This window comes from Ostrea edulis, chromosome 8 (assembly GCF_947568905.1).
Source record: "Ostrea edulis chromosome 8, xbOstEdul1.1, whole genome shotgun sequence".
In the NCBI taxonomy this organism is placed as follows: domain Eukaryota; kingdom Metazoa; phylum Mollusca; class Bivalvia; order Ostreida; family Ostreidae; genus Ostrea; species Ostrea edulis.
Window position 1 is genome coordinate 18,631,948 of NC_079171.1, and position 72,089 is coordinate 18,704,036.

Sequence of the window (72,089 nt, forward strand, 5' to 3'; positions counted from 1 at the left end):
GTTGAATTTGTAACAGTACTTTATTCGTTGGATTTGTTCTGGGTTAGTTGTCAGAAGGTAGATTAAGTATTACTATTCATTTGTGCACACCATACCTTTGCACTTGTCTTAATCTGAACATCATTTCTACATTCTTTTCAATGTATTGTCTGCAAACACTTACATATGTATAAATCACTACATTTCCTAAATGTGAACGAGTGGATTTGGTTCTCAAAAAGTTTATTTACAATAAAAAGGTGGCAGTGTACGTGGAAACCTGTAACATAAAGAAGAACAAGTTGTACACGTATGACTGCACTAAAGCACAAATAAACATGTATTGAATAAATGAGTAAACAAGAGGGTGTAATGATGTTAGCTACCATTGAGAAATATTAATAGGGGCACTACCCCAAATGGCTCATGTACTAGGGTGCATATGATCTATACTCAGTTTTGTGTGTAAACAGACTTGACATACACATCCTTAAGATAATGTAGGTAAGACTACATAAATACATATGCTACTCCAAGCTTACTATTATGTTACCTAAAGTATAGCACAACCCTATGTGTCTTGATTTCTAACAAAATAGTATTAATGTGTAATAATACAAACACAGTACATCACCTATGTAACTATGAATATCAAGACCTTTGACTAGAAATCCACATTTACAAACATTCCTCACTCACAACTTGGAATGAATTGTGAGATTGGTACCAGTAGAGTTGGGTACCGCAGAAAATAAAGGTACCGCGGTATACCGTGGTATTTGCAAAATACCGCGGTACATACCACGGTATACCGCAGATTTAATCTTTTAATTGTATGATTCAGTTTTAGTGGATTTTAGTTTGTGATTTATTGTATATAATGAGCTGTTATTAGTTTATTGATTGTAAATTGCATTTAATTTATTCAAATATAAATGATAAGGAAAATATCTTATTTAAATCTTAAACCAGTAACAGAACAAAAGTTTAATCCAAACATAAAAGTATATTGTACATACAATATAGCAGTGTCTCTGTATCATGACTAGAATCGACTGTGACTAGACTACTGACTGGAACGACTATCAAAATAATTAATAGGGGGAAACCTGTGGATTTTATTTGACACGATCTCAAAGTCTAGAAGTTCTTAGAGTCGCGAATGACGAGAACTTCTACATGTAGAATACGCCTGTCCACTTCTCTAAAAAGAATAACGAGAACATGTGCGCACGAACATGTTCTTGTTCTTCGACCACAATTCCTACATTCTTGCACCTCAAACCCATTAACTCGGTGTTCAGAATCGGCAGGAATTTGTACTCGCGCGACGAAAGGTGGTTTCGAACGCACAAGTCTGCATCTGCCATTTTGTTTTTTTTTTACTTGGGGTTTGCCTAATAGGCGGAAATGGTATTCGACCCGAATAAACCAAACAACATAAAAACAATTTTTATAATCTACCTTATATATTAAAATGATAATTTAATGAAATGTTTTCTATTATTTTTTTGTTTAATTTTGATTTGTTTTCATATCATTAATAATCAAATCATCGCAATTTATACTTCCTATGTTTTACTGATTGTGTACAGTTATTAGACTTACCTTTCATTGCATCACAACGAGGGAACGATGTAAATACAGTGAGTCACTGCGTGCACAAATTTCTTTAATTATTTTTTTCTTGTTTCAATTTCAGTTTTTTGTTAAGAGTTATCAGACTTGAATATACCGGTATTTCGCCTCGTGTACCGCGGTACATACCGGTACCAGAAAAATACCGGTACACCGGTATACCGGTAATACCGCGCACCTCTAGGTACCAGTTGATACCAAATATTGCGCTTGGACTTACTATAGATATAACAAACATGGTATGACTGAACAATATAACTGACCATGTAATAATGGCTAAACAACACAGTCAAGCCACTCTTACAATTTGGCAAATAGAAATATTCATGAGTATTATTCAAAAAGCTTAATACCTATAGTTTCATATGTGATGTAACAAACAAATAAAATACATTTTGGCGGGAATACACAGACAGTAAACAGTGACTATCTGTGTAACGTATTTCTAAGTTGTAAACCAAGACAACTATTAAACAAAAGATACACATAACTGTCGTCATCTAGGACATACTAAGATATCAAATTACCAACTAAACTTATCCAACATGTGGCTAAACAAGGCATGTAACACACGCCATGTGAGGGGAACTCTATATACAGTGTCTAAAAACGAAACCCGGAATACGGAAAAATATTTTTCGGCGCACTCTACTACATAAATATATTGTATTTGAATCTAGAAAAACTGCATCACTGTCATTATATATAGCAGTGCACTGAGCAAATTGAGATGTTGATTATTTCAAACATGCAGGAGTAGATTTTTACCGATCAAATACACCAGCAATACATATGTACATCTGCAGGTACATGTATATAACAATTAAGAAATTGTTTTCCTCTCATATCTACGCATGTAATATACAGATATCCTATGAAAGAAAGGTATAAAAGATATTTTTGTCTTTTATATCACAAGACGTCCCGTGGGGATCCGTTAGAATAGGTCTTCAGTACTACCCCTTACTTGTAAGAGGCGACTAAATGGGGCGGTCCTTCAGATGAGACCGCAAAATCCGAGGCCCTGTGTCACAGCAAGTGTGGCACGATAAAGATCCATCCCTGCTCAATGGCCCTCAGCGCCGAGCATAGGCCTAAATTTTGCAGCCCTTCACCGGCAATGGTGACGTCTCCATATGAATGAAAAAGATTCTCGAGAGGGACGTTAAACAATATTATATTGTTTAGCCTCTCATGACAATCAAGGGGTACTGAGGACCTATTCTTACCCGGATCCCCACGGGATTAATCAATCAATATATGACCATATCACACGACATAATTACTCAATACACAGACGCCGATGGATACTTAAGTCGTCTGCTCTTTATAAAAACAATCATGACAGCATGATATACATCATCCTTAAAATTCCGGTCTCTAAACGAAGATGTCTTCACAGAGGCTAATGAAAATCAGAACACATTGATGAAATCAACCCGTCATACTAGGAGAGAAAATCGTATGCTTCAATTAATACCCCCCCCCCTATAAACCTGATACGTAATATTTATTTAATTTTATAGTATCTCGTCAGCTTTTCTAGTTTTATCTTCGTTCTCACTCCCTCTTTCAACGTCCACACGTGTTACCGCTAAAACAAGCGTCTCCGATGTGTAGAAGACTCAAAACCCTCTAAGTTTCAAAAACGAAAGTGCAGCATTTTTGCGTCCACTAACACAAACCACTTGGAATCTCTGTCTATACACTTGTCGTTAAGTGACTGCATATATATAATATCAGTATCGATGTTTTTAAAAAGAAAATGTGCGATTTTGAACGCAGATTCTGATTAACTGGGACTCTCGTGGAAAATCAAATGAATTTGCGCTGCAGTGAAAGACTTTCCCCATTTGTAGGTCAAATGACGTCACGCGTCATTCCAATATTGATATTTATAGGTTTTGTTAGGCCGACGTGCCAGTTTTAAGGTATTGATGTTAAAGTTTGTAACAAATGGTTTGATAGATAATAAAGAGAACGACAGCATTACAAGTACTATTGCGTGTGTGTAAGCATTTGATACGGTATTCTAGGGGTTTTTTTTGGGGGGGGGGGTTTTCGGGGGGGGGGGGGTGTGGTTTGTTTTATTATTATTATTCAAAGAGGAATAACTATTACTGCCAACAACCCGAGGGTGTTTTTTGTTGGGTTTTTTTGGGGGGGGGGGGTTGCAACCCTAGGGTGGAATTACCTTATATTTCATGGCCACTTATAAAAGAGTCTTATAATTTATAATCCTTGCAAAAACAATGGGGAACATGTACATGTCTATTGTGAGGAATTTTTTTTTGGGGGGGGGGGGGGGGCAAGATTATTAGGGCGGTGGTCTTTGCCGACGCCCTTGTGGAATATCTGTCGACCTTGGATAAACGTCACCACTCCCTCGTAACTGAGCCTGATTTGTTATGTAATGGATGACAGTGTATTCTTCTTCAATCTGTTATGTAATGGATGACAGTATAGTCTTCTTCAATCTGTTATGTAATGGATGACAGTATAGTCTTCTTCAATCCAAGTTTTGTCGATGATTGGCACACATGATACGACAAGTAAAGTTTAACAGTCTGAGTCCATGTAGACCAGTGCGATTAAGAATTAACAATTACCTTCGAATATACCCAATTTGAAAAATCGTAGGTGTGTTAAAGTATCTTTCTTGCAATCCTAATGTAAAATTCATCAGCCACGTTGTTGAGATCTGCTTTCTTCGATCGTTCTTCCTTGATCCGGGTTAGAATATGTCCTCAGTACTCCTTGCTTGTCGTAAGAGGCGACTAAATGGGGTGGTCTTTCGGATGAGACCACAAAAATCGAGGTCCAGTGTCACAGCAGGTGTGGCATGATAAAGATCCCTCCCTGCTCAATGGCCATAAGCGCCGAGCAAAGGCCTAAATTTTGCAACCCTTCACCGGCAGTGGTGACGTCTCCATATGAGTGAAATATTCTCGAGAGGGACGTTAAACGATATTAAATCAATCAATCCTGGCCTTGCCTTCTTCGCTTGAGAATTCCACAAAGAGAGATAATTCTATGCTAAAATTTCCGATTTGTATCCCTATATAAATGACTTTCTATTTATCTGCAACCAATTTCTGTTCAGTATTAACGATTTATGTATAATTCTGTGTTTTAAACCAGGAAACTGTTAATCTGAAGCGTTCCTCTCGGATTTTACATCCCATTATAAACAGCATTTAATTTTGCTAATGGATACACTACCCGTCTTTAATCCGGAGAATGAACTTAAAAGTTTGTTCTATGATTTAAAGATACTGTTCTGAGAGACTACGGGGATCTGACTTTATATGTGATTATTCTACATTCAATATTTTGATGATTAACTGAAATTATTCCAATTATGCATGAAATTGATCATGAATAGTGTGCTAAAACAGCATGTAGAGTCATCAACACCTTTCATCATGCATGGTTAAAATTTGTAGCACTTCGCCTTAATCTCCTCAATTCTCCATATCAGTGAAAAGTTCTCGAATGGGACGTAATTCGATGTGTGGGTGGGTGTGGATGGGGGGGGGGGGGGGGGGGGGGGGGATGTGGGTGTGTTATTCATGTCTTGTGAGTATTTCCCATATCATTCTGAAATGAAATGCGAAATAATTTGTTTCCTGTTAGAAAAGTATTTGCCAACAGAGAATAAAACCCCATTTATAGTGTGAAAGATAGGCTTACTACATTTATATAGTCATCGATCAACATAACTTACATCACGTGACTCTAGAAGCGTCATAAACTGTCATTCATCATTTTCAATAAATTATTCATGTATGACTCCTACACCCAATAAAAAATATGGTGATGGGAATTGCATAAAACCTGTTACTTTTTTGCACTGTGATATGATTTATTTTTGCAATCAAATCCAAAGATGGGAGAGTTTAGAGATCTCGGGTGTGATTTGAACGTATTTTTTTTTTCTTATTGACAACCTAAACACGTCCCACATTCTTAGAATTAGTCAGAATTCTCTCTAATAATTTTCTACCTCTAAATATTTGTGAAATAAATGTATATGCTTTTGATCTCCCAGTCCAGCTAAACTTTTTCAGGAATAACCATAACAAAATTTAGGACACAATTTATCGGCATTTTACAGCATGCATACCATTACATTATGAAATCAAAACCTGTGACCAACTAAATACTAGTACATTCTTACAAGAGCGTCAAGGGGGTGAAATTACTCATAAAAAAGCGGCACGTTTTGCTAGGAACTTGAAAAACGTTGTAAGCAGTATACGTCTATAGTCGATCATCATCTTGATAAAAGGATTTCTTTTAAGAAAAATATATATCCTATATCATCGCACTTTTATCTTTTTTTTCACGGTAGCAAGTGCTATTTCCTATTTGTTTTCTTTTCAATTAATTAATCAATCTATTAGTGAGCAATCTTATTTTTCTTTACAATTAATTAATCAATCTATTAGTGAGCAATCTTATTTTTCTTTACAATTAATTAATCAATCTATTAGTGAGCAATCTTATTTTTCTTTACAATTAATTAATCAATCTATTAATGAACAATCTTATTTTTCTTTACAATTCAAGTACATGTAATAAGTTCAACGATTAATTCACTTCTAAATTAGATCTAGATTCAATCAGCGTAAACCCGTAGTTTCGTGTGTATGAATGTTAAGGACCCATTGCGTCAACCTAAGAAACAATACTCTTCACTTTCTTTTGTCTCCCCTGACTAAGACTGTCTAGGTATGGCCCAGTGGAGGAATGTACGATGGTAGACACGGTAAATAATGATTGAGATGATAATGACAGTTTGCGCGCGATAGCCATCACACTGAACACTCAAGTATAGGCCATGTGGTCAAATGTTCCCGTGACGTTGCTTAGAGCAGGAACATCCGATGCTCCAAGCGACTGATGTCGGATAAGATCACAAGGGGGTGTGAACCTTCCATACGGACTAAATTGAATCACACAAAGACAATATGACTTGGTTGTATAAAATTCAAACTGTATCGGAAAATCAATACGGGTAAACTTAGATTCGGTTCATTTCTCCAAGTGTTTATTTTCCACAGGTAAGAATTTTTTGGAAACCTTTTCTAATTTGTAAAGTTATTGTTGAAATATTCGTTTTAATGTATTGATTTGTTAGAAGACACACATAATGATAAAAAATGATAATATAAAAGCTACATTTCCACGGCTTGTGTCTTAACCAGTTTGGTTTTTCCCCTGTTATTATTTCATATTATTTTAACAAATAACTGACACTAAAGTCTAAGTTCACCGTACGGAAATTTGATTTTACCATATTAAAATTATTAACTTTCACAATGTTAAACAGGAATCAATGAGTGTTGCTTTAATTCACATTTTATAAATCTCAATATTTATTATACTGATCATCACTGAAAATTATAATTATAAGTTTTAGACGGAGTAAAACTTCTATGTATAAATGTTATTTTTTATTTGTAGAACTGGCGATATGTACGTCAGGTCAATGCCTGTTTGTTGCAAGACTAAAAATCGAGCAATTGTTGTGGTCATATTTCTTATTTTGATACAGACATGTAAGAGAAGGTATCACACACATTACACGATTCTCCGTGTCTGTAAACTTGTGTATTCCATCATGTTGCCGCCTTGTAATATCTAAAACCTGACACGACGAATGACAAATTCCGAATGTGACAAGTACAGAATAAGACATGATGGTTTGTGATTATCTGGCTGTTAATTTTGACATCTTTTATGCGTTTTATGGATGGTGTAGTGTAACATACATGTAAAGAACACATAACGATACAGATTTGTGGTTCCGGCTAAAATAGACTTCCCATTTTGCATTAGGTTGAATGTATTTTTATAACGGAACTGTCAGTTACTGCGCTTCTTACCTTTCCTTTTAATCACATCGCAATGCAATGTCTACACACACGGATTACTTTTGTTGTACCTGGTTTTTTTCTTGGGTTCTTTTTTTTTTTTTTTTTTTTGTTGTTGTAATTTCCACATCCCTTCAGAAAAATATTGTTTGTGTCATGCGTATAGAAAAAAATAAATGTGAAGGAAAAAATATTGGAAAACAAATATTCTATTCTTTTTTAATTTCATCGTATCTTAGTATGAATTAATCATCAATATTTTTATTTTGAAGTACGCCAAATCAGTCTGCAAAAACGACATGAAATAAATGATCGACATCTATGGTTAAATATGACTGAAAAAATAATCTAGTAATAAGATTTTTCTAGAAAACCTGACTGTTTTAGATTTGATTTATTTGCCTAATAAAATGACCATTGGGGTTAATTTACCTTAGATTCGCCATAACACTCTGATAACTAGTTACGATTCAGGCAATTTGATCTCGCGAGATTATACTACCCCGTGAACACTTATCGTAGTATCTTTGGTTCAACCCATACCCTTTGGCTCTGATTCGGTCCGGTATAAAATTTCTACAGAGATGGCAGAGATATCACGTCATGGTCAGACGAACTTGCGCCACATAATTTCAAAAATATATGTATCTTTTTATCCAATCGGGTGTGAAATTTCTGTACAGGAAAGGTTTTGATATGTAATATGATTTAATTATTGAGACATCTACAAATATAGGGTCGGCCATTTTAAGGGGATATGATTCTGACGTTTTTGACTGACTGTTTTACGTCCCGTCGAGAATTTTCCACTCGTTTGGAGACGTCACCAGTTGTAGGTAAAGTACCACAAAAATGCTTAACGCTCAGGGCCGTAGCAGTGAGGGTTCTTTATCATGCCAACGCTTGTCGCGACACGGGACCTCCGATTTTAAGGTCATATCCGGAAGACCCGTAATCGTCACTTCTAAGTGCCGAGCGTTTGGCAAAGGAGCAATCACTACCTATTTTAACATATTGTATTGTTTATTTCCAAAAGCAGTACTGCTTACATGTAACATATATAACAATAACAGCATAAGTGAAAAAGACATCAATAAGTTATGATAACAATTTTAAAGCACACAATAGAACATGTGTCTCAAAAATAAAGGACGTGTTTGTTGATATGTTGAGGATAAACCTCTTTATGTTGTGGACTCTGATTTCAATTTACAAGATTTATATAGAAATTTCCCAAAATTACACATAACACTTGTATTTGTATTGGAGTACAGTTGTAATAATTTATACATTGACGGGTTTTCATCATAATATTTATTAATATATAATTTTAATTAATTAACGTATTGGGTTTGACGCGGCCATGACACGAGCAGGCTCGAACTCACGACCTCCCGGTTACGAAGCGAACGCTCTACAACTGAGTTACCGCGACCGGTCTGACGTTTTTTAAGTCACTGCGCAACTCGAACTAATGTACTTAGGTCATGGTTGTCGTGATATACATTGATTATTTGACTAAAGTCATATGTTCGAAATACTGAGCCATAAATCATAATAGTTGGGACCTTATTAGTTTAAATATTTTTGTACCAATACCGTTAATGACGTGTTTTTAGCGAATATGAGATGACGAAATAAGCGTGGGATTTTCGACGCCATGTTTATGTTGACAGCAGACAGTGTTTGACAGATGTCGCGGTACCGCATATATATGGATTTTGATTGAAGGATATGTTATTATATATTTCTAGACCTGTGTATTCTACTCAAAAAAGGATGAAAGACGGAGTCTTAATATATCTGCCCATTTTAAAAGTAGATTGTGTAGCCAAATTGAACGACAACAAACTAAGAGCCAATTTTTTCCCAGTACAATTTTGATCATGCCAGAGTATCAACAAAAAATTTGTATTATATTCCAAGATTACGTAAATAATAACGATAATTATTTAATTGTAATAATTTAATTCAAAAATACTACAAAATATATAAAAATCAGAAAAATTCATAGATTCATTAATTTTCAGCGACCCATGCAATCACTACCTTAAGCTCAAGTAACATAATAACTGGGAAAATACAGTGACAGACTACGAATTATCTATGACTTTTCACTGAGATTCATTGGATTTATTACCGCCGATCGATTTCCCATTTTAGACACCCATCAGAGAAAATGGCTCTAATTGAAGTGTGCGTGCATTTCTTTCAAAAATAATTTTTTTTAAATGTAAGTTTAATTGCTTATTTGAATCATAATTCTATGTTGTTTGGATTTGAAATTAGGTCAGCCGATACGTGTCAAAATGCCTACGCCATAAGGCGGAGGACATGTGTAATAGGCAAAATAACACATTTGTATGTATTCATGAAATCAAAACTTACTTTATCATCCTGTAGCAGCACTCTTAAGAATAATTGGATGCTTTAAATCTAACATTGTATATGTATATTACCCAATCTAACATCTGCACGCCTGCTAATTTTCATATGCAGATCAAGGGGAGGGCATTGGATTGAAATAGTGTTCTAGACTGCTTCTCTTTGTTACTCACAGTCCATATTCAAATAGACCCGCTCCCACCCCCTTCCCAAATTGCGTAGAAAGAAAACTAAATCAAACATTTGATTGTAATTCATAAAATAGTAAAGTGGCGGATCTAGGAATGTTGCATCCCCATCTTGATTTAAAGTTTTATGAAAATGTTCAGTCTGCGTCATTCTTTGGGGCGGAAAATGTACCATCTATTTACCCCCTCCCCTTTAAAACAATTTTGATTTCTCCAGAATATAAGTTGAAGCTACAAAATAGTTAGAATTAATAGCAATCAAATAATTTATACAACTAAAACAACATTTACAGTCTAGAGGAGTAGATCTGCGTTACGTATTTTCTTACATGAGTATCTCGTTAACTAATTAATGATCTGATTAGAATATGTTCATCAGCCGTTGGTTAATGCCAATATTATTATTATTTTTCACATTTTACTATAATGAATTAAATTTGGCACAAGACTGTCTTAGACAAAGAGTGTAAGCCACCTTCTTTATTATGTAGGCTACATTGTATTAATATTGGACTTAGACAAAGACTGTAAGCCGCCTTCTTTATTATGTAGGCCACGCTGTATCAATAGCGGACTTAGACAAAGAGTGTAAGTCACCTTCTTTATTATGTAGGCCACGCTGTATCAATATCGGACTTGGACAAAGAGTGTGAGTCACCTTCTTTATTATGTAGGCCACACTGTATCAATACCGGATAACAGATTGTTTGAATTATTTTTCAAAGCAAATAAAATTTTTCTTAACAGATTCAAGCTAAATTGTGGTTAATTTTTTTTTTACAAATTTTTTTTTGAGATCAGAACATTTAGTTTGGTCGGTTTTATATTTATGTATATAATGTTTTCGTTTTCTTTTTATAAATTTGTACCTTGATGCATCCTTTAAAGGAAATTTTAAAAAGTCCAAATAAAATCATGCTGAATATGATTTTTCAGCGTTTATCTAGACAATTTTCTGATCATTTTTCTTGAAAAATATGTAATAGAAATTCCATATTCTAGGGAACCTGAGGAAATTCGGATTGAATTTTTCGGTTTTTTTTTGTTTTTTTGTTTGTTTGTTTGTTTTTTTGTTTTGTTTTTTTTTTTTTTTTGGTTTTTTTTGTTCTGCATTACTTGAAAAATATTTTCCCTGTTAGTGTCCGGACGTAGACTGTTTGAATGATGACCATTAAATGTTTTCAAATCATATACATGCATCTTTGAATCTACTACTGTTAAATTGTAGCGTTATATGGTTTTTCAACATTAGACAGTTCGTGGGTTGTTTCCATGGACACCAATTCATGTACCTATATAAAAATTGTCATTTTTCAAACAGTCGAGACATCCTTTCTAAGATGAAACGATTTTTAGAGAAATCTTATCACATTCATCTCAGCATCATATCCCCTTAAGGTGGGTCCTTAGTCCTGGATTTTTGGGGTTTAGGTAGCATTTTTTGGTTTGGAATCAATAGATTAACATTCAGAGTAATGAGAAAAGGCAAATTAGTTAAGGATTTCCAGATTTATTTTCATTACAGACACTACTGAAGTAATGTACCCCTATGTAGATTTTTATGAAATTCATTGGAAACAGTTATCTGTTGTTATTTTAAAATAAAAACAACGACAAAAATTTTAAATTGCATTTATTTATCAGGAAACATGTCAATAACTAAAACACATGTCATTTTCAATATGTTCATCAAGTTTTAGTATAATAAGTGCAAAATTATTGAATTAGCCTTATTCTCCAAAATGTTAAAAAACAAACAAATATGGACACAATTTTCTTATAGCATGGTTTACATATCATTTTTTCTGTTTATATTAGTAGATGTACATCTGTTATAGTTATTTATGATAAAAAATCCATACCTTTCCTTAATAATTTCAAATCTATAGCTTCCAGAGTATGTATAGCCCCATAAAAACCCTAAGTCTGGCACCATACAACTGATCTATTCAAAACCACTCATGGATTAAAATTTTATGTAATTTCATGAAAAAACACAGATAATAATTCCTTATCACCTTGGTAAAATGTTTGTGAAAAATATAGGAAATCTATTGCATAATGGACTTGATAAATAATTTAATGAAAACAGAGTTATTGTCCTTGGATTCAATCATTGACTATTCAAATATAACTAAGACTTTTGAAATATTTTATGGCTAACAAGATTTTTTACAATAACTATTGAAAAAGACTCCAACAAAATTTATGTTCCAGTCATTAAATTATTGACTTTGCACAATCTTATGACGTCACAGGAGTGTGGAACTACGTTAATTCAAAGTTCGCTTATTGCAGAATAACATTCTTATTACACCTCAACTATTGAAAAAATGATTTAAAGGATAATGTAGACGAAGTCATCAAGTCTTTCTTTTAATTACTGAGACATCAATTTAAAGGATAATGTAGAGAAGTAGTCAAGTTTTTCTTTATTGATTGAGACATCAATTTACAGGTTAATGTAGAGAAGTCATCAAGTTTTTATTTATCTATTGAGACATCAATATAAAGGTTAATCTACACGACGTCGTCGATTTTGTTTTCCTTCAGATTTTGGTTTTATTCTTACAAGGTCATGGTAAATGATATATATTAATGGTCAACAGATAGTTCTTCAAATTCAAACTTTATTTACTCTAATCATTAAATTCATCAGTACATTAAATGAAAATATGACACATAATTTTTTCTGTGTCCAAGCCGTCCCTGTACACGTTATGAATACAAGTCTGGGGGATTATCAGCGATGTATAATCGAAATACTCTACTAAATTGGACAGGTCAGTAGAGCTGTCCAGTTTTGAAGAAGACAAAATGTATGGTCGAGTTATTCCCTGGACTACGAGATCATGATTGATTGTCTACACATTAGACTTCTTGAAACGTTGACCACAGTGTTACCGACTTTCTGGAGCACGGTTCTGGTTTGTTTCAACCCTTCCCACTCTGGACGTTTATAGGAAATTATCTTAGGGAACCTTATCTTTTTAGAACGATTTATGGACGGCGGAATAGTAACAGCTTGTTTGATCCATCTTTCAGTCTCGATATGCTCATCATTTGGAATAAAATGATAATATGTTCCTATAAAACAGGGGAAAAAATAAAGTTCAGTGTACGAGTGGGTTTGTTAGGTAAGAAAGAAATGTATATCGATTATGACAGTCGTCATATTAACAAATATACCATGCTATTAAGTTTCAATGAGACTTTAATTTACTCTGCAATAAGAAATCGTGTAAACACACGCATATAGTTAAAAAGTAGGAAGGCCATCTCATTCTGGACAGCTGCAATCCTTTAAATAATGATACACTAAAACTAATGTTAACATTGACCATGTACCGTTCTTCTGAACTTCTTCGACACAGGAACATGCTCACACTTTGAATTCGAGTAAAACAATCATATCATAATTGTCAAAATAGAAAACAAATGCTTTTAACAGGACAACATATTTCTCTGGGAATGCATAAAACAGACCAGATCATTATAAACAGTAAATTACAATACCCCGATATTATGGAACACGTTTTCATTTGTGAAGTCGACATTTCACATATCAATCCCGTAGTGGTCAATAAATATTTAGAGTACTGGTTGCATAGCCAATAATATTCAACGGTCATCTAAGAGGTCAAAGTGGTCACGCTTCATCAGATCACCATGTCACCTTTAATGATCCATGTCAGTTTAGGAATTGTAGTTTTACCAATACAATGTCCTAGCTGAGTAGATATTTTTGTGGAGAAATGTGGAGATTGAATTACATTCACAATTAGAATGGGAAATAGATTGAGGACAGATATATGCATGGATCAAATTTCATTGGTAACTCGTATATACTGGTACGTACTTGCTTCTTTTTTAAAATCAAAATCTGACTTGATGTTGTAATCAGGGACCTGTAAAATCTTATTATCAATGAATGAAAAACACTTGCATTGCTACAAAATTATGTATAATAAAAACTTTAGAAACATAGAAATCAGTTTCATTTTCCAATGATATATCCGAGTTTCAAAGGAATATGCAGTGATAATTCACAAAAATTCGCATTGTAGCTACATTTTGTGTTATGTAGTGATAACACACAAAACATAGTACTGAGTTACGGTGTATATTTAGTGTTATAGCGAACTTCGCGCTGGCTCGTACTGCAAGCTCTAATGACAAAGCATGTGAAAAGGTCCGTGCTGGAGCAGTACATTCCATTCGTAACTACTTGGTTATTTCCGTAACCGCACGAAAGACGAGCGTGATCCGATTGTGTGCATTCGTTTAGGTACGTTCAACCAGACGCCCGGCTGTCTCTGCAAATCTCCGACGAGCACGTCGGAAATTTACGGAGAGAGCCGAGCGTTTGGTTGCACGAGATTAACATTCCAAACTCCCCGTCGAGGCCTCATTACGTCACCTACATACAAACGAACTCTGGTGGAATTTTGATTAACATTTGTGTAGAAAAACTATGTCATCAATCCCAGAAGTCCGTCATCAAAAATGGAGGATATTTCGCAAAGCCACACCTTGGTCTAAGATTGTAAACTTACGTAGATTATCAACCTAGTCTTGTGGTACCCTGGCTCCAAAATACAGTGCAACATTAGGCCAAATGTTTAACGAAATCTAATGTTGATGAAAGGCAGAGTATCATGGGTGACGTTATGTCTAGGACTATATTTTGACGTCATAAAAAACTGTGGCAGTGGCGGGTCTAAATTGGGAGTTTGTTTCATGCAACAAAAATACAATCCTCTGGGGGTGGGGGTGGGGGTGTTCCGCATCTAAAAATAACAACCCCCAAATCTATTTACCAGTTTCAATTCCTTGGCACATTCGATGATGCAAACCACGATGACAACCCCTCCCCTCATGATAACTAACCATTCCACTCGTTACTATTCATTAACCAATTCTAGGCTGGTGAATAAATCTCAAAATATCCTTACAACAACGGGGGGGGGGGGGGGGGGGGGGGGGGGGGGGAGGGGGGGGGGGGCTCTGCAATTTATTCTATCATTGTGTTAAAACTAGGATTCTGTACAATATTATATTGTTCTAATTCCCTCTTCTGAAACATGCCACTGCTACATGGGGATTATTATATAAATTTTCAGGATAATCACCGCCTTGTCATTAGAAAGAGAGATTTTTGAAAACTTTATCATCCTATTGGGTCATATTCATTACACAGTTTTAAATGATAGGTGCGGGGTTAAAGGAGAAAAATTATGGATCCGCGCATATCTGAAAATAAAAACTTATAAATGAATATATTATGCAAACACTATTACTATTAGGAAATGGACATATCAAAGAGGTTTGGCAAGTAACATCACATGTATTATGGAAACAATCTGAAAACTGATTACATCATGTTTCTGGAGACTCTCCAAGATGTGGTCCTTATCTTTGGGATGTCCTGTATTTTCCATTATAGTCATTGTGCCCTTAAGGAGTGTTATGCTCGCCCCTGTTCTTAGCTTGTCCTGCTCTTCCACTGCTATGAAATATCCCATCTTGAGGATGACAACTTCATAAGACATCTCAACTTCAGTCTCCACATTCTCCACCATGAACTCTGGATCAACACTCTGTAAACCTACTCTCCTAGACTGAACTTGGTTCTCCAACTCTCAAAGTTCTTTGCCCCATGCCCTACACTCTGGCCACTTCTCTCACCGGACGCAGACGACTCTCTCGGGCATGTGTAGAACGCCAGGTACCTGGTGAACTCGCTCCTGTGTACATTCACACCCTACTACATATTTAATTAGTATTTCATCTATAGTACAGGAGTGGATATCTAATGTTTCAAATTGAAAAGTGTATGCCCGGCAGTCACACAGTTTCACAAACATACACTGTAAAAGGTTTGTGACGAGCCATTAAGGACATTTTCATCACACAATTAGTAACTTTGAAAGATTGATAGTAGAAATAGGGAAAGTAGAGATAGTCAAGAGCAGGTCGTCAAAGGTTAAGCAAGTCATTGTGAAAGCAACAGAGGGCCAAAAAAAATCATAAAAGATAAAGTATCATATAAATCTGTCCACCACATTCATGTATATGATTGTAATTTATAGCTGTTGATGTATATGCAGGGTATTTTTAAGAGTGATCTAAATCTAGCAAGGGCCTAATACATCATTTGACATAAACCCTGGGAGAGGGCTAAAATAGGCTGCCTCTGCTGACCAATCTCATTCATGAATTAAGTATTTGGTAAATAAGTATTGAAACCTGATCAAGACCCTGAACATGTAACTGCGCTCGCTCAAACGGCATATTCTAGTGATTATATACTAACGTTGTACTGAGTTACATCCGGTGTGTATCGTAACGTTGTACTGAGTTACATCCGGTGTATATCGTAGCTGTGTGTTATATAGTGTGTTTTAACTACTAAGGTGACCAAGATGAGTTTGTTTTAGTACACGTAATTGTGCTGTCATCTTTTTCTGATTTTGGAAATAAATGTTCTTGATACATGTATACGACTGATTAGAGACAACAATAGGTAATGCTCTGACTGTCGCAAACCCGTATTCTTACAACTGTACAGTACTGTCCACTTCTAAGTGTAATACAGGGCATACATGTACAGTACAGTCCACTTCTAAGTGTAATACAGGGCATACATGTACAGTACAGCCCACTTCTAAGTGTAATACAGGGCATACATGTACAGTACAGTCCACTTCTACGTGTAATACAGGGCACACATGTACAGTACAGTCCACTTCTAAGTGTAATACAGGGCATACATGTACAAGCATTAGCAGGGTTAGTATTAACGTTGGTTTTGAAATATTTCATTGAGTTTTTATCTCGTACATAAAATCGGTACAGGTTCAGCATTTTAATGAACACAGGTAAACTCAAGCAATCCTGACAAACATGACTCATGATGTAAATGTCTAATATTTCCTTGACTGACAATACCTTGTCATTTATTCATGCATGCAAAGTCCGGGAATCTAGATGAAATTGGCCCGACCGCCTTTATATGTCGGCACTTCTTGCAAATGAATGTTTTATTTTTACGGAGACCATCGTTCAGTTGATCGAAACCTTAACCACATTCATTTATCCGTCACGTAAAATACGATGGTTGCCATTGCTAATCGCTGGTACCAGCCTTTTACAATCTCCATCATGCTGCCGACTCACTAAATGCGCATGTCATTACCCGTGATGCTTTACGCGAAGTACGCAGATATTCACATTTGTTCTAATCAATGGGTTATCAATCTGGGAGGGGTCACTCTTTGGTGTTATCTATTTTGTCTCCCCCTCAGGCACAAACTACATCAACCAACAGAGATCAGTAATAAGTATATGTTTTCCCCTATGATAGATCTAAAACTTCATTGTTATTTCGGATTTCAAATATTTCGGTTGAGCATCACTGAAGACATTTGTCGAAATGCGCATCTGGTGCATCAAAATTGGTACCGTATAAGTTTTACATCTACAACCAATACATACCAGTAACAATTACATAACCAATACATACCAGTAATAATTACGTCACCAATACATACCAGTAATAATTACATAAACAATACATACCAGTAATAATTACATCAACAATACATACCAGTAATAATTACATAACCAATACATACCAGTAATAATTACATAACCAATACATACCAATAATAATTACGTCACCAATACATACCAGTAATAATTACATAACCAATACATACCAGTAATAATTACATAATCAATACATACCAGTAACAATTACATAATCAATACATACCAGTAATAATTACATAATCAATACATACCAGTAACAATTACATAATCAATACATACCAGTAATAATTACGTCACCAATACATACCAGTAATAATTACATAAACAATACATACCAGTAATAATTACACCAACCAATACATACCAGTAATAATTACGTCACCAATACATACCAGTAATAATTACATAACCAATACATACCAGTAATGATTACATAAACAATACATAACAATAACAATTACATAACCAATACATACCAATAACAATTACATAAACAATACATACCAGTAATAATTACATAAACAATACATACCAGTAATAATTACATAAACAATACATACCAGTAATAATTACATAAACAATACATACCAGTAATAATTACATAACCAATACACACCAGTAATAATTACATAAACAATACATACCAGTAATAATGACATAAACAATACATACCAGTTATAATTACATCAAACAACACATACCAGTAATAATTACACAAACAATACATACCAGTAATAATTACACCAACAATACATACCAGTAATAATTACATAACCAATATATACCAGTTATAATTACATCAAACAACACATACCAGTAATAATTACACCAACAATACATACCAGTAATAGTTACACAAACAATACATACCAGTAATAATTACATAAACAATACATACCAGTAATAATTACATAACCAATATATACCAGTTATAATTACATCAACCAACACATACCAGTAATAGTTACACAAACAATACATACCAGTAATAGTTACACAAACAATACATACCAGTAATAGTTACACAAACAATACATACCAGTAATAATTACATAAACAATACATACCAGTAATAATTACATAACCAATACATACCAGTAATAATTACATAAACAATACATACCAGTAATAATTACACAAACAATACATACCAGTAATAATTACACCAACCAATACATACCAGTAATAATTACATAAACAATACATACCAATAATAATTACATCAACCAACACATACCAGTAATAGTTACACAAACAATACATACCAGTAATAATTACATCAACCAACACATACCAGTAATAATTACACAAACAATACATACCAGTAATAATTACACAAACAATACATACCAGTAATAATTACACAAACAATAGATACCAATAATAATTACATCAACCAATACATACCAGTAATAATTACACAAACAATACATACCAGTAATAATTACATAAACAATACATACCAGTAATAATTACACAAACAATACATACCAGTAATAATTACACAAACAATACATACCAGTAATAATTACACAAACAATACATACCAGTAATAGTTACACAAACAATACATACCAGTAATAGTTACACAAACAATACATACCAGTAATAGTTACACAAACAATACATACCAGTAATAGTTACACAAACAATACATACCAGTAATAATTACACAAACAATACATACCAGTAATAATTACATCAACCAACACATACCAGTAATAGTTACACAAACAACACATACCAGTAATAGTTACATAAACAATACATACCAGTAATAGTTACACAAACAATACATACCAGTAATATGTTGTACGGTGTGACCGTTGAGACGAGCGAAGCCCGTTTTAAAAAAATCTTGCAACACGACTTATATACATATTATCCGCCTCTTCATTTAACGCGGGAAATATAACGTGGTGGATGTAAACAGTTACATTGTAACGTCATATTAGCTGCAATATTTTTTCTTCTCTCAAACGAAGCAAAAACAAACCGTTTGAAGCTATGAGAAAGCTTTTATGAAATTTAAACACGTTTATGGTACTTTCTAAACAATCTAATTATTTTAATTACGGGTTTGTCAATGAAGTATACCGCAATGACGGCGACATTTTTCCAGAAGCATTATGGGTAATACTCATCTTTTTTCAGCTGAAGAAGAGCAAATCACGTGACTCATATGTGTAATCTTTGGAGCGAGCTCGTCGTGTCGCTTCGCTCGCTAATAATTACATAACCAATACATACCAGTAATAATTACGTAACCAGTACATACAAGTAATATGATTACGGTGTGACCGTTGGGGCGAGCGCAGCATATCTGAATATATTTTCAAAAAAATTATATTGAAAACAAGGAAAACTGATCTGGTTCACTGTCAAGATTACTGTCTTGCTCTTCTCGCCAATGTAGGAACCAGTTTAGCGGCAAATGCAACGAGCTTGTTGTGACGTAGCCTGGTAGTTGTGACGTGACTGTTTACATTTCTTTAGACAATATTTTAAAAAGAAAAAGAAAGGGGGAAGAATATGATTGTCATCCTTTCCTTTCAAATAAGAAAGGTTTGTAATACTTCAAAGATTTTTTTTTATTATTATTATTTTACGAATCGAACCATCCGCCATTTTGTACGAGGGACTTCTGGGATTGGCGTCAAAAAAAAAATCTTGTTAGAGGTTGAGATTTATAGCTCGGATTATTTCCCGCGCTTTAGTCATTAGAGCTCGCAGTACGAGCCAGCGCTCCGCGCTGGCTCGCTGCGCTCGCTAATAATTACATCAACCAACACATACCAGTATCATTACATCAACGAATATATACCAGAAATAATTACATCCATAAATGATGACAACAAGATGATTTACTTCAATAAAATCATTATGGAGGTATGTCAGCCAGAATTATACTAACTATGCATGCAATTCAATTTAAGAAAACAATTCCTTCTTTGAAAATACACGAGAGTGTGAATTGCGACACTTCACGCCGACAAACTTTCAACGTCGAAGAATCAATAATACTTGAAGTTCCACTGAAGACATTTGCATAATTGATAACTAACTTTAATTTGGAGAAAGTTTATGTAAGTAATTTACAACGTGGATAATACGTCATTATGCAGTTGGATTTTTAATTGAGGTCGACGTCGCCGGCATTAACGTTGAAGCTGCTGAGTATTTGGTTTTTGACTGAAATATTAAAATTTAAACATCCTGCGACCTTTTTTGTGATTTTACAAAGTTTCTTTTATGCATCCAGAAACAATGGCCGAAACATAACTGTATGAAAGAATTTACTCCGGATAATTTTACACAATTTTCACTATATTTGATCAATGGTAGCATCTTTTCAGTTTTGAGATTTATTTTGTCTTCACTTTTTAAAAGCATATTCCACCTAATGTGGAACAGAATTTTAATTTGACACTATTTGACAGGTAATGTCCCTTCAAATTGCGATTATATTAAATAAATAGGAGACCCCTTTAGTTGAGTTTTTGTTTTTCGGTTGATGATGAATTAGTCTCCTTTTCAAATGTTTTATAGCATACTTTTGTTGTGTTTTTAGATCTGCTCGCCTTCACAATGCTTCTACGACAGCTGCCATTATGGCCCAAAGTAATAGGCAGTCTTTTTCTCCTCATTCAAATAGTCCATTTCTCATCAACCCAACGTAAGTTCAATACTAATTAAGATATTCCTTTTTAATTAATCGGAATATAAAGATGCCTCTCTCGTTTATGGGTATATTTAAACTTATATACAGCTTTCTTAGTGACGAAAATTATATCCATTGTTTCTGAATAACGTATAATTACAAAATTTATGAATGATTTTAATAATTTTACTGTTTAATATTTTCAATTAATTTTCTCTAGTTAGAGGAAGAACTCATTCGTTTTGAAAGTTAAATGTGTCTTGTGTACTTTGACAGAATTGAACTGTAGAGTGCCGTCAGATATCGTATTCGTTTTGGACGGTTCTGAGAGTCTGAAAGATGAAGACTTCAAGAGTATGAAAAAATTTGTGAACAATCTTCTTCTGGGATATCCGGTGGAAGAAAACTACACGAGGATCGGTGTTATTGTGTTTGGAACATATCCAGCAGACACCATAGAACTCACGTCCACTTACAACAAATATTTATTGGCGGCAAGGATTGAAAATCTTGCTCACCCGAAATCCGGTACCGGAACCGCTCGTGCTTTAGAGGCAATGCGAGATATGTTCCGAACGAAAAGCTGTAAGTTTAATTCTTTTAATAGTAACCTAGGTACAGTGTACACCTGTATATGCTGTAATTCTTTTTCTAATTCGCCTAACACGAATGTTTACTGCTTTCTTGATTAAGTATTGATTTATTGTATACTGTTTAACATCCCTCGTATGGACACGTCACTGTTGCCGGTGAAGGGCTGTAAAATTTAGGCCTCTGCTCGGCACTTACGGTCTTTAAAGGGGCATGGACACGATTGAGCTAAAAAAAAATTCAAGTTTATTTTTCAATTTTTACTGTTTAGAATGCATAACTAAGATGTTTCTTATGGTCAACAAAAATTTAAATGTCAGTTGTCGAAGTATATGGGAGATACAGAGCTCACAATTTTTTGTTATGTAAACAAGGCTCGTGCCATGTTTTTGTTTACATAGGTTAAATATACAAGTAATATATAGTTCGTTTAAAGCAGATTTTTTTTTAATTTACAAGTTAATTCTGAACACAATCAAATAGTTTCTAGTGTTTAGCTCAAATCATTTTGTTTTAAACATGCTATTTTCTAATAAGCAATACATATATGTAAACAAAAACTTGGCACGAGCCTTGTTTACATAACAAAGAATTGTGAGTGCTGCATCTCAATTGTAACTCAAAAACTGATATTCAAATTTTGGTTGACCATTAGAAACATCTTAGTGGGATCTTTATTGTGTCACAGGAATCTTATGTTATATGTTCACAAGATATTACATACATCACAAGATATTGAACATACATCACAAGATATTGAACATACATCATAAGATATTGAACATACATCACAAGATATTGAAGATATACATCATAAGATATTGAACAGACATCACAAGATATTGAACGTACATCACAAGATATTGAACATATACATCATAAGATATTGAACATACATCACAAGATATTGAACGTACATCACAAGATATTGAACATACATCATAAGATATTGAACATACATCACAAGATATTGAACATACATCATAAGATATTGAACATACATCACAATATATTGAAGATATACATCATAAGATATTGAACAGACATCACAAGATATTGAACGTACATCACAAGATATTGAACATATACATCATAAGATATTGAACATACATCACAAGATATTGAACGTACATCACAAGATATTGAACATACATCATAAGATATTGAACATACATCACAAGATATTGAACATACATCATAAGATATTGAACATACATCATAAGATTATCGAATATATTAACGTTTTACACGCCATAGTCTCCAGCTCTTTATATATTTACATCAATGTTGTTAAATTATTTCTACATACTGGTAAATACATTACACTAACGAACTGTATGATTCGTGGCAATAAACAATACAATACAAAGCTTAAAGTTGATACAAGTATATATATAAGCTAAAGTGTATCTAATCAGAATATTTGCTGTCTGTGTGAATTAATATTGTATATATACTACTAAGCTAGAACAGTTAACAAGCTAATGTATATATTTGATCACAAAATACGAAATATTGCCATTGCCCGTGAATGCCACATTTGAAAGCTATACTCGACCATCAAAATGATTTACGTATAGGAAAATGGTAATCACAAGAAAGGGCTTTACTCTTCATATTAAACATAACGATTTCAGCACGTAATTTTGTCCACCGTGTGGGAGTGGTAATCACGGACGGTCGTTCCGCTTCACCGGAGCAGACCAAAGACCAGGCAGCCTTGGCCCGGGCGGAGGGCATCACATTGTTAGCGATAGGATTCGGCTCCAGTATATTCAGGTAAGACTATGTGGTGATTTTTATATAAAGTGGTGCCAGTCGTTACTTCTTTGTAATGCTTTTTGACATGATTTTATTTTGGGCATCTGCGCTGGCAAGTTGTTTCCCTTTAATTTCCCTACAGAACGTCTGTAATTCTCAAATGCAACCGAAATTCCATTTGTCCCAGTTAAGCTTAATGAAAGACGGCGTGTATAACGAATTTATTCGTGTTTACAAGGTGCGGGTAAATACATGTGTAATGTCGATAGGATGAGCCTTGAGAGTCAGCCGTCATAAAGATTCAGAAGATTCCTCGTTTTCACACGTCTGTTTACATTTTCAACCATTGTCATTCAAACCGTACCTTTTTGCGATTTTCGTTGACGAACATGGTAACTTATTAAATCCGACTGTCTAGGACCCACAGAGTGAACTTCAGTACGAGTGAAAGGTACTGCTAATTTCGGGAATCCAAAAACCTTGCTTTGGGAAAACGGAATGTAATAGTAATAATGTACATATAGATACAGTATACATGTGTTATTATGAATATTACGAACCTTTGGAACTTTCATGAATTGTTCCCATTAAAATCATCATTATTTTACTGACTACAGGTGGTCACCTCATGGTATTCACAGTACCCTCTCCTCTGTTTTGGGGACGCTTTTGGTGCTTATTTAGTTTTTCGGAAGATATGAGTAACCTGACATCATGCTTTCAGAATTTTCCTACGTTTGTATCAGGTTAACAATACCATAGGTTAATTGTTTGATTTACTTGTCTAAATATTGTTATTAACTTATTACAGGGCTGAATTGGAAACAATCGCCACAGCATCAAACGTTTTCATCTCCAATTCCTTTAATGACTCCTTACTGGAGGTGGATGGCGCTTTAAGACCATTGGTCTGCGAAGGTAACGACCACTTTATAATTCTCTTTATACAATCTGATGCGAAGAATCACAAAAACATGTACAGCACTGTCTCAAGCGCATATACATGCACAGTATATAAACAATATCAACCTTAGCAAGAAAACTGTTTCCACAACAAATATGAATATCTTGATGATGTCTATTAAGGAATTTCCTCATATCACATCTTAATATTGAAAATCCGACAGATTTCAATCAAAATGTGCATGTATTTGATATACATTAGGTTTTGAGGTATTGTCTTAATTTAAACAATGGGAATATGTTTCTTTTATATGAAGTGAAGAAAATTAATTGTATTTGATTGTTTTCAGTATTTTTTTTTATCTACTGCACCATGCTGTAGGTTTCAAAGTGATGAAAATGTACGTATAGTAGGCCAAATTTTGACTTCATAGTCTATCATATCTGGAAAATTGTGACTTCTAAAACCTACAGAGTTTCGAAACATTTTAATGTTTTACCTTTACACTCCAGCAATCATTTGACATAAAAAGTAGATGTGGTAGCGGACAATTTGAGAGCTCAATGACCCCCTCTATGTTAAAAACCTTGACCAAAAAATGCATATTAGAAAACGGTTTCTAAAATTCCTGTATCTGCAAACATGTTTCATTCATCATTTACATTACTGAATTACCATTTCAAGAAATATTACAGGGTGGTTTTTGAGACACAGTTTAAAACAGGAAAGCTACAAATAGATAAAAACCACTTTCATTGATTGTTTTAGGGATCGGGCTTGAAGTTTGGAAAATCCTAACTGTACTGTTGAGCTTAATAAAAGGCGCATGGCAGAGCCTATTCTCTTTAGAGAAGTCGAGAGGCATAGCCTTCATCGACTTCTCTTCGCAAGCATTCATGTTTTGATTCTGGAAAACGTGTAAATGCCGGAGTCCGTGACGCTTTATGCTTCGACCGACGTTTCGACTCAGATGTGCCTGGATTTACGCAATAGACATCCAGTTGTTTTCAAACATTTAACAGCAATGCACAAAACCGTCACAAGGAAATCAAAACTTACTCGCTTTTAACCCATTTTCAACATGCCTCTGTCCCGGGTTTAAATCACAACTCTGATTACGTTAGCCCGCTTTTCTCTTAACTGGTCCCCTATTGTGACAACTCCCAAGACCAGTTAACGTAAACCCGGGACCGGGAACATATTGAAAATGGATTAAAAGCAAGTACATGTAAGTGTTGATTTCCTTGTGACAGTTTTGTGCATTACTGGTAAATGTTTGAAAACAACTTGTCTATTGCGTAAATCCAGACACATCTGAGTCGAAGCATGAACCGTCACCGGCTCTGGCATTTACACGTTTTCCAGAATCAAAATATGAATGCTTGCGAAGAGAAGTAGATGAAGGCTATGCCTCTCGACTTCTCTAAAGAGAATAGACAGAGCCGTGCCTGTAGCTTTGAGAGAAAAAGTTCAAATATGACCGATGGTATATATATTTCATAAATTCCTGTTTTGCATTGTGAAACAATAAATCTATAGTCTAATCACATGGTGATCACTTTCCATAGACTCGAAATATCAAACTAACTAATTCATAAACTACATCACATGAATACTCAAATTTTCAAGTTTTATTTGTTCTCATTCGCTGTGAACACAAAATAGAGAACATATTAAACAAACATTCAAAAACAATATTCACGCATGCACAAGTAATTCATATAAATATATAATCTCGATAATGAATAAGTACAATGATAGACTATATATTCATTTAACCCGAGTTTTTTCTGACAAGACGTCACAATAGATAATTTTTTTCAAATTATGTGGTCAGATCTAGGTTCAAACAAACAAATTTATGCAGATTGACATGATTTAAATACTTGTTAGCGCCCAGTCAGCGAAGTTTAATCTAGGCTTGTGAACACATCACAAATTTTGGGGAAATGGAACATTTTAAAACATCCGATTTCTGCATTCCTCGTCCCCTTGGTAATTTTTAATTCCTGGTTTTTTAACAATACAATGCAGTCATGTGGTGTGAATTTTAACGACATGTAGTAACAGTTTTACATGTATTATGGATTCGGAGGGCCTCGGAAGCGATTTCTGTCGTGTGAATATATTTCAAAGATTCTATTTCGTAAAGGGGTACAATATCATATAGCTTTAGATTGTGCATATATTTTAAGGTCATGACAACATCGAATGCTTTCAGGTTTAAATAATTTATCAGGAAAACAACAAAAATATGTGACTGTCAGTACATGCATCACACAAAAACGAGCAGTTTGTTTTTGGAGATTTGATTTTACTACCCGTCATTAATGATCCGCAACCACACACAACAAATAGCCTGGAGTAGATGCAGTCAAGGTTGGCAACACAACTTAACATCATAATCTGTAATATTTACAGAAATATCACAGGGATCGATAACTAAACCACTAAATTATAACGCAGTGTGTATCAAGAGTTTAGACTTCGCAATGGATAAATATAAGCATTTTCTCTCCCGAGCGTTCTTTTGGCTAAGAACTAGTAAAGTCACACCCACACCAGCTTAAAATTTACATACAAGTTTCTTATTTCTGTAAATAAGAGTACTGCACTCATTAAAACTTCTAGCATAGTAATACAACAATGAAGCTAAATTATTCATGATCACCTACATTTCATAGTTCGTTGACTTGGTTAAAGACCTAAACCCTAATTATGAATAAGTCTTTTTTTTTCCTGGTCTAGTCTTTGTACCTGAATAGTAGTTAATTTCCAACCATTCCTATCCTGGTTCCCCAATTTTCCCCTTTACAATATCCTACATATTGAACTTCGAATATTGTTACGGTCTAGTGATTTTTGCGACCGGTAGGGGACTATGTATCGCCATACAATGCTCTCAGAATACGTGTTAGTATTGCAGTTTGTATGAATTTTTAAAAATTTTGAATACAGTCTACAACATTTACCAAAATGTCATCGGGTTCGTTGAATGTGTGATAACGTTCGAAACTCGTGAATAACATTTCTAACGTTATTTGATGTGGTATGTGGAATTACCTTAACGACTAATAATGAATATATTGTGCTACAAAAATGGCCTTAAACGTTCGCTAGGTCTGTAGTTCACTGCAATCATTGGTAGATATGCCTACGGCGAAAACGTAGGTTTAGATATGATAAAAATTTGATAACAGGAAATCTTTGAATGCTTCATGGTTGAAATTCTATCATTCGTTTTTATTTTCTTCAAATTCATTTTACAGCACCCCCTGTTATTGTATTGTCGGGTGGATCCACTGTTCTTCTGGGCGGAAATATTATTCTAACAGCTACTATAAGCACAACATCCAACATCACATCTATGAAATGGCAGAGGATTGCTGGAAATGGTCTAGCTTCAGATATTGACATAGCGTCATCATCTGGAAAATATATTGGGAGTACCGTTTCATCGATTAATCCAAAACTTGTTATCAACAATGCCAATTATAATGACGGCGCCATCTACCGGCTCGTTGTGACAAATGCTGGAGGGGAGACGACTAGTAATCTAATTGAAATCCGGGTTGTCGGTAATTATTTTTCCTACCTTTTTTCTGGTTTTCTTTACAAGTACGTGAAAGTTCAGGTATTGGGTCGTTTTTATTCAATTCATATTCATTGCAAACGTAGTGCTGTTTTTGTTTGTTTTTTCGCGTATGTTTTGAGTTGTGGTCGATATGAGAGTTATCGAAACTGATGATCTGTAAGTAATTTCTAAATTGACAAAGCTTGCAACAACAAACAACATTGTATACATTTAAACGAACTTGGCATTAATTTCACATTTGTTAATCCTACTTATATTCAGAATTCCCTTTCTAAATATTAAATTCTTCAAAATTATGCTTCAGTGTTAAATACATTTGATATCTCAGTCAATGGGACGAATGGATACGAGATAGATACTGGATTCCTAAACTTCATAAAAACCCTTACAAACAAAGCTACCTTGCTGGATCCAGTAAATGTTCTACTAAGCACCCATCTTTGCTCCTCACGAAAATATTAACAACTGTGAAGGAGAAACTTCAAACGAACCGTACGACTACATATGCCAGAAGTTGTGTAAATCAAATGTGGATTTTAAAAAAAATCTAAAGAACTTTTATTAAATTTCAAATCGCAAAACTTTTCTCAAATCAACAACATCAAAACGTATGACTTTTTAACACGTTACACGAGCATTCCTCACGATAAATTAAAGACCAGATTTTTTGACGTCATAGACAGTTGCTTTTTCAACAAAGATGGAAAACGGAAATATTCATATTTAGTGATCAGTCATCCAAAAAATTACTTTATTAAACACCACTCTGATTCCACGCACAAGTACTCTGAAGTTGAAATAAAACATATGCTAGATTGACAATTTCTGCATGGTCTTTGGTGATTAGGTCTTCCAACCGCCTGTTGGAATTCCCATCGGTACGAATTGTGCCCCTTTGATAGCTGACCTGTATTTATATTCTAATGATGCATTATTCAAAAACTGAATAACGATAATAAAAATAGTAACAGCTGTGAAGGAGAAACTTAAAACGTATTGTTACACAACATATGCGAAAAGTTGTGTAAATCAAATGCGGATTCTAAACACTTCTAAAGAACCTTTTGTAAATTTGAAATCACAAAACCTTTCTCAGATCAACAGCATCAAATCGTAAGGCTTTTCAACACTTTACACGACTATTCTTTATAATGAATTAAAGACTAGGCTTTTTCATATCAATGACAGTTGCTTCTTCAATAAAAATATCCATATATTGTGATCAATTATCCCAAACTTTACTATCAACCACTCTGATTGTGAAGTTGATATTGGCACACTGATTTTGACTACGGATAACTCCGTTTACCTGATCAGGATATGGGGCTCGCGGCGGGTGTGACCGGTCGACAGGGGATGCTTACTCCTCCTAGGCACCTGATCCCACCTCTGGTGTGTCCAGGGGTTCGTGTTTGCCCAACTATCTATTTTGTATTGCTTATGGGAGTTATGAGATTGATCACTGTTCGTTATCTTCACCTTGCATTAAAAAGATGCTGGAATTCCTCATTGACAGTATAGTCCTAGTTTTTGGTAATCAAGTCTTTTAACAGGAATTCCCTTGTGCTCCGTCATGCATTTATATTCTTACGAGGCAGAATTTATTCAAAAGCTTGAACACGAGAAGAAATATTTCTTGCTGTAGCCTTCAACTCGATATATAAATATATCGATAAAGTGTTATCTAAAACAATACTCATTTTTATTTATATGTCGATTCGATATATCCCAGTGAACTCGAAATAAAAGACACCAGAGAATCTTCTACATTTGCTTCATACTTGGATATTTTATCCAGCATATACGAGTATTTTAACGATAAACGAACAACTCAACTTTATGACAAACGGGAGGACTTCGCCTTCTCTGTGGTTAACTTCCCATATCTGTATAGCATAATTCCATCATCACCTGCATTCCATACGCAAAAGCATGTTATGTGTATGATCAGTTTTTAATTGAGGCAGGCTACTAACGTACAAGTTCATGTTACAGGGGTTTTAACAGTTTCGTTGAAAGTTAGCATTTCATAAATTCTACAGTCGTGATAACGACCTAATTTAGCAATACAATCTGGAAATGGATAAAGTGCTGTCTGGCAAGTTTCATGCCAATTGTTAGATCGTTCTTTTCACGCTGATTTTGACTACGGATTACTCATTTACCTTACCTAGGAATAGGGCTCACGGCGGGTGTAACAAGTTAACAGGGTAGGCTTACTCCTCTGAGGCACCCCATCCCGACTCTGGTATTTCCAGGAGTCTGTGTTTGCACCACTCTTCGTTCTGTATTCTTTATAGAAATTATGATTTTGATCACTGTTTGCTATCTTTGCCTTTTTATCATTAAAAAGCATATTATGATATTTTATAGTTTTTATGTGCATATCATGAACATGTTTAATATGTACCGACTTTTGAAAAAAAAGTATCAAATTTCAATTAAAGCCTTACCATCGATAAACGATATAATATTCAATTGCAAAATAAATTTATAGATCAGAAAATGCTGATATTTGGTAATTTGTTATGGAAATTACTTTTAAAATTACTTACCCACTGGTGGTTTCTGTGCTCACATCTAATATTTACTTATCAGAACTCCCAAGCATTACAATAACCGGAAGTTCTATCGTTGGATATGGAACCACTGCCACCTTATCAGCGTTCATCTCCACCAATGTCCAAGTTCTCTCCGTTAAGTGGCAGAAGGTGTTCGGTAATGGCGCCGCTTATGATATCGACGTGATCGGTACTTCCGGAAAATACAGCGGAAGTACTAATTCCATCACTAATCCCGTCCTAGTGATCAATGGCGTTGATTACACGGACGAGACTAATTACCAGTTAGTGGTCCGTACGGCCCTCGGAGAGGTGTCCAGTAACCAGATAAACCTTATTATCACAGGAGGTATGTATATATGTATATATATATATATATATATATGTGTGTGTGTGTGTGTGTGTGTGTGTGTGTGTGTGTGTGTGTGTGTGTGTGTGTGTATTCATTGTGAACACGAAAGAATTCATTATACTCTTGATGAAGAATGTACTTCTAGTTGATATACATTCAATCAGCGTTTTGATATTTCTATTGCATATATGCTTATACCATTATTTGTGTGGATATATATATAGTTTGCCATTACAACTTATCAATTGGTGAAATGCTGTCTAAATTATTTCATACCGATTAATAGGCCGCTCTTGGTACATTGGTTTTGATTACGGATTCCTCCGTTTCCCTGATCAAGATATAGGGCTCACGGTGGGTGTAACCGGTCTACAGGGGATGCTTACTCCTCCTAGGCACCTGATCCCACCTCTGGTAATGGTAGAGATTTTCTATTAATGCCAACTTAAAACTAAAACCTAGAATAAAAATGTCATATGGATTCTGAAGTACTTGCAGTTAATCTACGAATATGAGACAATTAAAATTCAATTGCCGAGCATAGGTCTAAATTTTGCAGCCCTTCACCGGCATTGGTGACGTCTACATATGAGTGAAAAATTCTTGAGAGAGACTCTTGTTAAACAATATAAAATCAATCAATCATAAAATGATCATAGTTATTGTGTTCTATCCTGATAAAAGACCTAGGCGTTTGTCATTGAGTGGACTGTTGACCACCATTTTGTGAGTTAGAGCACTGGTCACGTCAAACCTAAAGCATGAAAATAGGTACATGGTTATTGCCTTGCATGAGGAAGTCTCTAGGATGAGACCTAAAACCGAGGCTCTTTATGACAAGCGTTGGCACGATAGAAACAACTCTCTGTTATGACACGTGAGGTCATACATAATCCTACATTTAAAGTACTTCTCTAGTACAGGTGAATGTATCGCCACGGGAGGATAATTCTCGACGAGAGGTAAAGCAACAAAACAGAGACCCAAACTTGTAAGCTACATGTATGATCACAGTCCGTTAAGAGACTTGTAAGCTATGATCATAGCCCGATAAGAGACTTGCAAGCTATGACCACAGCCCGATTAGAGACTTGTAAGCTATGACCATAGCCTGATTAGAGACTTGTAACCTATGATCACAGCCTGATAAGAGACTTGTAAGCTATGATCACAGCCCGTTGAGAGACTTGTAAACTATGATCACAGCCCGTTAAGAGACTTGTAAGCCATGATCACAGCCCGTTAATAGACTTGTAAGCCATGATCACAGCCCGTTAATAGACTTGTAAGCTATGATCACAGCCCGTTAATAGACTTGTAAGCTATGATCACAGCCTGATTAGAGACTTGTGAGCTATGATAACAGCCTGATAAGAGACTTGTGAGCTATGATCACAACCTGATAAGAGACTTGTAAGCTATGATCACAGCCTGATAAGAGACTTGTGAGCTATGATCACAGCCTGATAAGAGACTTGTAAGCTATGTTCACAGTCTGATAAGAGACTTGTAAGCTATGATCACAGCCTGATAAGAGACTTGTGAGCTATGATCACAGCCTGATAAGAGACTTGTAAGCTATGTTCACAGCCTGATAAGAGACTTGTGAGCTATGATCACAGCCTGATAAGAGACTTGTAAGCTATGTTCACAGTCTGATAAGAGACTTGTAAGCTATGATCACAGCCCGTTAATAGACTTGTAAGCTATGATAACAGCCTGATAAGAGACTTGTAAGCTATGTTCACAGTCTGATAAGAGACTTGTAAGCTATGTTCACAGCCTGATAAGAGACTTGTACCGTATATACTCGCCTATAAGTCAGTTGTATTTTTTAGGGTTATTTTGTAGGAATTTGCCATTGACTCGCTTATAAGTCGGTACAAATTTTTGTCAGAATCGGTTGACAATTTCAAGTCAATGCTCTTGTGTTTATACCTATGTTTCAACAAATATTTTGAGAAATTGATAATTATGGGGTGTTCAATATCCAAGCCATATGTGTTAGGGGTTTAAACGCAAACCTTGATCTGTTATGGGCAATGATCCCTTGTTTATCTAAGCAATTATGGTCTCTTAATTACCAGTACCTGACCGTGTTTACTTAGTGACACGCGCCTCGCGAAAACTGTTACTGTGGGATTTCGGTATAATTCATTGTATCAACAATAGAGTTTTTAAGAGTCAAGAATGATGATCTAAATTATCTGTTAACAATATTCATTTTTTTATGAAATATATTTCAGTCGGTATACATATTAATATTTCAATATTAAATCGGGTTCGTGATTCAATTTTACCGATAAACGATAGGTGAGTTGAATTGAAAGTATTAGTTACGGGTAAATAATTTTTAACTAAACAAAAATATGTAAATACTTGTACTTTATACATGATTTTAAAATACATAAACAATACACTATGTCTAGATATTTGTGAACAATAATCATTTGTGTGGTAGTCCATGATAATCGTCGGAGTTGTTTAAAAAAAAAACCCACTACATTACGCCTCCCAGAAAAATACCAATCTTCTTAGGACGCGCCTATAAGTCGGACATAGAGTTTTGGACAAAAAATTGACTCTCAAAAATCCGACTTATAGGCGAGTATATACGGTAAGTTATGATAACAGCCTGATAAGAGACTTGTAAGCTATGACCATAGCCTGATTAGAGACTTGTGAACTATGATAACAGCCTGATAAGAGACTTGTGAGCTATGATCACAGCCCGATAAGAGACTTGTAATATATGATAAAAGCCTGATAAGAGACTTGTAATATATGATAACAGCCTGATAAGAGACTTGTGAGCTATGATCACAGCCTGATAAGAGACTTGTGAGCTATGATCACAGCCTGATAAGAGACTTGTAATATATGATAAAAGCCTGATAAGAGACTTGTAATATATGATAAAAGCCTGATAAGAGACTTGTAATATATGATCACAGCCTGATAAGAGACTTGTAATCTATGATCACAGCCCGATAAGAGACTTGTAAACTATGATCACAGCCTGATAAGAGACTTGTGAGCTATGATCACAACCTGATAAGAGACTTGTAATATATGATAAAAGCCTGATAAGAGACTTGTAATATATGATAAAAGCCTGATAAGAGACTTGTAATATATGATAACAGCCTGATAAGAGACTTGTGAGCTATGATCACAGCCTGATAAGAGACTTGTAAGCTATGATCACAGCCTGATAAGAGACTTGTGAGCTATGATCACAGCCTGATAAGAGACTTGTGAGCTATGATCACAACCTGATAAGAGACTTGGACCTATATGGTTACTACAATGTATGTCCATCCTGTATACTACACACCAGTCATTGAAAGTCTAAATAAAAACTTTATTTTCAGGTCCAACAAACTCTCCCACAACGACACAAGGTCTGCCTTTCACCACGAACAGAATCAACTCCGTATCTCGTGAGTATCACACATGATTACCTAGCAGATGCTTCTGTGAGAAATTTGATAAATGAAATGAAAATGCTATTAAATAATGACTATATCCACAAATAAACAATTATCCCCATTTATTACTATTTCAGTTTTGCTTATATATATATATATATATATATATATATATATATATATATATGAAACTATAATAAGTCGTTTGCCATTATAACCTATCATTTGGTCAAAAGCTGTGTAACGTGCTTCATTCCGATTGTTAGGCCGTTTTTTGCACACTGATTCTGCCCACATAGGGCTCATGGCGGGTGTGACTGGTCAACAGGGGATGCTTACTCCTCCTAGGCACATGGTCCCACCTTTGATATATGCAGGGGTCCGTGTTTGCCCAATTCTCTGTTTTGTATGAAATTGATCACTGTTCGTTATTTTCGCCTTCTTATTAAAAAAGTACCTATATGTACAATTATAAATTCTCTTTTCGCAGCTGAACTTTGTCCAAATTGTATCATTGGGCGCAACTGGGGCTACAAGTCCGTGACGGGAGACTGTACTAAATTCATCCAGATGCTTCCAGACGCTGGTGGAAACGCCCTGGAATTCACACACGTGTGTCCTTGGGGTCAGTTTTGGAACTTGAATCATCTCACTTGCCAGCCTTCCCACGAGGTGTATTGCCCAGATAGTAAGTAGGGCTAGGAGCTGCAGTGTAGAGTACTGCTTGTTAAATATAGAGCCATGGGGTCATAACGTTGCACAGTTAAGACAATTTTAACCAGAATGATTTCCTTTATCTTAGAAATTTCTAATTGAATTCTGAAAATTTCAAATTTTACGTTTTACATCATTTTCAAAATTAAAATACTTTGTACTGCGTAATCTAACTTCCTTTCTTTCTATTGGATAATCTAGTTCGTCCTTTACAGGTCCTTGTATCGGAAAGATGGCAGGTACTGTACCGATGGCTGGATACTGTAGTGCTTTCTGGGTGTGTCTGAATGGCACTGCTGTAGCTTCCTGTTGTCCAGCCAGTAGTAACAGTTATGTCCAGGGAGTGGGGTGCACCATGGATCCCACATGTTTGTCAGAATGTCCACCAAAAGACAACAGAATCGTTGGTCCTGTTGGTAAGTTCATGTCTGTATTAACTTAGAGCTCATGTCTATATTTAGAACTCGTGTCCATATCTGTCTGGAGCTCGTGTCTATATTTGGATCTTGTGTCTATATTTGAAGTTCGTGTCTGTATTTGGAGCTCATGTCTATATTTGGTGCGCTTATCTATATTTGGAACTCGTGTCTATATTTGGAGTTCGTGACTATATTTGGAGTTTGTGTGTATATTTAGAACTCGTGTCTATATCTGTCTGGAGCTCGTGTCTATATTTGGAGCTCATGTCTCATGTCAAAAACCAAGGTCCCGTGTCACAGCATGTGTGGCACGATAAAGATCCCTCCCTGCTCAATGGCCATAAGCGCCGAGCATAGGCCCAAATTTTGCAGCCCTTCACCGGCAGTGGTGACGTCTCCATATGAGTGAAATATTCTCGAGAGGGACGTAAAACAATATTCGATCAATCAATGAATCGTATTGAAGGCTAGAAATTCATGTTTATATCAGTTTGGAGTTCAGGTATACATTGGTCATCATGTCTATATTGTGTCCATTTCTATATTTGAGTTCATTTACCCATAAGTTCATGTTAACGTGGGAGTTAATGTCTATATTAGTGTTAATGTTAGGTCTCTGAGGATGTTAACGTGGGAGTTAATGTCTATATTAGTGTTAATGTTAGGTCTCTGAGGATGTTAACGTGGGAGTTAATGTCTATATTAGTGTTAATGTTAGGTCTCTGAGGATGTTAACGTGGGAGTTAATGTCTATATTAGTATTAATGTTAGGTCTCTGAGGATGTTAACGTGGGAGTTAATGTCTATATTAGTGTTAATGTTAGGTCTCTGAGGATGTTAACGTGGGAGTTAATGTCTATATTAGTGTTAATGTTAGGTCTCTGAGGATGTTAACGTGGGAGTTAATGTCTATATTAGTGTTAATGTTAGGTCTCTGAGGATGTTAACGTGGGAGTTAATGTCTATATTAGTGTTAATGTTAGGTCTCTGAGGATGTTAACGTGGGAGTTAATGTCTATATTAGTATTAATGTTAGGTCTCTGAGGATGTTAACGTGGGAGTTAATGTCTATATTAGTGTTAATGTTAGGTCTCTGAGGATGTTAACGTGGGAGTTAATGTCTATATTAGTGTTAATGTTAGGTCTCTGAGGATGTTAACGTGGGAGTTAATGTCTATATTAGTGTTAATGTTAGGTCTCTGAGGATGTTAACGTGGGAGTTAGTGTCTATATTAGTGTTAATGTTAGGTCTCTGAGGATGTTAACGTGGGAGTTAATGTCTATATTAGTGTTAATGTTAGGTCTCTGAGGATGTTAACGTGGGAGTTAATGTCTATATTAGTGTTAATGTTAGGTCTCTGAGGATGTTAACGTGGGAGTTAATGTCTATATTAGTGTTAATGTTAGGTCTCTGAGGATGTTAACGTGGGAGTTAATGTCTATATTAGTGTTAATGTTAGGTCTCTGAGGATGTTAACGTGGGAGTTAATGTCTATATTAGTGTTAATGTTAGGTCTCTGAGGATGTTAACGTGGGAGTTAATGTCTATATTAGTGTTAATGTTAGGTCTCTGAGGATGTTAACGTGGGAGTTAATGTCTATATTAGTGTTAATGTTAGGTCTCTGAGGATGTTAACGTGGGAGTTAGTGTCTATATTAGTGTTAATGTTAGGTCTCTGAGGATGTTAACGTGGGAGTTAATGTCTATATTAGTGTTAATGTTAGGTCTCTGAGGATGTTAACGTGGGAGTTAGTGTCTATATTAGTGTTAATGTTAGGTCTCTGAGGATGTTAACGTGGGAGTTAGTGTCTATATTAGTGTTAATGTTAGGTCTCTGAGGATGTTAACGTGGGAGTTAATGTCTATATTAGTGTTAATGTTAGGTCTCTGAGGATGTTAACGTGGGAGTTAGTGTCTATATTAGTGTTAATGTTAGGTCTCTGAGGATGTTAACGTGGGAGTTAGTGTCTATATTAGTGTTAATGTTAGGTCTCTGAGGATGTTAACGTGGGAGTTAATGTCTATATTAGTGTTAATGTTACGTCTCTGAGGATGTTCGTTGGAGTTCGTATCTATATCAGTTTGAATTTGTGTTTATATTACAGGATCATGTTTATATTACAGGATCATGTCTATATCAGTTTGATGTCAATTTAAATTTCGTGTCTGTATCGGAGTTCCTGTCCATTTTAGTACTATATATATATAAGCACTAAAATGACCAACGACAAGAACAACAGTGTATTCACAAATTTCTGGAACGACCTGTCCCTTCCTCGGGACGATATAATGTTCACATAGGATAGGGGCGGAAATTTGTAAACTAGAAATATCTTACGCGTAGTATTGATTAGTACAGTTAAGGACCAGCAGATATTTGAAACATTTCACAAGCATTAACTGATGCAGTTCGGATGAACATTGACGAGGTAATTATATTGCACGCAGTCATATCCGTATCACTAATACTGCATTTTCTACCTTGATGAGAAAAATGATAGAGCATCAACTTAAAACATTGGGAATATAGTTTAGCTATATGATAAAGAAGTTATTGAATTTATATCGGTAAATATTGGCATTCGTTGTTTGTGAAAATTCGCTCACAACTTAACCATCTCTGCCAATATTCACCAATAACTCTATAAACAGTCTACACTTGCTTAGCAGCTATTTCTGTAGTAAGTTTTATTCGTATGTATTAGATATTTCTCTAATAATCAAAATCTACATTGATTTGCTTGAGTGAAGCTTCGCCCAAATATGCACTTTTTATGATTCAATTTGACAGATTTATAGATAGCCTACAAAATTGATATTTCCGCCATTATTTTGACCACTTAATTGCCCATATCACATGATTTAGAGGCAATATACTTCACAGCACAAACAACCCTAAGAGGTCCTGTCTATTTCTGCCCCAGGCTTATGAATTATAAGATTATTAAGGCAAATTCGTCCTTGAGAAGTCATATTGTGCTTATGAAGTTTAGAAAAGACCGCCGATGAAACCCGAGACACAGGGAAGTAATTACAAGAATGTACGCTTTATGTAAACAAAATGCTGACAATTTCCATTTTGTATAAGAAAGTTCAAACATTTTCTACGAGTAGACACATATTGGCTGACAACGAAAGAGTGAAAACTTATGAATTCTGAACCATGGCATATGTTTAAAAGGAAGAAAATGAATTCCCAGTCTGCGCAATGAGTTATTTACTTCCATACAATAATGTTTCGGACATTGTATGTAAACAACAGAAACTAGAAAACTGACACGGACAACAAGGGCCCCGCTAAGGGTTATTAGAGGAAAGTGGCATCTGTATTAGATATACCAATGTTTGGGGTGGTATATATGTTAGAATTGATAATATGCAAAGATACATTGGAATGAAAATGTGTGAAAAAGGAATCATGAAGCATATTCATGAGAAACTGATGCAAATGTAAATTACTTCTGTTTGGCACACACTCATCCACAACAGAGTGAAACTAAATCTCATTGTAAGGCGATTGACAATGGATAACTGGTATAAAATGTGGTCCATACCATTCGAAAAGGACTATGAATTTGACATATTGATGACTAGGAAAAGGAAAATTCTGACATCGGGGGTCTAAGCGTTTTCAAACGCATTTGATAGAAGTGTTCTACATTTTTGATAATCTATAGTATATGTCTTTACATACATAGATGAGGCAATTTCCCTTATTCTTAGCAAAAACATTCCATACATGTATATGCGCTACTTAAAACATCATATTAAGCAAATATCAAACTAATCACGTACAAAATGTGGACTTTACTGTCAACATGCATCGAAACACACCATTTCGAGATTTTCACCGACGAAAGTTTGGTAACAGTAATGAATAAGGTACACTCATTTTGTATATATTTTGTGACTCAGTGGGGAAACAAAATAACGTAATGTACGGAGACTCAGCGGGGAAACAAAATAACGTAATGTACGGAGACTCAGCGGGGAAACAAAATAACGTAATGTACGGAGACTCAGCGGGGAAACAAAATAACGTAATGTACAGAGACTAAGCCGGGAAATTATTCAAACAAAATAACGTAATGTACAGAGACTAAGCCGGGAAATTATTCAAACAAAATAACGTAATGTACAGAGACTAAGCCGGGAAATTATTCAAACAAAATAACGTAATGTACCGACACTCAGCGGGGAAACAAAATAACGTAATGTATGGACACTCAGCAGGGAAACTATTCAAACAAAATAACGTAATGTAACGACAATCAACGAGGAAGCTATTCAAACAAAATAACGTAATGTACGGAGACTCAGCTAGGAAACAAAATAACGTATTGTACGGAGACTCAGCGGGGAAACTTCTTTTTTTTAATTTTTGAAATACAGTGAATGAATTGAAATTATAAGAATCGAACCTTCTCTTTGAAAAACTTATTAACGTGTAAACTCCGGACATTTTTCTCATGAACAGCACTTTTATTCAGGTAGTGAATAAAATGTTCAGAGTTTTCTTCAATAGGAATGTTCAATCCTATCATGAACATATTTTACAAATAAAGATTTTAAAATTGCAGTAGAACGTGTATACTGATTTCTAAACGTACACGTCTAATGTAAATCCAAATTACTGTAAGCAGTCAACTTTTATTTATATTTCATATCTAATGTTTGGTTGCTTGTTTGTTTGTTTTACGTCCTGTCGAGAATTTTTCACTCATATTGTGGATATGGAGACGTCACCAGCTATGAAGTACCACAAATTTATACCTATGCTTAGTGCCCAAGTCCGTAGAATTCAGGGTTCTTTAACGTGTCAATGCCTGTCGCTTCGTGTCGCACATGTGTTTTTCGGCTATGACTTTAAAACAAAAGTCATATCCGCAAGACACATGATTCTCACTTCTAAATGCCGAACGTTTGGCGAAGGAGCAATCACTACATACATGTATATTTACGCCTTAGGTTTAACACGGTCGTAGCCTACACGAGAGGGGCTTGTAGTTACGACCTCCTGGTTATGAAGCGAACGCTCTACAACTTATATCATTTAGAACACGCTTACCTGTAAAATCATTAGTATACAATGTTTCTGTGAAAATAGTGGGGTACATTCCCATACAAAGAAATAAAGTAGAAATAGTTGTTTAAAGGCTATATTACTTATTTGCCTACCGGGTAGTGTGTAATTTTTATTTGCCTTACAAATTTTGCAGTATGCACAAACTTTCCTGACGTGACTGATGAAAAGAAGTTTATTCAGATGGCGCCATCTGGTAACATTTCCATGCGCTGTCCGTTAGGTACCGCTTTTGTCGCTGCTGATTGTGGGTGTACTAAACTGGTCAAGATCTTGCCGTCTTCAAACCTCGACGGTAATTATGAAACATTGATTTGATTTGAACATATTTTATTGTCTAGATGTTATAACAAAAGGATTGAGCACAAGTTCTTAAATCTTAGAACGCCCTCTCCTGAAATATTGATGAAAGGTGAAGATGTTGATAATTTGAGTCATGATTTTCGTGTTAAATAATCTTAAATAATTTCATTCTATATTTTTCATTTAGAATGCAAACCGGAAGTTATACTGAATTTCGATGACTTAGCGAGACCTTTCGAGGATTCCTCCACCAACAGTATTACTGTCACATACGAGTATGTGGATATTGATCCAACTATGAGAATGGCTAAATTCAATGGGCCGGGAATTATTAATCTGTATCGTTTTTCCAACGCTGACTTTCAACAGAGTCTCGTTATCAGATTAGAGTTCCGTATACTACCAGGTGGCGCTGAGCAACAGGCTCTAGTTACAAACTGTATCTATTCCTATCAGGAGGAGTCTACTATTTCAATGATTGTAGACAAGAAGATCAGCGCCGTTATTTTCGGTCTGGAGACGTCCAATGCCAAAGCGGAGTTCATCGTGCCGTACACAGTATGAATATATAATTTATAATATGATATTTGTTCTTTTATACTCGAGCTCGTACACGCATGCCTAACATCAAATTTTAGAAGCTGTCTACCTAAGAGTCACGCAATATTGAAAACTATACAATTCAGCTTAAAAGAGCCTACAAATATGAGCACACCCACACCCACACACACACACACACAGAGAGAGAGAGAGAGAGAGACACACACACACACACACACACACACACATTTATATATATATATATATATATATATATATATATATATATATATATATTGAAAATCAGTATGACACATTCCATAAAAAACAATCATTAACTGTATATATATACATTTACTGTATATATATATACACAGAGAGAGAGAGAGAGAGAGAGAGAGAAATGCCCGCTTCCGGTAAAAGGGAAGGGGATACTTGGGACCCAAAGTAAAAAAATCGCCCCTGCATAAACCTTTTATAGACTTGCTTACCGGTAAATGTCGCCTACATGTAAGTCACTTTCAGATGAAAATGAAATACCATTTTAAAAATTGTACTGACATGGTTTTATATTTGCAGAGAAATGCGGTTAACAAAGTGATCTTTATCTATAATGGTGAACAAGCTGTAGCCGTCATCAACAACGTCAGAGCTAACGTAGGACTGACAGGTACTGTGTCTGTTTCACAAATGACGTCATAGTGCACAAATTACTTTGATCTCCATGTTCTGTGTGCACTTTGTTTTACGTTCCTATGAGAATTTCCATTCAGGCAGAGATGCTGCCATCTTTAGGTAAAGTGCAACAAATTTTGAATGGTGCGTACGATCGTGGAAATGAAGGCTCTTTATCATGCAACTACAATACAAATAAAATATTATTCAATTCATTTGGAAAAAATTATATATAGCAACGTTTGACAAGCCAACAGTTGTGCAATTTATTGGGCGGGTTGCACAACGTGTATCCGGCTTGTACAGTGTAGTATGGTAAATGGCGGGTGGCTTGTACATAATAATAGGGTACTCACTTTGTATAATCAACGCATTTCATGTGTCTAACTTGACATGCTTCAAACTCTGTACAATCATTGAAGGTGTGCGTATGTCTTTTTCAAAGCGATCAGACATTCTTCGAAAAATCTACGTGTAGTAGAACTTTGTAATTTTTTAAGCATGTCTTAAATGGACGGTACCTATTTTTGTAATTAACTCCTCTTACAGACTTTTTTAACATCCTTCAGACCTTGTACAGCTATGATTGGACACTATACTTGAACTTTGCCATTTTAAGCCTGATACCTACTTTGTATAACCAACTCCTCTCACAGCTTTTGCGTGTTGTTTTTTCAGGCCTTGTACATTATAGTTGTTATAAAACATTGAAGATATACATTTGACATTTACAATCCTACATCCAATATGGCATTTTCCAGTATGTGTTGTAAAAAGGTTACCTACATAATCTGGCTTTATTATAAATGCATACGAAAATCCAAGGTATCTCTATGGTAGAGTTTGTTTTGTTTTTTTAAAGCATTGCATAATTGATTCTTTTCCACCAATACTTCAGTTTATTTTTTTCCATCTGAATTCATGCACTGCTTTCTCTATGATAAATACATGTAACATATATTAAAGCAACCCGGCCATTTCTGTTCTTGAATCATTTTTTATACATTAAATCGGCTGCAATCTTTAACAAAAGATTCAAAATACACCCAAATTGAATGACTAACATATACTGTATATTGAGGCGTTACACCTGCATTTCCAAAGGAGGCTGCTGTCTGTGGAAGGCTGGCATAGCTCAAGTCCTACACCTGGTCTTTCGCAAACGAAACTACTCGGCTATTTTCATAACCGCAAATAAAGCTAGTACATGTATGTAGATCAACGCAATCAGAGTCGGTTGCTATGTACACAAACTATGACATCACAGATATGGCTAAAAGAAATGCATTAAAGATATCATACATATCTAAGATATTCTATCACTACCCATTTTCACTTTTGAGTGAACAAGACGTTAATGAAACCAAAACTGAATCTGTGATGAAAATTAGTCTTACTCCTAAATAAAACATTATTACTGGTATTCGGTTCCAATCTGATCACGCTTGTCATTTACTGTAACCGGAAAGAAGACTCGGACGTGGATCGGCACAAAGATTGCATCAAATCAATGCATTTCTTCGTCGGAAGCGCACATGTGGATGAAATTAAAAGGTTAGAGCCGAGTCCCTGTAATGTGTTATACAGACTCTAATACGTAAGATATACATGTACATAAGTGGAAATTTATAGTGGTAGAATACTTTAGATATGCATGTATGATATCTTAGATGCATTTGAAAGCTCACGTTTCATATTGTAACATACGACTGTGATGTCATATCTATATTTGTGTACACGTAGCTACCACCTCTGATGGCTTCGACCTACGTACTCAGTTTATTTGCGGTTACGAAAATGGCCGAGAGTTACGATTGATTCGGTTTTAGACTTTTAGCTTCATCCACATACGCTAGCAGAGATCTGATGCAATCTTTACGCTGATCCACATCCGAGTTTTCTTTCCGGTTACGGAAAGGGGTCATCGTGATCCGATTAAAACTTTGGCTGAGAATTTACCACACATCAGCGCTTTCCCTACACGTTAGGATTTTAAAATTGCGTTTCATGTGAATTCTAAAGAAAAACCTAAAGCGTTGATGGCAAGTGCAACTTATATTATTGATGAATAAAATACGTTGCTCAGCGTAATAAACGAAATCATGTTATTTGGTAAATGAAATCATATTCAATACAATTTTACAAGTTCTCATACAATTTTGCATTGGGATTCTTGCAGTTAATTTTTAGAAAAATCACGAGTGTCAATTTTGGTGGGTAAATAGAATTCTTATTATATAGAGTACTTTTACAAAGCTCCGGTACATTATGAATTACGGAAGAAGCTCAGGTTGGTGGGCATTCTATATTATTTTAATATTTTTCAGGAAACATTATCAGAAGACAGAGCGGTATTGTGATCGGCGCGGGAAGTCAGATGGGGCATTTTAATGGTTATATCGATAATGTAAGTTTTATAAGGGACTTTATACAGTCATGATAATTTTCAATATCATTCAGCAAAATCTAATGCTAATATAAATGGAAAAAAGAGGGAGAAATGTTTCATTTAAACAAGAGGCCCACAGGCATTATCGGTCACCTGAGTATTAGTTAAAAGTATCACTAGTTCCAAGACCTTTGAAATCTAGAAAAAATCCCTGATCTACATATCTAAGCTAAATTCTGATATTCAGCAAAAGTATAAAACAATATGTGCTCTTAAAACTTAAATGCTCACCTCTCCCGAAAATGCTTATACTGATGAAATGCTTTACATAATATGATACATGTACATGTAACATTAACACACTATAACTAATTTGGACCCGTCTTAGCGTCAAAATCATTGAGTTTTGACATTCACAAATATGGTACCTCCTTTTCTGCTTTTCCTAATTATGCATTTAGTTTTAATACTGTATAGCAAACTTAAAGAAGTATTTCAAAAGATAAAATCACGATAATAATTTAGGCTCCATCCTGAAACCAAACCCTTACCCCCTAGGATAATGAAATGTACAATTTTGGTAAAGGAACATCTACTTCTAGATATTTATTAAGTTTCAATTCAGTATCAATAGCATCAAAGAAGTTATTCAAATGTTTTACACATAAACAATATGTATAGCAAGTTTGGCCCCTCCCGTGAGTCAGAATCTCTACCCCGGGATCATGAAATTTACAATTTTGGTAGGTCTTCCTGCTCTACATCATTTTGCGTCAAGTGTTTCTTAGATATATGCGGTTGTAGAAAAGTTGGATAAATTTTTGGCAGTTTTTGCCCCGCTCCGCTTCGGGAATGCAAGAGACCTGAAATTTACACTTTATGTCCCCCTTGCTCAAAGATGCTTCCTATCAAATTTCAAAAGAATTGAAATGGTATTTAAAGAGGTTCGCTTCTGAGATTTGGAGTAATGTCAATTTTTTGGGAAGTGTATTTTTGATTTCTACACTGAAGAAGAATCAGGAAATTTAAAAAAAAATTGGGGTCGCAACGCTTGTTATTGAGCTACAGTGTTCTAAACCTGACCCTTTTGCACTTAAATTTTATTCAATTAAACTTGATTTTTCTGTTGGTGTCAACACAACATAAGCAACACAACTCAATCATTACCGTACATAAAATAGATACATAACATTGTTTTCTAACAATACAGATAAAAAATATTTAATACTTGTAATGGAAATAATGACCTTTTGCACTTCATATACGAAAAACTTCATGATATCAAAATTGAGAGTTTAAAAGGACATATTAGGAGTAATGTCAATTTCTAAAATTTTACATAATTTTCAAGGTCTGGTCTTATAATTTAAAATGGAACTTTAAAAAGTGGGGATTGGAGATCAAACTTTTGAATTATCGGCAAAAATACTGAATTTTTATACAAAATTTCGAGTAAATTAATTTAAACTTTTTAAGAATCGGTCTTCTGTTTGGAAAAATATATTAACCAAGTTAATGAATTACAACATTTGAATTAGTTCCAAGTCTCAACTACCTGTATCATAGATTATAAAACTGAAATACACCTTTAGGAGTATGAGAATAGAAGAGACAATGAATCAAACAGAACCTGTAATATCTTGCAAATTTAAAACTTTTTGATTAATGAATCCTTACGCCACAAAATATATTCTCTGCGAAACCCTTTTCAAAATTTGAATTGACACAAAAAATTTCAAGTGGATAAGGTTCATAATAGATGTGTAATATGTTTGCACCAATGGGATTGGTATTGAACCAGTAAATACTTAGTTGTAGCATCCTGCGCAGTTGTGCTCAAAAGCTCAGGAGCTAAATTCCTTAATATCAAGAAGTTTAAAATGCTCCATTGTTAACGCATTTAATCACTGACGATTTTAGCATCACCCTTATACCAAACCCTGACCCCCGAGACCATGAAATATACAATTTTGCAAAAGGGCTACTTGCTCATTCTAAATATCCATTTATTTCAATTTAGTATCAGTAGCATTAAATAATACGTTTTAAATGTTTTGCACATAAATACTATCTACCTGCACTAAGCGCACGGTACTGGTGTCACTTTACGTTACGCTTATAACGTCATAAATTGTGGCAAAATATAATCACGAAAGCAACGTCACATTTTAAACAAATTCATTATCTTCAAGCTATACTATCATAACTAAAGCACATGCATGATTTAATGTTTAAAAATTCAAAATAAATCTTTGTACGTGTATAGTGTACATTCATAAAAATTATGAATTGTTAGAAATACTCCAAAGTATACGTACTGTATTTATTTCACCGTGCCTACAACAGCAGGCATGTCGTATGAAATAAGGGTAACCTTTTCGGTAGGTTTCGCTTCGCTTCGGTAGATTTTGTTTCATTTCGATTTCGATTCGCATTTTACAGGTAACCATCCCATGAAATAAGGCTTGCAATTCTTATGAATGACCTCTGAGAAATTTGAACACAGTAAAAAAATTCAGTTTTGGTTTTTTCTAGGATATATATTGCATGGCTAATTGTATGTTTTAATGAATTTCTATATTTTTTGTGTTTCTTTTTCTCACATTTTAACCCGTTTTGCTCTATACTTTCTCACCACCTCTGATGTTTGTTTATATTCAGTCTGATTGATAGTTTTGGTTTTATTCTACAATGCTAGCCTTAGTTCTCGGCATTTTTGGAGTTAATATATCTATAGAATTCAAGCCTTTCCCTTTGTGATATTTTCTTTTTCTCATCCACTTTCTGAAATCCATAATAAAATAACAAAAGTCTTTTTAAAACTATCATAAATTTAAGCTTTTACAATCGATTTTTTGTTGGGGAGGAGGGGGGTCGTCATGGAAGTGAAAAATGATTTAATCATAAATTCAAACCTTTCCATATTTTTGGGAAAAAAAGCTACGAGATTAATTTGGTACATTGTATATATATGAGCACTTATGGCTTATTTACCAAATCGAAACTTATTACCAGCCTGGAGGCGGTCGGTTAGGGGCGGGATCAAAAGATCGATGTGGGATAAAAATCTAAATTCAAATAGTTATGTGGAAGGGGGGGGGGTGTTTAAAAACTCCCGTACGTTTCTGTCATCCGACATCGATCACGCTCTAGTGAAGAAAAAACAACAACCAGCGCATAGAAAGTATATGTAGTTTTGCGCTTTATAAATGAATAATATTAATAACCACGGTGAGTTGAAGTGAGAGTTAAAAACCTCCAAATAATATTACATTTTAACGTTTTAATGTTCACTTTCATTTGTGAATAAACAGTAGAAAAGGTATACAGAGTGTTATTTACACACACACACACACACACACACACACACACACACACACACACACACACATATATATATATATATATATATATATATCACTTGTGAATCGATTAGTTTCAATATATATCATATTTAGTTTTGAAGGGGGTGGTCTCTTGAAAACTATGTGAATTTAGATTTTTTTGTCAGACGTTGAACTTTTGATCTAATAATCTTGCTATTCATACGTGGAAATCTTGATCTGTATTCGATAATCTTGATATCTATATGCGAAAATTTTGATTTATATGCGAATATGCGTATTATTTTAATTTACTCTACGAGAGAGAGAGAGAGAGAGAGAGAGAGAGAGAGAGAGAGAGAGGCTTCCTCTACTCTTCTGGAGTACCAACGCATGTGGGCGAAATATTCCAGGGGCAATCGCTCACACCCGTCAGAGATCACCTGGGTCCTAAATATAACAGTGAGGTTGTTCAACACATCACTGATACTCTAACATGATTTTGACATTCAATTCATTTAATATGTGACATATGTATATATTTTTCTTTCATTGGAATGTGTGGGGTGGGGGGGGGGTTACATAAGATATAACACGCTATATATATCCACCGTTCAGGTGCCTATGCTCACTTCCACCTCCTAGGGAATGCTACAGGCTGGTGCATGTTGGAAACTGTAGGAGGGTCCACAGTTTGCTCTGTACTTGCTCTTTAAACCAGGTAGCACGCAGGAGACAAGTGAGATGCGCAGAGATATCTCCCCCCTTAGAACGTGATCACCCGTTCAGGTCCAGGCAACTATGTCCACATAGGGCCCCCTGTGTTGCCCATATGTTGGTAGTCAAACTGGCCGCCTTCCCAGTTCCCCACAAAAATTTGCATGCGACCCTTTCCGCCATATATGTAAATTTGCACCCTGTTTCTGATTACAATTAATAAATATTAAAATTTATATCACTCTTGTTAATCCAGCTAGCTAAACAGCCTATGCGGGATTACAGGTCAGCCACCCAAGCTTCGACATAGCTACTGGGTTTATTCAGCATATTAGGGCAAGGTCAACTATTCAATTCAGGCCAAATGTCTCACGGCTGGTAGTGCTGTATATTTATTAAAGTTTAATTTTAGCAGAGTACCTCCTCTAGTTAAATTTAAGACATCCGTGGTCAGGTCATGGTCAATGAAGCCAATTCTTTTATCAATTTTTGAAATTATGCATTTCACCTACAATCAATAATGACTAAATCCATGCGTACATCTAGCATGTGTACATCAACAATATCAAATACGAATCAAATATTATGGAATATTAATCGAGATTTATATATCGAATATAAATAACAAGGTTACCAAATGTAAATAAATAACAAGATTATCGAATATAAATCAAACTTTTCGCATATAAATATTAAGATTATCGAATATAATTAAAATGTTCTCATATGAATAACAAGATTATCGAATATGATTAAAGAGTTTCGTAAATAAATCAAGATTTGTATAATATTGCAACGTTTTACACACCGTAAGTGTTACACACCGCAAGTGTATCTGTTCAATGCTGAATTTTTATATGCATACATACAGTAGTACATGCAACAAAATGTAGTCTGTATAATTGTCATTTGATAAAGTCAATTAAAGTACATGTACCAGATCTAGAGTAAAACATATCTATGAGATACACATGCTATAGCTTAAAGGGACTGATTCACGATTTTCCTCCAAATTTTGTTTTTCACATTAAATGTTCAAAATCTACAATCTAGTATGTTTAAAAGGTTTCACAAAAATTGAGGTTAATCATCATGACATAAGCTCATTATAGAGAGTTTATTATTTGTTTTGAAAACAAAGATTGAGGTGTGCTATTGTTTACGGGGTTTTCAAAATAAATGGATATTGATCCAAGTTTATTATATATATCACATCTCAAGTATACTTTAGGTAAAATGTGTCATTTTAAAGTTAAAATTTGTGATTGTACAAAATGAAGATGCTTGAAATTACAAAATTGACGTTTCACTGGTTTGTTTGTGTACATAAAAAGACTCGAGTCTTTGTTTACATAACACAGAATCAAAGCTAAAATATTGCTCTGGTAGCAGTGAACCAGTCCCTTTAAATACCTTGTTTACTGTTTTTAAAAATCATTTTAATTTAGATCATTTTAAAAAAATAATAGCAACATTTTACGTTTAGCTGGACGTAGGTTGTGTACATTGACGTCGCGTCATTGCGCGACAAAATCACATGGGACATTTATTTGGACATTAAGTATCTTTTCGTTTTCCTAAATGGACGCGGGATAAAATGAAATGTTGTATATTCTATATAGTAAATTTTATGTACTTTCTGTAAGTTATATTCATTAAAATATTCGCGTTGGAATAATGCTTAGAAATAAGACATAAAATGGTAGAATTGTTAAAAAAGCGCGGTATTTGTAGAATAAGGACATTTCACTGGACACCGATAAAATTAATCTACTTCATGGATATACTCAGAATTATATAATACTGGCAGACACTGTGCTCCACGATACATGTACATTATAAATGTAACAAGGATAGTCAACTTCCCCCTGTATTAGGCATGCTACTGGTCATGATGATTTGCATTTGCAGTCTATCTACAAACACGGGACACCACTGACAGGCAGTCTTTGCCATTTTTAAGGTCGCTATATCAATTCTATGAACTGAATGTTTAAAGTAATTGGTTTATGGTTTTTAGATAAGGACGTCACAATCATACACCAATTCTTACGTTATTTGGGACAAAATCAATCATTTTATTAATCTGTGGATAAAGCGTGTGCGTATTTCATGTAACGCGGGACAACGAAAAATGACGACATCTGCGTGTATATAACTCCGTTATTGATAATATAATGCGTGTAAATTATATTTTATATAAGCTATTATCATTATTTATATATTTTCCTTGCCATTGATGTATAAGACTTTTAATAATCCGCAAAAATATACATCTGTGTAAACATAGCGGAAGCATTTTCTTATGCACGTATGAAAGTAACACCAGTACCGTGCGCGACGTCCTGGAGTCAGAATCTGTATCCCGGGGATCATGAAATTTAATATTTTGGTAGAGGCCTTCTTGCTCTACATCACTATACATATTGATTTCTAACGCATGTGCGGTTGCAGAGGAGAAGACATCTAAAATTAGTCAACTTTAAACAGTTCTTGTCCTGCCCCTAAGGCCTCAGGGGTACAGGAGCACTGAAACTTACAATTTATATCATCCTTGTTCTAACAATGCTTCATACTAAATTTCAAAAGAATTCGAATGGTAGATACTAAGAAGTTAAAATGTTCAATAGCCTGCGACGTACGACAATGGTTGCAGATCAATTACAATAGGTCACCTGAGTTTACGGAGGTGACTACTGAAAATATGAATCTTTGTAATTCTACAAGTGCTATATGCAATGTTTACTAATTGTTAGGCTGTTCTTTACAAATGATCAAAATATCGGGCTGATGGCAGGTGTGATACGTTATAAGAGAATGTTTACTCCTCCGAGGCACCTGATCTCACCTCTGGTGTTCCATGGGGTCTGTGTTCCTCCTGCTCTTAATTTCGTATTCTTTAAGGATTTATGAAATTGATCACTGTTGTTTTCACCTTTTTATCTACATTGTAGCTATTTATTTGATTTCTAGTACATGAATTTATACTTTTATGTACTACTTTGTATTCATTACATCTACATTGTATTTATTATAAAATTAGAAATTACAATGTATTTAAAACTTATTTTTCAGTTTGAACTTTTCATGTGTCTCCCAACGGAAATTGAACAATACCTTAGAGACTGAAAATTCACATACATCTGAGTCTGAATCAAAACTGTGAAATCTTCGCAAGGACGAGAAATTGTGTACACACTACATGTAGTAGCCGTGGAGAAGAAATACATGATGCTATGATTTGTAAATATGTACATTTAAAGACCATTTCCACTTATTCCTGGAATTATTCTGTTCTTTTACTAATTAGATACATTATGAATTTAATTTGCTCGTCGTGTATTGAGGCATGAATATTTAATGAATATATGCATGTTAAATTTTCTGTGATTAAGTTATTCTATGTGTATGTCATGACATACTGTCGATAAACATAACTACTTATAGATTCTGCTTTAAACAAAACATAAAATGTCTGATGACGTCAATTTCTATTTCTTCGTCTTCAGAAATTGATTTTCCAAACTATTAATTTTGTCACTGTAAACTCATCCAAATGAAAATGTTTTACTGTAGAAAAGTGCTAGCAAATTTTAATATAAAAAACAAACTTTAAAATGCACGCTCCTGATGTTTATGTAACAACTTGTCATCATAGATATATTCTGCGATGAACAGGCGCCATTCTGTACGATATATTCTGTGATGAACAGGCGCCATTCTGTATGAAATTTGTTATGCTTTGAACATATTTTATTGATCAAATCAAAAGGATTGGGAACAAGATCTAACAACTTACTAGTTCCTCTCCTGTATGAGGTCAAATTCATTATTGTACTATATACATGTACATGTATAACAATTTTAATGGCTAATGGAAAATAAAAGAATGGAAATTGAAGTACAATTTTCTCTTTCATACTTAGCGATTTCGTTTTCCTCACAATCACTTCTGAGATTGATGCTAGGGATGCTAAGGATTAAGTATTTAAAACTGAAAAGTTTCATAACAGCAAAACACCATTTTCTATTTGAGTCCGTAAAAAAATTTAAAGGTTCATAGGTAATCCTACAAACAATTTGCCTGTTTGATGTCCAGGAGTAAACATTGAATCAAATGTATTGCATTTTAAACATATGATCAAGTAAACCCCACCCTAGAACCTGCACTCTAGTGTCCTGAATTTCAGTTCATTGCTCGTTACAATCATGAGATCATTTTGTCTCCTTGATGTCCAAAATAAAGAATATATTTTCTTAGATATAATGCGTTTTCAATATATGACTAACTTAGCCCCATCCTAGGGTCTGAACCCTAAAGGGTAATGATTTTCACAGGTTTGGTATAGGACTCGATGCTCATTATAATTATGAAAATATATTTGCCTCTTCATGTCTAGAAGTAAAGAAGATTTTCTAAGATGTAACGTGTTTTTATTAGCTCCACCCGGGGCAGGAACTCTGAACCTAGGGACCATGAATTTCACTTTGTGGTAAAGGGCTCATTGCTTATCGTTTGACAGCTTGGTTTCCCAGAGTAAAGAAGAGTTTATAAAACATAAAATGTTATGGTTTTGGCTACACCCCATAGGCCCTGTTACGGCACAGTTGGTCGCCTTGGCACGTTCGATCGCTGGTCGACGATACGTGCGGCACGTTTGGTCGCCGACGACCATTCGTGCGACACGTTTCGTCGACAGCCACCAAGCATGCTGCACGTATCGTCGCCCGACGACGGAATGTGCCGTGAGAGTGGACACGAATGGTCGTCAATTTTAGGCCATACCCGAGCACGAATGGTCACCACCGAAGTCCCCTGTTCCAAACCCCAACTTTGTTTTTGTTTTGCAAAAAGGGTGTGTTCATGTGTGTATGTGTTCGTTCGTGCGAGAGTGTGTGCGGGCGTGTATGTGTATATGCATGTGCGTATACGTGTATGTGTGTGTATATATGTATGCGTGCGTAACAAAAAATCTGGGCATTTCTGGATGGATTTTGATGGGAATTTATTTTGCAAACACACGAGTTGTAACATTTTAGCAACACAATACTCTTACACACCATCCTTATGGCACGCTGTTTTTACATGTATTCCTCTTCAAAGATATCTCATAAACCTTATAAGACAGCTTATAAAAAACATAAAATATCTTAATATGTTTTATACGAGATATCTTATTGAGTATATAATATATCCCATAAACTTTATAAGATATCTTATTAAAAGTTTTTGATTTAAGATATCTCATTAACACTTATAAGTTCTTTTTATAACTTCTATAAGGTATCTTATAAAAGAAATTTTATGATATATGTCATATATTTTATAAGATATCTTGTAAACCATATAGGATATCTTATAATCATGTTTTAAAGATATTTCTTAGACTTTATAAGATATCTTATATTTTTATAAGATATCTCATAAATGATTTCTTATAAAATATCTTATGAACTATATAAAGTATCATATTGTTGTGTAATACTTGCACTTGAGTGACACCTGTGACCTAGATTGTTCTAGCGTTCGATGTTTATCACGTAGTAGAAATATGTCGAACTGTGTTTTTCAAGAATGTACCAGAAAATTTATTCTGATTATGAATGCAATGTGAATTTAGCCGATGATAAACTCTGGTTAGACAAGCACTTTGGGCATTTTGGATTATTCTATAACTGGGACTAGGATTTGGGAATTCCGTTGGAAATTAATGTTCAGCCGATTAGTGATTTATTTTGTATACAGATTCAGCTCGGCACGGACATTGTAAGTTAGTACTTCGTTATTATTATAATTTTCTTCCAATAATTGCAAATAAATGTCATTACTTGTTTGACTGCCTTTATAAGTAAATTCTACTGCTGGGTAATTCTGACCCAAAACAATATGAATTTACTTTTATAAAATGTATAAAATATCTTATAAAACATATCTGATATCCCGTATGTTTTAAAAGATATCTCATATATTTGATGAGATATCCTATAAGAATTCATTTATGAGATATTTTCTTATAAAACATATGAGATATCTTAGATGTTTCATAAGATAGCTTACAAAGATAAATTTATATGATACATGTATCTTCTAACTTTTATATGATATATCATAAACTTTATAAGATATCTTGTTTAATACACAAGATATCTTATAAAGTTATGAAATATCTTATATAGTTTAAAAAACATCTTTATATTCTATGATATATATTATCAGCTGTAAATTATATGAGACATCTTATGAAATTTATTAGATATCTTATTCAAAATAGAAGATATCTCATAGATTATATAAGATACATTTATATAGGAGTAAATATAAATATAGCGTGACATACAACCTGACAAGTATGAGTGTGCAAACACGCATACAAATACACATGAGCACACAGAGTGAAATACAAAGCAAGTACTACCATTTGTCATGGTTTGATAAGAAAATGAAATCTTTAGATTCGTCATAAACAACACTGCGTGCACAGTTTTAATTTTAGTGAACATAATATTCATGAACAGCACTTTACCACTTACCATGTTAACTTAATGTAAAAAAAAAAAAAAAAAAAAAAAAAAAAAAAGAAAGAAATTCATCAGTACTATCATGATGAACAAAAAAAAAAGGGGGGGGGATTTAAGCCAACTACTGTACTAGCGATAGACATGGAGTAAAATGTACGAAATAGCTACAAAGTTGGTACTTTTACAAAGTATGCATCAAATTGAGCAGTGGAGTAAGCAAATCTATAAAGCAACTCCATAGGCATGAAGCACTTTTTGGGAGTTGAACTATGTTCAATCTCCCTGGGTCATCACGCACTTTTCTGCGCAGTAATTTGTATTGATTTGTATAGTGGTCGTCAGCGGGGGTTCTGTGTCAGCTGATTTACTCCTAGGTAAATCAACATAAACTTTTATAAACATCCGCCATTAAATAATCCATGTAACTTTTCTGAATTAATCTAATTTTGATAATTGACATGTAAATAAATGCAATGATATTGTATTCAATTCAAAGATTTCGATCAAATTGATACTGATAGACATAGAAAAATAAAAGATAAGGTTAAAAATTGTCGTTTGTAACGCAGCGTCACCTATAAACATTGATAGGGAAACGAACGACAACTGCACACAAGCCCTATTGACACCGTTGCGCGAAATATCGAATATGGTGCGAAACCTCAGAAAATTTACAAGAAATAACTCTACAACATTGTGTATGTGTATATATTTGGGTTTTTTTTAATGTGATATAAAAAATGCTAGATGTTACATGTAGATTGAATTAAAACACGTCATTCCCAGTCAACAACTTTCGATTGGGATCGGAATACGAAATAAAATTTCTTATATCCGGTGGCAAGGTGAAACTGCTTCATGCTTCAAGTTATTGAATTACGTAGTAATTGCACGTTACACATTAGAGAACTGTTCCTTTTAATAAAGAAAGTCACAAAATAGATACAAAATGAGTGTACCTTATTCATTACTGTTACCGAGCTTTCGTCGACTATAATCTCGAAATGGCGTGTTTCGCTGCGCTTGATGACGGTAAGGTCCACATTTTCTACGTGAGTAGTGTGATATTTGTTTATGAATTTTTTGCGCATACATGGTATGTCTCGGCTAGGAATAATGGAAACTTTCTCACCTATGTATGTAAAGACATATTAATCTCTATTTTTAAAAATGTAGAACACTTTTATCAAATGACAATGTTTGAAAACGCTTAGAGCCCCGATGTCAGAATTTCCTTTTCCAAGACATCAATATGTCAAATTCATTATCCTTTTTGAATAGTATGTACCATATTTTGTACCAATTATCCATTTTGAATTCCCTATTACAATTGGATTTTGCTGCACTCTGTAATGTTTGAGTGGATGTCATGAGTGTGTGTCAAACAGAAATTTTAAGAGCATGGGATAAGGTGCTGCCATGTATTACTTCACTATCAAAGTTTAACCCAGTTGCCACAATGTTGAATTTATGCTGCAAAAAGGATTGGAAATTGCTCTGGTCAAAACACATTGTTTATTTGTCTACAGATGAAAGAGACATGAGGATTCTCCCTCACAAACTGAAAAAAAATAGTTATGGATCTTGTACATGTATAGTTTATTAATCACTATAGATTTCCAGCATCACAAGTCTGATTCCACTATATGCTTTCCATACTGTCAGGTTCATTCACCCCCTGTTTGAGCCACAGTATAATATCCCAAATACCTTGGCAATAAATAACATTATTTGACTTTGACTAGTGTTTCATTTTTAGCGGAGTTGCGATGAAGTCGAACTCGGCTTATGATCTGATGAAGTGCCTTTGGGCGGGCAGGCGGGCACGCATCAACATTTCATTTCCGCACCATAGCTCTTGAGCAAATTATAGGATCTCATTCAAACTTAGATGGATTGTCACCCTCAGTAAGATGAGGAAGCCTATCGATTTTGGGGTCATTAGGTCAAAGGTCAAGGTCACTGGCTATAAATAGACTGAAATATGGAGAAAAGTTTGTTTTCCGCACCATAGCTCTTGAACGAATTATAGGATCTCAATCAAACTTAGATCGATTAAGTAAGACAAGAAGCCTATCGATTCCGGGGTCACAAGGTCAAAGTCACAGTGGCTATAAATAGACTGAAATTTGGAGAAAATTTTGTTTTCTGCACTATAATTTTTTAACAAATTATAGGATCTCAATTAAACTTAGATGGATTATCGCCCTTGATGAGACAAAGAAGCCTATTGATTTTAGTCAAGGGTTAAAGGTCAAGGTCACAAAGGATTTAAGTCGGCTGAAATTTATGTTCGCAAAATTTTGCTCCCTGCTTGATAATTCTTGAAAACTTTTCTGCCGGTTCCCTCTATGCCCATTCCTTGCGCAACTCGGCTTGTGCATTTCCGATGCCCGACAATTTTTAATTTTTTTTGCATTTCATTTATTTTGAGTTATTATACAATTATTTACCATTCCATTGATCCTCTACAGGACTGTAGTATACTCAGGTGACAGTTTAGCATATTGGACTACCTTTTCAAGTAATGAATCCTTAGAATTAGCTATAACTAGGGTTAAACTTGAATGTATATATACAGGGGAAAAACTTCTTCATAACTGCAAGGCATTGATAACCATATTGATTTGAATGTTTGGGCCATAATATGTGGTCACATTTTTCATGAGAATATAAAGGAGTGAAATTATAGAAAACAACAACACGACTTCAGTTACTCGAGGAGCGTTGTGGCCCATGGGCCTTCCATTATCCATGTTTGCTGTTGTAACGCTTTGAAAAACAACAACAGTTGATTTGTATCTAAAATCATGATAATATTCAGTCATTTATCTCCCTACCCTTCCAGTACTATCTTTTCTAACTGAATTTCCACAATGTTCAACTCCCACGAGTACTTTAAGTACTTTGATTATACATGGAATTGGCTCTCTCAAAATAGAGCCATTATTTTTAAATGTATTTAGCAGAAACACAGTTCTCTTTCTCTCTGTTATTGAAATTGGCGTGGGAAAAAAAAAAAAGAGAGAGAGAGAGAGAGAGAGAGAGAGAGAGAGAGAAATATTACATGAGATGATTGTAGGGGCAGCGCGGAGATAGCTCTGACTTGTTGAAGAGTAGGCGTCTATGGAGGAATATGACAGTTTTGTGCCATGTTTTGTGCACTCTCTGCTCTTGTAGGCCTACCCTTTTACGCCACATTTATGAAATGCAAGATTAGGCCTATTCTCTGTACACTTAAAACATGTCAAAGGTTTGAAGAGCTGTTTCGAATCGGAATAAGATGTGCTGGGATTTTTCTAGGGAGCGTCCATTAGCATCTGATTGTTAATCGAAGGCTATTAGAAAACGCCATATCCCCCTTATAGCTATTACCTGTCAATTCAAAAGACTCTATCCGTTTGATCAAACCGGACGAAATTGATGAAGAATTTGGAGAAGAGGGTGGAGGAGGATTAGAAGAGAGAAAGAAAAGGAAGGAAAATGGGTGCTGGAGGAGGAGAAGAAAAGCAAAGCTGAGGTTTTGAAGTTGGGGCTTGAGTGGCGACAATTCGTGCTCGGGTATGGCCTACAATTAGCGACCAATCGTGTCCATCCTCACGGCACGTTCGGTCGCCCGGCGACGATCGATACGTGCATCACGAATGGTCGCAGGCGACCTAACGTGCGGCATGAATGGTCGTCGGCGACCAAACGTGCCAAAACGACCAAACGTGTCGTAACAAGGCCCCAGGAAGACAGCGTCCTTGGAATTTACAAGTTTTGTTCCCCTAGGTCCATATATGTTATATACCAAAATTGGTTGAAATTCGTTCAGCCATCCCAAATACGAAGCTACGAAGAGTACAGGAAACGGTACATGATACGCCAGCCATAAGCTTTCTTAAGGTACCCGATCCATAAAACCCCTGTTTTTTTCAATAATTAATTGTTGTGTAATGCAAAATTTGGTATCAAATGAAAGATAATTAACATACACAGTGATTCACCAAAAGAATTTTCAAAATTGACAAGACATAAGAAATATCTGTTATAGAGATTAACATTAATCCCTATGAGAAAAACACATTTCTGACATGTAAAGCCAATTAGAATATAATTTCCAATTAAAGCTCATGGTGAAAAGATTCCTATTAACATGGTCTTTCAAAATATGCGAAGAAAAGTAAAGGTCACCATACAAATTATGAAAATATTTAATTTTTTCTACATTTCTACAAAGGAAGATAACTCTGACAAAAAAATCTAATTCACTATAAATAGATGTGGCATCATATCTCTCTCTCTCTCTCTCTCTCTCTCTCTCTCTCTCTCTCTCTCTCTCTCTCTCTCAGCCATCTTTATCTCACTAAAAATCAGGCATTTTGTTTTCACAAAAGATTTAGTGCTACAGATATTGACCTTTTTGTGAAAATAAATGCTTTTATGGATCGAATACCTTAAACCAAGAGTTATAGAACTTTACTTATGGTTGCATCCAAAATACCTCCTAATGCATCGTATAAATAAAAGGGCGTACTGTTAAAACTTTTAACCAAGTGTCCTATGTGCAGAATATATTCCCAAATTTGATCAAATTTTTTTTTTCAAACAATGAAGAAAATGTTTGCGAATCAAATATCTTGCAATACGCACATCTTCAAGTTGTTCATAATAGTCTGGTCCGATTAACATAAAAAAAGCTTCTAACGGCAAATACTTATTATTTGGTCCAGCATGGATTTTTAACCTAATTCTCGTAATTGGTGACCGATTTTTTTAAGCAATATTATTATGCATATTTAGTTCAAAAAAGAGAAAATGAGTATTCCTTGACATGTCATGATAAAAACTATTGTTAAACATGGGTTCACAACTTAAACTGCATGGTAAACTAAACATTTTGCAATTTACTTGTATCAGTTGACATTTAAAAATTATCTTCAAAAAGATTAGTTTATCCACCAACTCAGGATGGAATAGTGTAACAATGTCACCTACACAAATAAATACAGATGTACATGGAATACCAAACTGTCGACATTTCGGACTTTTTGATTGCGAAAGGGTCTAGAGATGGGATCGGAGAGTACCGAACCCCGGATGCGTAACCCGAACGTTGTTTATCCAAGATTGAGCGGAGGTATAAATGTCTAGCTATTGCGTGATTGGCTAAAATGAAGAGAAAAATTATTTGGAATTGAAAGAAATATTATAGAAGTATAAATTAATGAAAAATTGTTGCACAAAATCGAGAAATGACTGTCGTAGGGGTGTGTTTGAAATGAAGGATCGTTGTTTTGTATAAAAAAAAAAAAAAAAAAAAAAAAAAAAAAAAAATCTTTATACAGCAGGTGTGGCACGGGGACTGGGATTTTGCGGTCTCATCCGAAGGACCGCCCCATTTAGTCGACTCATACGACAAGCAAGGGGTACTGAGGACCTATTCTACCCGGATCAAATGCAATACTTTATTGTTTATTATCTTGAATAAAAGTAATATTTAGCGCGTATATCTATTTTCAAAAATAGTACAATATAATTAATGATCAATTTAAATATGGATATTTTATCAATCATGTTATCAACAGGTGGAAGAAAAAATTCACAACGAATTTGACCAAATTGAATTAAACCAGGTGGATCAGATTTTTTAGGAGATTCAAGGTCAGGATACACAGATGCATTAACAAGCGATTACCTTATCGAATGATAGATCTTTGAAGTACAGGAAATAATTAAGGTCGTGGTCATTGAATGCTAGTTTTATTGTTTTGAACTGAGATAAATAGAGGTGATATCACTAGTATGTTGCCCTGTGGGATTAACTTATGGTATCTAATATAGGCATTATGGAAATTTATGGTATCAACGCCAGTTTTCTTTTAATGTATAAAATTTTCATGTTGTGCTCAACATTATATAATTTTATTAAGCATAATATGCTATGTGATAGAGCTAAATAACTACCGTTGTTGCTTTCTGAAATATATACAATAAAATACATGTAGATGAACTTTATCGACAGAGAACTTTTTTTTATCTTACAAGTATTGTACTTCATGCGATTACAATTAAGAAATAAAACAATTTAGAATCGATATAATGAATTTGCAGAATGAAATATTCCACAGTATAGCTCGAAGCCACGTTCAATTCTCAATGACCCGACCTCGATTTAAATCGCTGAGAATACGTCAAAGTCCGGCTATTATGAACGCTCGGGTAGATCGAACAGACATAAAATTATTGTCCATACACTGGGTATGGGCAGGATTTATTTCAGGGTTTCAGCAATTGTTTCGATGGACGCGACACAAACATGTAAGTTTCCCTTCAATTGTACTTTTTGAATTAAAAACAAATAAGGTATGTTCATTATAGTTTCAATTTTATATAACACTAAAATAAATTTGTGTATCTGAGATCGCAAAAGAGTTTCTTCACTTTAACTTTTCAAATTGCATGTATTCTTTCGGAACATATATCTTTTAGATAGATAATGATAATTTCAAAGTGAATGTTGGTGTACATGTAAGATGGTTGGTTCTATGTTTGTTTTACGTCCCGTCCAGAATTTTTCACTCATTGAGACATCATCAGTGGTAGAAGAAATACCACAAATTTGGACCAATGCTGAGCGATTACGGCCGTAGCAGTGAGGGTTCTTTTTATGCCCCCGAGATTGATGATCGGGGGGGGGGGGGGGCATATTGTTTTTGTCCTGTCTGTCATCCTGCCTGAAACTTTAACCTTGCTAATAACTTTTGAACAGTAAGTGCTAGAGCTTTGATATTTCACATGAGTATTTCTTGTGACAAGATCTTTCCGTGGGTACCAAAATGTTTGACCCTGTGACCTTGACCTTGAAGTTAGACCTACTTTTAAAAAGTTGACATTCGTCATAACTTCTAAATGGTAAATTTATATTAGAGCTTTCATATTGCACATGAGCATTTCTTGTGACAAGATTTTTCTACTGGTACCAATATATTTGTTCTTGTGACATTGGCCATTTTTAGAATTGGCCATTATCGGGGGCATTTGTGTTTCACAAACACATCTTGTTCGTGTTAACACCTGCCGTGACGTGGGACCCGTTTTTAAGGTCATACCCGAAAGACCCGCGATTCTGACTTCCAAGCGTTTGACGAAGGAGCAAAAACTACCTATTGTAGTCTTTTGCCCAGTTCCGGATCATGGCCAGTTCCGAATCACTTCGTAATTATTACTTAAAAATACTTAAATAATGAAAAGATTTTTAACTAGAAAGGTAAATCACGTTGAAAATGATTATTGAGAGATACAAAACTGTTGTAATTTTTAACTAACTCAGGTTTATTACTCAATCTAATTAAAATCAGATCCTAGGATACGCTCGCAATCGCTATAACTTACGCAGAGTATACGGCGCGGATCTAAGAAGTCTGATTTTAATTAGATTGGTTTATTACTTGTCACACTTCTTATAATACATGAAGATTTCGACATCTTGGTCACTTACACGCTTGGGAAAAATCGTGCTGAAGGGAAAAGTTGTCTGTAGCTAAAAAATTACCAAGTTTTTTGCACAAAAAATAAATGCATTTAATTGATATATCTTTCAGCTAATGCATTAATAAATATTTCTTCAGTGAAAGCACTATTGTAGTTGAGACGCCTTACCAAAGAGACACCATCTGTTTGTCCAATTCCGGATCAGTCGTGTCAACTACTGTCATACGCGTCTCGTTGAACTTAGTTTTAATCTTTGAGCACTATTTCAGTTCATATTTACTTGGATTTATAGAAGTAGTGTCAGATATAATAAGCACACATATTTTTTTTGATAAACACAAGAAACTATTTTCCCCCTGATTGCCCAAATGGATAATGCCCCCCCCCCTCCGTAAATACATTTTAAAATTAAAACCTCGGGACAGTAAATATGCTATGTATTGCATCTAGATTTACTTAATTCTTGAAATTAATATTTAGAAAGTATACTGTAGCTTATTCAATTCTAGCATATTTATGTATTAAATCCTAATTTTTTTCTTCTTCCCAACCACAACATCTCCACAAGAAAATGGCAAAGAATTGTTATCCCGGGTAGATATAACGTTATATCAACATACAAACGTATTGGTTTAAAGTTTCGGACCGATTGAATGTTGGATTGGGTGAATCAACATTCGAATCGGCCTGCAGTCGTTTCAAACGTCTCCGTGATTCAGAACTGGCAGTTGTGATTCGGAACTGAGCTATGAAGACGGTTATGGAAAATGCAAAGACCGGTGATATTTACAACGATTTTCAATTAATTTTATCTATTTTTTATTTGAGTAACTTCTGATCTTCTCATAAGATGATTGAAACCTACATTATCTTTGTGGATTATACCGCTAGCAATCGTTAATGAAAATGTGATCCTGAATGACTGTGTAATTTCGTCCTAGATTTGACCCTAACGGAGTTTAAATTCACTACTTCCCCGTTACGAAGCAAACGCTCTACATGTACACTGAGCTGCAGCGACATGTAAGATAGTAGATATGATAGTAGTTTGAAAATAAATGGTGTCAATTCAATGAAAAAAGGCACTGAAGGGTAGATTCTTCTTATATTCATTAAAGGCATAGAGTTGATCTTTTATCTCAAAAATGACATCACAATATTTTGCAATCTTGAAGAAATCCAAAAAAAAAACCCACCAAAAGTATTAATTATGAATTATCTATAGCTGAACCACTTTGAAATTGAAGTCATTTTGACGTTTAGCACTTTATAAAATGTTTGTCTTGAGGACAATACTAGTATATTAAACTGGTACCCCGTTGATTGGTGGCTACACACAATCATAAGAGATACGAAGTCAACAGGGTACCAGTTTAGGCAAATGAGAACAGGGAATTATTTTGTAATTACTTTCGAATCCAATGTGTTTGTAAACATTCTGAAGAACTTTTCGTGATTTTCTAGTTATGATCTTTAATTTCGCCACCTTTTTGGATTATGCAAAATTTTACCATTATCTTAGACCCTATGCCTTTAAAATCGTGGAACTGTGATATTTTTTAAAACTTTAACGGTAAAATATGTACTTTTGTGTGTCAAGGTTATACACATTTCACACCAGAGGATCTCTAGCGATTCATTGCAGCTTAAATATTGTATGTGAACATATTTCTGTCTTTTAACAAAGTATAAAGATTCAAGATATGATAGACCGAATTACCTCCAATTTTAAAAAAAATATTTTGCACATTGATCATTATTACAGTCTTACCTTTAGTGCTTAAAATTTCTGACCTTCTCATTCGGTTAACGTGTCGACTTCTAATCTAATCGTTGGTTCGAGCCCATCAGAAATGTCATTTATTTGACTAAATAAATTAAATTTGAAAGTTTTCAATTTCTATATATTATTGTAAATATACTAAATAACCACTTTTCATCCACATTACATTTCTCTGGTGTTATTCCTCCTTAATTATTCCCCCTCAATTTAGACGTTAAAATCACAAGGCACACACACACACGCGCGAACCTGATGAAGTGATATTTGTTTACACCATAACCTAGGTATTCATATCAGAATTTTAGTTTATTCTTTTACTCGTAAGTTGTGGCCATTTTAGTACCAAAAACTGAAAGACAAAAAAATGCAAGTACATACACAAGCACATAAGTATGAGATTTAAAAGACTTCCGCATCATATACATGTACGACCTTCATCTCGACATGAAGATGTATTCACGACGTTTTATCTATTTACCATATTCATTTTCATTCATATGTTGATTTGATATATCCCAGTGAATTCGAAATAAAAGAAGACAGAGTCTCTAAACATCTGCTTCTCATTTGAATATTTTATTGAACATAGATGCTGACAGTAAACTAAGGACTCAACTTTATGACAAGCGGGATTACTTCAGCTTCTCCATCGTCAACTTCCCCACATTTTCGTTATCACTTGCGATTGGTGTTTACGTCTCTCAACTGATTAGAAACGCGAGAGCATGTTGTACATATAATCAATTTTTAAATCGATTTAAAAATTGATTATATGTACAACATGATGTTACAGGGTTTTAAACAGTCTCATTTGGAGTCAGCATTTCGCAAATTCTATGGTCGTTATAATGATCATATTTTCAAATACAATCTGTCATGATGTCGAATGCTGTCTGACGAGTATCATACCAATTCTTTACTTACTAAATTTGACAACGGATTACCACTTTTATCTTATCAAGCGGGTGTGACCGGCTAACAGGGGATGCTTCCTCTTCATAGGCACCGATCAACAGGGGATGCTTACTTTTGCTAGGCACCTCTGGTGTGTCCAAGGATTTGTGTTCGCCCTAATCTAAATTGTGTATTCTTTGTGGGATTTATCCCATTGAGCACTGTTCGTTATCTTCACTTTTTCATACCTACAGTATAAATTGCATGTTTCATTTATCTATATATAAAAAATATGATGATTTTAAAATCGTCCGATAGTTAGCACACGTGCATGTGATTGCAAGTAAATTTGACCACAGAAAAGAGTAAGGAATACTAGGATACATCTACAACATAACTTTCAATATGAAAAACAACAAAGGGATGCTCCTTCAAAGAACTACACCTTCAAACGACTATGCCAGTGCGCAGTTTGAATTTTTGCTGCACTAACTTGTAGATATGTTTATTATCACCTTTGCTGTGAATATCATCCCATTCATAAGAGAGTTTTAGCATTATCTAATCAAAATGAAACAAGGTACATGCGCGTGTAGGAGGTTGGTGATTTTGATCATGCCAATCAATTAAGAACCTACCTATAATATAAATCTCAAACGATTTCATTGAAAAAACAAAATGTTAAACTGAGTACAAATATAATCATTTTAGTGTAACAAAAAAATCAATGTATGTACATGCACATAAGTGTGTTCCGACAAAACGGCATTATTTCTGCACATCTGCAATTCCTAAAAAGGTTTCATCTTAACACCATGAACAATTTCTTAGAACACTCCCTGACAAGAAAGTGCTGGAGAAAAATAAGAAAAACAGAGTAAAATCAACATGTCCCCAAACTTAGTTTGGGAAACACAATTACATAAGGTCGTTGAAAACAGCGAATGTTGGTGATGGCCAAGTCATTAACAGTAAATTCTTTAAAATAAGAAAAAAATAGGTTTTGATTTTTAAAAAAAATGCCATACGTTGATATCTGAACATAGTCTTTTGAATTCTAGGTTAGAATTAGAACTGGGAATTAAAAAAAATATGCATTGATGATAGTGTATCTGCAACTTTCTGTAGTACTAACGTTGGTAATACTACAGACATACTCACTTTGGTCCTCTTAGTTCTTCGACAAGAAAATTAAAAGCTTGGTTGTACATTGCTCGAGAATTTATCACTCATATGGAGACGTCACTATTGCCGGTGAAGGGCTGCTAAATTTAGCCTATGCTCGTTGCTTACGGCCTTTGAGCATGGATCGAGGGATTTTTATCGCGCCACACCTGCTGTAGTTTTTGCGGTCTGATACGAAGTAACATCCCATTCAGTCGCAATTGGTACTGAGGACCTATTCTAACCCGGGTCAAAGGAACACAAATTGTCATAAACACGAATATATAAAATCAAAAGGAACATAAATTATTGTCAAAAGAAAGCAAATGAAACACGAATTATTGTCATATGAATCAAAAGAACACGAATTAGAATGGAATCCGAAAAGGAACACAAATACGTCATGAATTTTAAATTCTATACATGTATTCAGGCATTTTAGACCTCATCAATACTCATGACTTTGACTGATTCTGAAGAATAGATGAACTAACGAACTCACATATACTATTAGATGCAATATCTTCGTGGTCTTTGGTGATCAGGTCTCCCAACAGTCTGTTGGATTCCCCATGGGCACGAATTGTGCTCCTTTGTTAGCTGACCTGTTTTTATACTCCTATGAAGCAGAATTTATTCAAAAACTTCTACGTGAGAAGAAAAAATGTCTTGCTGTGGCCTTCAATTCGATATTTAGCTATATCGACGATGTATTATCTATTAACAATAATAATTTTCATTCACATGTAGATTCGATATATCCCAGTGAACTCGAAATAAAATACACCACAGAGTCGTCCACTTCTGCTTCATACTTAGATATTTTATTAGTCCCCTACCGACGAAGTTTGCGCTCCCGTCGATCTGTCCGTCAGTTCAGTTTTCCGCACTTTTTTCTCTTTTCTTGCAAATATTTATTTGATATTTGGTACATTGCTTTGCCATAACAAGTTACAGATTAAGTTCGAATTTCCTCTCGGTCCGTTGACTTTTCATGAAATTATTGCCCTTGGACTTAGAAAAATAGCATGAATTATTAGTTTACATCCAAGTTTCTGATTTCTGTAGATAAGATATACTACACTCGTTAAAACATTTAGGATAGTAAATAAACAATGTAGCTAAATTATTCATGGTTACCTATATTTCACAGTTCGTTGACTTGGTTAAAGACTTAAACCTAATTATAAATTTATAATTTTTCCTGGTCTAGTCTCTATTCAAATAGTAGTTGATTTCCAACCATTCCTATCCCGGTTCCCCAATTTTCCCTTTTTACCATAACCTACATAATGAACTTATGAATATTCCTGTGATACAGTAATTTTTGCAACCGGTAGGGGACTATGTATTGCCAGCCATGCAACTCTCAGAATGCTTGTTGAAAGTAGATATTAACGGCAAACTAATAACTCCTAATTATGACAAACGGGATGACTTCAGCTTCTCCATCGTCAACTTTCCATATCTATGTAGCAATATTCCATTATATGGTGTTTATACCTCTCAACTCATTCGATACGCAAGAGCTTCTTCTGCTTATGGTAAGATTTTAAATCGAAAGAGGCTACTGATAAACAAGTTGATGGTGCAGGGGTTCCAACAGTCACGTTTAAAGTCAGCATTTCGCAAATTCTATGGTCGTTATAACGATCTAGTTTACCAATACAACTTATCATTGTGTGAAATGCTGTCTGACATATTTCATACCGATTGTTAGGCCGTTCTTATCACACTGATTTTGACTGCGGATAACTCCGTTTACCTGATCAAGATATAGGGCTCACGGCGGGTGTGACCGGTCGACAGGGGATGTTTACTCCTAGACACCTGATCTCACCTCTGGTATACCCAGTGGTCCGTGTTTGCCATACTCTCTATTTTGTATTGCTTATAGGAGTTATGAGATTGATCACTGTTCGTTATATTCACCTTTGATGCACCAATTACAACAAATGCAAAAGGCTGTTAAAATACACACTGTAGCGCATGTCCTCCTGGTGGTAATATAAGTTACAGCAATATTCTCTAGCTCAGATACCGATTTATTCTCGAAATCATGCAACAAATTATGTAATCTTTTTATGCTTAATTTGCAATACTGATATTGGTTTTAATTTTTCTATTAATTTCATCAACAACAGGATCACGTTGCTTTCAGTTTTGGGACTGTTTGGATTTGTAAGTCAAATGACTGCTGCACAAAAGACTGGTAAGAGGCATATATCTTTATTGTTCATTTGTACAATTGAATCCCCAAAATAGAAAACAAGATATGTATTGAATGGAATGTAAAAAATGGAATTTAAATATTTCAGACATCCAAACTACACGATGTCCCCATCCGATGGATATTATTTTTGTGCTGGACGGCTCTGATAGCGTTACATATAAAAACTTTGATAAAGTAAAAAAGTTTACGACAGATATAATCGACCAATTCACTCTTGGTGAATACCACGTTCGTGTTGGGGTCATTGAATTCTCTACATTCATTGGCACAGTCATCGAATTGGGACGATTTAGAGATGTGACGTTACTCAAGTTTCTTATACGCAATATCACAATGTCAAATGACGGAACTGGAACCCATAAAGCGTTAAAACGCATGCGTGAAATGTTTCAAGAACGTGGCAGACCGGATCAGCCGCATATTGGAGTTGTGATCACCGACGGTCTTTCTGTGAGTCCATACTTAACAAAAGAGGAAGCTATGTTTCTCCACCAGGGCGGCGTTGTAACTTTTGCTGTGGGTGTGGAGGGAGACAAGACATTTCAGGCGGAATTAGAGTATATTGCCAGCAGCGAAGATAAAGTATTTCCTGTTTCAGATTTTGATGATCTGCCTTTAAATCTGTCCTCCTCACTCTGTTCCAGTAAGTACACATGTAATTTAATTTGTATAATTAATCTGATGTGCCAGTAGGAGCTATGATTTCCGTATTGCGTGTTACCAGGCCGCCAGGGTTAGGGTTAGACCGGTATACTTTCGTCCGCGTTTTTTTTTTGTTTTTTTTTTGTTTTTTTTTTTGGTTACGGTTTTCCGAACAAATCATTCAACTGTTTTGGTTGCTTGTCTCTATAAAGTTTATCGGGGAATTGTTGAAACTGATACGTTCATTTTGAATTGTGTCTCGCTCGCTGGTAATCGCATTGAAGATTTCAGTCATGCCTCGCTACATGCGTGTGAAAGTTTTTAGTTCAGTAAATCCACTTTAACACTTAACGGTACAACATTGTATAATTGTGTCCCTCCTTTCTGTATAAGCTTTGGTATATCAGGGTGTGCCTTGGTTTGCATTATATAATTTTGTCCCTCCTTTCTGTATAAGCTTTGGTATATCAGGGTGTGCCTTGGTTTACATTGTAGAATTTTGTCCCTCCTTTCTGTATAAGCTTTGCTATGCTTCAGGGGGTCCTTGAGTTTACATTGTAGAATTTTGTCCCTCCTTTCTGTATAAGCTTTGCTATGTCCGGGTTTTATATTCTTTATGGATGATGTTGGTTACTGTTCGTTATTTTCACTTTTACATTACTTTTACGGTACTGACTAAAACCTGGTCTCGGTCCCGGTCTTCGGTCTCGGTCCCGTGACTAAAACCCGGTCTTCGGTCCCAGATTTTTTTATTCGATAAAAACAGAATACATCAGAATATTTCAGCCCCAATTTCTCGCTAATTTAGATATGACATATCATGCCTGCATTCTGATAGTTGATTGATAATATTATTTTCTTCTTTCGTAAAATAATATGTGAAAACTCCGGGACCGGTGTGACCGAGAAGTAAAAACAGTGCTAAAAGCCGGTCCCGGTCTCGATATTTTTTATTTTTCCTAAATAGCCGTTTGAATCTACTTTTTTATTAAAAAAAGATAAGAGTGTTATATTCAATGACATTCCTTTGTATGCACATGTATGTTTCTGATTTATTGTATGTTTGTGTTTTATTCAATTTTCCTTTTTATGTCAAAATCGAACACAACTACGTGACTTTTTTTCCTCCCAAATGAACGCGTTACATTACATTTTTATAAAAAGATAAGGATGTACACGAGAAATAATATATATGTACTTATCCTGGTGTATTTGTTTGTAATTTACTGTTGGATGTAGTTTTTACGAAATTAATTCAATTCTCTCTCTCTCTCTCTCTCTCTCTCTCTCTCTCTCTCTCTCTCTCTCTCATTTACGAGTGTATCGTGAGAATCGCATTAATTTGTTGAATTATGACGTTATATTAATTGTTTTAATCAGGGAAGAAAAGCTTCGATGTAAATATTAGAATAATACAAAGTAGAGTGCACGTGCAAAATATGAGTCCAGAATGTACGATGTATGAAGTACTTTAAAAATTATGTTCATTAGTGAAATGGAAAAAAACCCAAAACAAATATTGTCCTTAAATTTTATTATAATTTTTGAAACATGATGAATAATTGTTGATAGATAAACAAAATTAATGTGCACTCTTGTCAACAACCCCCGCCCCCCCTCCCCCCGCCCCTTTCCAGAAAGATTCTGAATACAAGAATGATGCTTTTGAAAAGCAAATGTTATATCCCCGTAATCGGATATTCGGAACATTTATATAGTTTTTGGTCCATCCGTCTGTTTGTCAGTAAAAACTTGATCCTTCGGCAAAACTTTTGAATGCATGTTGATAGGGTTTTCATATTTCACATGTGTACTCCTTGTGACAAGACCTTTCTTTACATGCAATTCTTCACCTTTCAAATTTGATCTACTTTTAAAATCTCTAACTTTAGCCATAACTTTTGAATGGTTAGTAAAAATACACGAGGGTATAAAATGCTTCAGGCAGGCATACTTTTCTTGAAGCGCTAACAGTAGGCCTATTTGTATTTTCAAAACTGAAATTTATTTCTTAAATGAATTTACATGTATGTCTTGCATATTTATAAATGTAGATTCCATTGTTTGTAAATTTGTCAGTTTATGTCAAATTTATGCACTTTGAAATGTAAGATATTTTGAAAATAGGAAAGTAACAGTTTTTGTGCAGCATAATTAATACATGTATGTTTGTACATATATACGTATATAACTATTCACAATAAATATAGTTACCACATAATATTACAGTAAAAACATATCATAGATGATTTGGAGATCATCTAAAGTCAGAGGGTATCTTCTGTATAAATATACAGAATCTGACATTTTTGGTGAGCATGTGCTCTATGTATGACACACTTTTATAGATACTATAAATACAGTATATTATTAGGTGGATTTTTGAAAAAGCATTGTATCTAAAAGAACCACAACTGAAAAAAAGAAAGAAAACTAAGTATCAAATAAGACAGGAAGAAATATTTTATAGTTATTATTCATTGGTTATATACAAATATATGTAAAATTTATACCCATATAAAGAGATCGGGTTCGGAATACAAAACATGAATCTTTAAAAACTGAATTTGACAGGAATAGAAGAAATAAAATAAATGAACAAATAAACTAACTGTAAATTACAAACAAATACACCAGGATAAGTACATATATATTATTTCCCTTCTACATCCTTATGTTCTTATGAAAAGGTAGTGTAACGCGATCATTTGGGACAAAATGTCACGTACATGCAT

General features: G+C 34.8%; 2 protein-coding genes across 2 annotated transcripts; both read left to right on the plus strand.

Moving 5' to 3' along the window:
- The first annotated feature begins 21,211 nt into the window (after positions 1-21,211).
- Positions 21,212-52,534, plus strand: LOC125662905 (uncharacterized). The gene is made up of 14 exons (XM_048895250.2): positions 21,212-21,299; positions 21,561-21,869; positions 23,513-23,654; positions 24,448-24,554; positions 27,810-28,118; positions 30,734-31,045; positions 34,423-34,491; positions 34,970-35,167; positions 35,409-35,609; positions 40,833-40,991; positions 41,187-41,557; positions 42,119-42,209; positions 44,542-44,621; positions 51,719-52,534. The coding sequence occupies exons 1-14, from the start codon at positions 21,212-21,214 to the stop codon at positions 51,770-51,772; spliced, it is 2,490 nt and encodes an 829-aa protein (XP_048751207.2). The 3' UTR covers positions 51,773-52,534.
- A 16,220-nt stretch (positions 52,535-68,754) lies between these two features.
- LOC125662906 (collagen alpha-4(VI) chain-like) lies at positions 68,755-70,087 on the plus strand. Its single transcript, XM_048895251.2, has one exon. The coding sequence runs from the start codon at positions 68,764-68,766 to the stop codon at positions 69,403-69,405; it is 642 nt and encodes a 213-aa protein (XP_048751208.2). The 5' UTR covers positions 68,755-68,763; the 3' UTR covers positions 69,406-70,087.
- The last annotated feature ends 2,002 nt before the right edge of the window (positions 70,088-72,089 follow it).

Excerpts from the sequence above, each read along its gene's own strand:
- LOC125662906 (XM_048895251.2), top strand. The coding sequence starts at position 68,764 with ATGGAATGTAAAAAATGGAATTTAAATATTTCAGACATCCAAACTACA.
- LOC125662905 (XM_048895250.2), top strand. The coding sequence starts at position 21,212 with ATGCTTCTACGACAGCTGCCATTATGGCCCAAAGTAATAGGCAGTCTT. Across the intron at positions 23,655-24,447 it reads TTCGGCTCCAGTATATTCAG|GGCTGAATTGGAAACAATCG; the intron begins GTAAGACTATGT and ends AACTTATTACAG. Across the intron at positions 34,492-34,969 it reads CAGAATCAACTCCGTATCTC|CTGAACTTTGTCCAAATTGT; the intron begins GTGAGTATCACA and ends CTCTTTTCGCAG.